General features: G+C 35.4%; 1 protein-coding gene and 1 pseudogene across 1 annotated transcript; one reads left to right on the forward strand and one right to left on the reverse strand.

The window, feature by feature from the left end:
• Positions 1-20,747: 20,747 nt before the first annotated feature.
• On the reverse strand, positions 20,748-39,879 carry LOC130966521 (uncharacterized). The gene is made up of 14 exons (XM_057891339.1): positions 39,528-39,879; positions 39,142-39,413; positions 38,995-39,078; positions 27,713-27,853; positions 27,066-27,605; positions 25,445-26,533; positions 24,771-25,098; positions 24,321-24,576; positions 24,007-24,223; positions 23,496-23,848; positions 22,895-23,408; positions 21,510-22,610; positions 21,011-21,382; positions 20,748-20,852 (listed from the first exon to the last, which is right to left on the reverse strand). Exons 1-14 carry the CDS (start codon positions 39,877-39,879, stop codon positions 20,748-20,750), a joined length of 5,724 nt encoding a protein of 1,907 aa, XP_057747322.1.
• A 30,293-nt stretch (positions 39,880-70,172) lies between these two features.
• LOC130972402 (small nucleolar RNA U3) lies at positions 70,173-70,368 on the forward strand (annotated as a pseudogene).
• The last annotated feature ends 1,721 nt before the right edge of the window (positions 70,369-72,089 follow it).

Here is a 72,089-nt window from a genome sequence, read left to right on the forward strand (position 1 = left end):
ATGGACCCCCCCAACGGGATTTGAGTTTTCCTGGAAACAGTTTGAGCCTAGAGTTGAAGAGCAGAACTTTTTGTCCTGGCTCAAAGACTCTGGTTGACAATTTCCTGTCATGCCATTTCTTTGCCTTTTCCTTATAAATTTTTGCATTTTCAAAGGCATTGAGTCTGAACTCCTCTAGCTCATTCAGCTGTAGCAGTCTTTTTTCACCAGCTAACTGTGCATCCATGTTTAGGAATCTGGTTGCCCAGTAGGCTTTATGTTCCAGTTCCACAGGCAAATGGCAGGCCTTCCCATACACCAATTGGTATGGAGAGGTGCCTATAGGAGTCTTGAATGCTGTTCTGTATGCCCACAGAGCATCATCCAAGCTCTTTGCCCAATCCTTTCTTCGGGCCATTACAGTCCGTTCTAGGATTCTTTTAGTTCTCTGTTAGAGACCTCTGCTTGCCCATTTGTCTGTGGATGATACGGAGTTGCCACTTTGTGGCTAATTCCATATCTGACCATAGCAGAGTATAGTTGTTTATTGCAGAAATGAGTGCCCCCATCACTGATTAGCACTCTGGGAACGCCAAATCTGCTGAAAATGTTTTTCTGGAGGAATTTCAGTACGGTCTTAGTATCATTAGTGGGTGTAGCAATTGCTTCTACCCACTTAGATACATAGTCCACTGCCACCAGAATGTAAGTGTTTGAGTATGATGGTGGGAATGGCCCCATGAAGTCAATTCCCCATACATCAAACAGCTCTATCTCTAATATCCCTTGTTGAGGCATGGCATATCCATGAGGCAGGTTACCAGCTCTTTGGCAACTGTCACAGTTACGCACAAACTCTCGGGAATCTTTATAGAGAGTAGGCCAGTAGAAGCCACATTGGAGGACTTTAGTGGCTGTTCGCTCACTTCCAAAATGTCCTCCATACTGTGATCCATGGCAGTGCCATAGGATCCTCTGTGCTTCTTCTCTGGGTACACACCTGCGGATCACTCCGTCAGCACATCTCTTAAAGAGATATGGTTCATCCCAAAGGTAGTACTTGGCATCTGAAATTAATTTCTTTTTCTGCATGTAACTGTACTCTTTGGGTATGAACCTCACAGCTTTATAGTTTGCAATGTCTGCAAACCATGGAGCTTCCTGAATGGCAAAAGATTGCTCATCTGGGAAAGTCTCAGAAATCTCAGTAGAAGGGAGGGACGCCCCAACTACTGGCTCTATTCTGGACAGATGATCAGCTACCTGATTCTCTGTCCCTTTTCTGTCTCTTATTTCTATATCAAACTCTTGCAGAAGCAACACCCATCTGATAAGCCTGGGTTTTGAATCCTGCTTTGTGAGTAAGTATTTAAGAGCAGCATGGTCAGTGTACACAATCACTTTGGATCCTACTAGGTAGGATCTAAACTTGTCAATGGCATAAACCACTGCAAGTAATTTTTTCTGTGGTTGTGTAATTCTTCTGTGCATCATTTAGAACACGGCTGGCATAATAAATGACATGCAGAAGTTTATTATGCCTCTGTCCCAACACTGCACCAATGGCATGATCACTGGCATCACACATTAATTCAAATGGTAATGCCCAATCTGGTGCAGAGATAACTGGTGCTGTGACCAGCTTAGCTTTCAGGGTCTCAAATGCCTGCAGACACTCATTATCAAAGATAAATGGAGTGTCAGCAGCTAGCAGATTACTCAGAGGTTTGGCAATTTTCGAAAAATCCTTGATAAACCTTCTGTAAAATCCTGCATGTCCCAGAAAGCTTCTGATTGCCTTAACATTGGCAGGTGGTGGTAATTTTTCAATTACCTCTACCTTTGCCTTATCCACCTCTATTCCCCTGCTTGAAATTTTGTGCCCAAGGACAATTCTTTCAGTCACCATAAAGTGACATTTCTCCCAGTTTAAGACCAGGTTAGTCTCTTGGCATCTTTTCAGGACAAGTGATAGGTGGTTAAGACAGGAGCTAAATGAGTCTCCATATACTGAGAAGTCATCCATGAAGACTTCCAGAAATTTCTCTACCATATCTGAGAAGATAGAGAGCATGCACCTTTGGAAGGTTGCAGGTGCATTGCACAGACCAAAAGGCATTCTCCTATAGGCAAACACGCCTGAAGGGCAGGTGAATGCTGTTTTCTCTTGGTCCTGAGGGTCTACTGCAATTTGGTTGTAGCCTGAATAGCCATCCAAAAAGCAGTAATAATCATGGCCAGCTAGTCTTTCTAGCATTTGGTCTATGAATGGTAAAGGAAAATGATCCTTTCTGGTGGCTGTATTGAGCCTTCTGTAGTCAATACACATGCGCCACCCTGTGACTGTCCTTGTGGGAACCAGTTCATTTTTTTCATTATGAACCACTGTCATGCCTCCCTTTTTGGGAACAACTTGGACAGGGCTCACCCAGGGGCTATCAGAAATAGGATAAATGATCCCAGCCTCTAGTAATTTAGTGACCTCTTTCTGCACCACCTCCTTCATGGCTGGATTTAGCCTCCTCTGTGGTTGAACCACTGGTTTGGCATTATCCTCCAACAGGATCTTGTGCATGCATCTAGCTGGGCTAATGCCCTTAAGATCACTTATGGACCACCCAAGAGCTGTCTTGTGTGTCCTTAGCACTTGAATCAGTGCTTCCTCTTCCTGTGAATTTAAAGCAGAGCTTATAATCATTGGAAAAGTGTCACCCTCTCCCAGAAATGCATATTTCAAGGATGATGGTAATGGTTTGAGTTCAGGCTTGGGAGGCTTATCCTCCTCCTGAGGAATTTTCGAGAATTCCTTTACTTCCTCTAGTTCTTCTTGATCAGGTTGAGCATCTTTGAAGATGTCCTCAAGCTCTGATTCTAGGCTTTCAGCCATATTGATCTCTTCTACCAGAGAATCAATAATGTCAACGTCTATGCAGTCTTCTGGTGTGTCTGGATGCTGCATAGCTTTCACAGCATTCAACTTGAACTCATCCTCATTGACTCTCAGGGTTACTTCCCCTTTATGTACATCAATGAGAGTTCGTCCAGTTTCTAGGAAAGGTCTTCCTAGAATGAGAGTTGCACTTTTGTGCTCCTCCATTTCCAGCACCACAAAGTCAGTTGGAAAGGCAAATGGCCCAACCCTGACAATCATGTCCTCTATTATGCCTGATGGGTGTTTAATGGAACCATCAGCAAGTTGGAGGCATATCCTGGTTGGTTTGACTTCTCCAGTCAACCCAAGCTTTCTGATAGTGGATGCAGGTATTAGATTGATGCTTGCTCCAAGATCACATAGGGCTATCTTGGTGCAGGCGCCTTCTAATGTGCAGGGTATCATAAAGCTTCCAGGATCTTGAAGCTTTTCTGGTAAGCTTTTCAAAATGACTGCACTGCATTCTTCAGTGAGAACACTTTTTCAGTTTCTCTCCAATTCTTCTTATGGCTTAAGATCTCTTTCATGAACTTAGCATAAGAGGGTATTTGCTCAAGTGCCTCTGCAAACGGAATCTTTATTTCAAGAGTCCTTAGATAGTCTGCAAAGCGGGCAAATTGCTTATCCTGTTCCGCTTTGCGGAGTTTCTGAGGATAAGGCATCTTGGCTTGATATTCTTCAACCTTAGATGCTGCAGGTTTATTCCTTACAGAAATGGTTGAAGAGGCCTTGTTAGGGGGATAATCATCAGAACTCTCAGGTGCCTGATTCTCCTTGGGCGTTTGAACGCCAGGAGTGGATGAAGTTTGGGCGTTAAATGCCAACTTCTCCCCCTTTTCTGGCGTTTGAACGCCAGAACTGGGCAGGGAATGGGCGTTTAACGCCAGCTTTCCTCCCTGTTCTGGCGTTTGAACGCCAATATATTCCTCTCTGGGCTCTTACTGTCCTCAGAGGGATTTTGAACAGTGGCTTGGTCATCCTCTGTCAACTGTTCCTTAATTGACTTCTTGCTCTTTTGAGCAGTGGCATTCAGTGTTTTCCCACTCCTCAGTTGAACTGCTTGACATTCTTCTGTTATTTGTTTAGATATTTGCTGTTTTGCTTGATTCAACTGCAGTTCTATGCTCTTGTTAGCAACCTTAGTATCATGGAGCATTTCTTTAAATTCTGCTAACTGTTCTGTCATCAGGAGCAATTGTTGATTAAGCTCATTCATCTGTTCTTGAGGATCAGGATCATTGACTACTGCCATGACCTCTTCTTGTGGAACGAATTCCTTGCTAGAATATAAGTATTGGTTTCTAGCAACAATGTCTATAAGCTCTTGAGCTTCTTCAATTGTCTTTCTCATGTGTATAGATCCACCAGCTGAGTGGTCTAAAGACATCTGAGCTTTTTCTGTAAGCCCATAGTAGAAGATGTCTAACTGTACCCACTCTGAAAACATTTCAGAGGGGCATTTTCTGAGCATACCTCTATACCTCTCCCAGGCATCATAAAGGGATTCATTATCCTCTTGTTTAAAGCCTTGGATGTCCAGCCTTAGCTGTGTCATCCTTTTTGGAGGGTAAAAATGATTCAGGAATTTTTCTGATAACTGTTTCCATGTCTTTATGCTTGCTGTAGGTTGGTTATTCAACCACCTTTTTGCTTGATCTTTTACAGCAAATGGAAACAGTAACAGTCTGTAGACATCCTGATCTACCTCTTTATCATGTATTGTGTCAGCAATTTGTAAGAACTGTGCCAGAAACTCAGTAGGTTCTTCCTCTGGAAGACCGGAATACTGGCAATTTTGCTGCACTATGATAATGAGTTGAGGGTTTAGCTCAAAGCTGCTTGCTTTGATGGGAGGTACACAGATGCTACTCCCATATGCAGCTGTATTGGGGTTGGCATAGGACCCCAGAGTCCTTCTGGACTGGTTAATTCCACTTAAGTCCATAATGGATAAAAGGGAAATGATAACAATTGCAAAGAGATAAATTTTGTTTTTTTTTTTTTTTTTTTTTGAAATAACCGAAAAATAAAAATAAAAAAAAAAGGAAATTTAAAATGAAATTCGAAAGTCAAAAGGAAAATAAAATAAGATTTCGAAAATTAGAAAGAAAATAAGATCAAAGCAAATTGAGAACTGAATCAATTAGTTAATTAAAAAGATTTTGAAAACAGCAATTAAGAAGATATGATTGAAAAGTTTTTATGAAAAAGATTTGATTTTTTTAAAAGAGGAAAGAGAAAAACACAAAATGACACCAAACTTAAAATTTTAGAAAATCAAACACTATTTTTTTTCGAAAATTTTAAAGAAAAAACACAAAGGGGACACCAAACTTAGAACTTTTATGAATCAAAAAGGGACTAAGAGCATGCAAAAATCGAAAATCAAAAAGAAAAACAAAATCATGCAAATGACACCAAACTTAAAATATGAAACTAGACTCAACTAAAAGACTCTAAACCAACAAAAATAAAACAGTCCTAATCTAAGCAACAAGACAAGCCGTCAGTTGTCCAAACTCGAACAATCCCCGGCAACGGCGCCAAAAACTTGGTGCACGAAATTGCAATAACACTTTTGCAATCCCGCACAACTAACCAGCAAGTGCACTGGGTCGTCCAAGTAATACCTTGCGTGAGCAAGGGTCGATCCCACGGAGATTGTCGGCTTGAATCAAGCTATGGTTATCTTGTAAATCTTAGTCAGGATATCAGAAATTATCAGGATTGATTGTGAAAAGCAAAAGAACATGAAATGGTTACTTGTTTTGCAGTAATGGAGAATAGGTTGAGGTTTGGAGATGCTCCATCTTCTGAATCTCTGCTTTCCTACTGTCTTCTTCATCAAACACGCAAGTCTCCTTCCATGGCAAGCTGTGTGTAGGGTTTCACCGTTGTCAGTGGCTACCTCCCATCCTCTCATTGGAACGATTCCTAATGCCCTGTCACGGCACGGCATTCCATATGTCGGTTCTCAATCAGACCGGAGTAGAATCCAGTGATTCTTTTGGCGTCTGTCACTAACGCCCCGCCTTCAGGAGATTGAAGCACGTCACAGTCATTCAGTCATTGAATCCTACTCAGAATACCACAGACAAGGTTTAGACCTTCCGGATTCTCTTGAATGCCGCCATCAGTCTAGCTTATACCACGAAGATTCCGATAAAAGAATCCAAGAGATAACTACTTAATCTAAGGTAGAACAGAGGTGGTTGTCAGGCACATGTTCATAGTTGAGAATGATGATGATTGTCACTGATCATCACATTCATCCGGATTAAGAACAAGTATTATCTTAGAATGGAAGCAAGCATGATTGAATGAGAAACAGTAGTAATTGCATTAATCCATCAAGACACAGCAGAGCTCCTCACCCCCAACCATGGGGTTTAGAGACTCATGCTGTGGAAGAAAAGGTGTACAATGTCATAAGGTCGCATTCCCTGCTGATTACAAAGTCAAAAGGTCCTATATGTAGTAAACTAGTATCCTAAGGTTTACAGAAATGAGTAAATGACAGAAAAATCCACTTCCGGGCCCACTTGGTGTGTGCTTGGGCTGAGCATTGAAGCTTTTATGTGTAGAGACGTTTTCTGGAGTTAAACGCCAGTTCTCATGCCAGTTTGGGCGTTTAACTCCAAGTTTTATGCCAGTTCCGGCGTTTAACGCTGGAATTTCTGAGGCCGGTTTGCTACGCAGGTTTGGGCCATCAAATCTTGGGCAAAGTATGGACTATTATATATTACTGGAAAGCCCTGGATGTCTACTTTCCAACGCCGTTGAGAGCGCGCCAATTGGGCTTCTGTAGCTCCAGAAAATCCGCTTCGAGTGCAGGGAGGTCAGAATCCAACAGCATCTGCAGTCCTTTTCAGTCTCTGGATCAGATTTTTGCTCAGAACCTTCAATTTCAGTCAGAAAATACCTGAAATCACAGAAAAACACACAAACTCACAGTAAAGTCCAGAAAAGTGAATTTTAATTAAAAACTAATAAAAATATACTAAAAACTAACTAAAAGATACTAAAAACATACTAAAAACAATGCCAAAAAGTGTACAAATTATCCGCTCATCATGATCCAAGGCAAAAAGAGTGTGCTTAAGAACCCTGGGCACCTCTAATTGGGGACTTTAGCAAAGCTGAGTCACAATCTAAAAAGGTTCACCCAATTATGTGTCTGTGGCATGTATGTATCCGGTGGTAATACTGGAAGACAGAGTTCTTTGGGCCACGGCCAAGACTCATAAAGTAGCTGTGTTCAAGAATCATCATACTCTACTAGGAGAATCAATAACACTATCTGGATTCTGAGTTCCTAAAGAGGCCAACTATTCTGAATTTCAAAGGATAGAGTGAGATGCCAAAACTGTTCAGAGGCAAAAAGCTAAAAGCCCCGCTCATCTAATTAATACTGATCTTCATAGATGTTTTTGGAATTCATTGCATATTCTCTTCTTTTTATCTTATTTGATTTTCAGTTGCTTGAGGACAAGCAACAATTTAAGTTTGGTGTTGTGATGAGCGGATAATTTATACACTTTTTGGCATTGTTTTTAGCATGTTTTTGGTATGATCTAGTTAGTTTTTAGTGTATTTTTATTAGTTTTTAGTTAAAATTCAGTTTTCTGGACTTTACTATGAGTTTGTGTGTTTTTCTGTGATTTCAGGTATTTTCTGGCTGAAATTGAGGGACCTGAGCAAAAATCTGATTCAGAGACTGAAAAGGACTGCAGATGCTGTTGGATTCTGACCTCCCTGTACTCGAAGTGGATTTTCTGGAGCTACAGAAGCCCAATTGGCGCGCTCTCAACGGCGTTGGAAATTAGACATCCTGGGCTTTTCAGCAATATATGATAGTCCATACTTTGCCCAAGATTTGATGGCCCAAACCGGCGTTCAAAGTCACCCTCAGGAATCCCAGCGTTAAACGCTGGAACTGGCACCCAAATGGGAGTTAAACGCCCAAACTGGCATAAAAGCTGGCGTTTAACTCCAAGAAGAGTCTCTACACGAAAATGCTTCATTGCTCAGCCCAAGCACACACCAAGTGGGCCCGGAAGTGGATTTTTATGTCATTTACTCATCTATGTAAACCTTAGGCTACTAGTTTTCTATAAGTAGGACCTTTTGCTATTGTATTTTCATCTTTGGATTATTTTTAGATCCTTTGATCATCTTTGGACATCTAGTTCTTAGATCATTGGGAGGCTGGCCTCACGGCCATGCCTAGACCTTGTTCTTATGTATTTTCAACGGTGGAGTTTCTACACACCATAGATTAAGGTGTGGAGCTCTGCTGTACCTCGAGTATTAATGCAATTACTATTGTTCTTCTATTCAATTTCGCTTGTTCTTTGTCCAAGATATCACTTGTTCTTCAACTTGATGAATGTGATGATCCGTGACACTCATCATCATTCTCACTTATGAACAAGGTGACTGACAACCACTTTTGTTCTACAAGCAACCAAGGCTCTAGTGAATATCTCTTGGATTCCTGATTGCACGATACATGGTTGATCGCCTGACAACCGAGTGCTCGCCTGACAAACGAGCCAACCATTCCGTGAGATCAGAGTCTTCGTGGTATAGGCGAGAACTGATGGCAGCATTCAAGAGAATGCGGAAGGTCTAAACCTTGTCTGTGGTATTCTGAGTAGGATTCAATGATTGAATGACTGTGACGTGCTTCAAACTCCTAGCAGGCGGGGCGTTAGTGACAGACGCAAAAGTATCAATGGATATTATTCCGGCCTGACCGAGAACCGACAGCTGAATTCCGCGTGCTGTGACAGAGCATATGCAATCGTTTTCACTGAGAGGATGGGAGGTAGCCATTGACAATGGTGAAACCCTACACGAGCTTGCCATGGAAAGGAGTAAGAAGGATTGGATGAAGACAGTAGGAAAGCAGAGAGACGGAAGGGAAGGCATCTTCATGCGCTTATCTGAAGTTCCTACCAATGAATTACATAAGTATCTCTATCTTTATCTTTTATGTTATTTTCGTTTATCACCATATCCATTTGAGTTTGCCTGACTAAGATTTACAAGATGACCATAGCTTGCTTCATACTAACAATCTCCGTGGGATCGACCCTTACTCACGTAAGGTATTACTTGGACGACCCAGTGCACTTGCTGGTTAGTTGTGCGAAGTTGTGTAATGCCATGGAATTGAACTACCAAGTTTTTGGAGTTCATGACCGGGGATTATAAGAGTTGTGAAAAGTATAGTTCATAATTTCGCGCACCACTCCACACCTTAATCTATGGTGTGTAGAAACTCCACCGTTGAAAATACATAAGAACAAGGTCTAGGCATGGCTGAATGGCCAGCCTCCCAATGATCTAAGATAGCATAAAATGAAGATAGCTACCCCGATGTATCTCAATACAATAGTAAAAGGTCCTACTTATAGAAAACTAGTAACCTAGGGTGTACAGAGATGAGTAAATGACATAAAAATCCACTTCCGGGCCCACTTGGTGTGTGCTTGGGCTGAGCAATGAAGCAATTTCGTGTAGAGACTCTTCTTGGAGTTAAACGCCAGCTTTTATGCCAGTTTGGGCGTTTAACTCCCATTTAGGTGCCAGTTCCGGCGTTTAACGCTGGAATTTCTGAGGGTGACTTTGAACGCCGGTTTGGGCCATCAAATCTTGGGCAAAGTATGGACTATCATATATTGCTGGAAAGCCCAGGATGTCTACTTTCCAACGCCGTTGAGAGCGCGCCAATTGGGCTTCTGTAGCTCCAGAAAATCCACTTCGAGTGCAGGGAGGTCAGAATCCAACAGCATCTACAGTCCTTTTCAGTCTCTGAATCAGATTTTTGCTCAGGTCCCTCAATTTCAGCCAGAAAATACCTGAAATCACAGAAAAACACACAAACTCATAGTAAAGTCTAGAAAAGTGAATTTTAACTAAAAACTAATAAAAATATACTAAAAACTAAACCAAATATACTAAAAACATACTAAAAACAATGCCAAAAAGCGTACAAATTATCCGCTCATCAGCATTCAACTTGCCCATGATGCAAGGAGATGAACACCCTTACACTAGAAGGGTCAACTTTGATCAAAGGTTGGACCAAGTCCTCACAGACATTTGTGAAGAGGGCGCTCAATGGAAGAGAGATTCAAGAGGGAAGCCGGTTCAACTGAGAAGGCATGACCTCAAGCCCGTGGCTAGAGGATGGTTGGAGTTTATCCAACGCTCAATCATTCTCACTAGCAACCAGTCCGAAGTTACTATAGACCGGGCTATCATGATTCATAGCATCATGATTTGAGAGGAAGTAGAAGTTCATGAGGTTATATCCCAAGAACTTTATAAGGTGGCGGACAAGTCCTCTACCTTGGCAAGGTTAGCCTTCCCTCATCTCATTTGTCACCTCTGTTATTCAATCGGAATTGACATAGAGGGAGACGTCCTCATTGATGAGGACAAGCCCATCACTAAGAAAAGGATGGAGCAAACAAGAGATCCCACTCATCATGAAATCCCTGAGATGCCTCAAGGGATGCACTTTCCTCCACAAAACTATTGGGAGAAAATCAACACCTCCCTAGGAGAATTGAGTTCCAACACGGGACAACTAAGGGTGGAGCACCAAGAACATTCCATTCTCCTCCATAAAATTAGAGAAGATCAAAGAATCATGAGAGAGGAGCAACAAAGGCAAGGAAGAGACATTGAGGAGCTCAAGCACTCCATAAGATCTTCAAGAGGAAGAACAAGCCGCCATCATTAAGGTGGACCCGTTCTTTAATCTCCTTGTTCTTTATTTTTTTGTCTTTTTCGAAAATTTATGCTTATGTTTATCTATGTTTGTGTCTTATGATCATTAGTGTCTTAGTGTCTATGCCTTAAAGTTATGAATGTCCTATGAATCCATCACCTTTCTTAAATAAAAAATGTTCTTAATTGAAAAAAGTAGAAGAATTGCATGAATTTTGAATTTTATAACAGATTAATTATTTTGATGTGGTGGCAATACTTTTGACTTCTGAATGTATGCTTGAACAGTGCATATGTCTTTTGAATTTGTTGTTCATGAATGTTGGCTCTTGAAAGAATGATGAAAAAGAAGACATGTTACTGAGGATCTGAAAAATAAAAAAAATGATTCTTGAAGCAAGAAAAAGCAGTGAATTCAAAAAAAAAAAGAGAGAGTACACGAAAAAAAAAGAGAGAAAGTAAGCAGAAAAAGCCAATAGCCCTTTAAACCAAAAGGCAAGGGTAAAAATAAAAAGTGATCCAAGGCAAAAAGAGTGTGCTTAAGAACCCTGGACACCTCTAATTGGGGACTCTAGCAAAGCTGAGTCACAATCTGAAAAGGTTCACCCAGTTATGTGTCTGTGGCATGTATGTATCCGGTGGTAATACTGGAAGACAGAGTGCTTTGGGCCACGGCCAAGACTCATAAAGTAGTTGTGTTCAAGAATCATCATACTTAACTAGGAGAATCAATAACACTATTTGGATTCTGAGTTCCTATAGAAGCCAATCATTCTGAATTTCAAAGGATAGAGTGAGATGCCAAAACTGTTCAGAGGCAAAAAGCTAAAAGCCCCGCTCATCTAATTAATACTGATCTTCATAGATGTTTTTGGAATTCATTGTATATTCTCTTCTTTTTATCTTATTTGATTTTCAGTTGCTTGGGGACAAGCAACAATTTAAGTTTGGTGTTGTGATAAGTGGATAATTTATACACTTTTTGGCATTGTTTTTAGTATGTTTTAGTTAGTTTTTATTATATTTTCATTAGTTTTTATTTAAAATTCACTTTTCTGGACTTTACTATGAGTTTTTGTGTTTTTCTGTGATTTCAGGTATTTTCTGGCTGAAATTGAGGGATCTGAGCAAAAATCTGATTCAGAGGCTAAAAAGGACTGCAGATGCTGTTGGATTCTGACCTCCCTGCACTCAAAGTGGATTTTATGGAGTTACAGAAGCCCAATTGGCGCGCTCTTAATTGCGTTGGAAAGTAGACATCCTGGGCTTTCCAGCAATGTATAATAGTTTATACTTTGCCTGAGATTTGATGGCTCAAATAGGCGTTTCAAGTCAGCTCAAGAATTCTGGCGTAAAACGCCGGAACTGGCACAAGAATGGGAGTTAAACGCCCAAATTGGCACAAAAGCTGGCGTTTAACTCCAAGAAAAGTCTCTACACAAAAATGCTTCAATGCTCAGCCCAAGCACACATTAAGTGGGCCCGGAAGTGGATATTTATATCATTTACTCATCTTTGTAAACCATAAGCTACTAGTTCTCTATAATTAGGACCTTTTGCTATTGTATTTTCATCTGGGTAGCTATCTTTGAGTAGTCTTATGCTATCTTAGATCATGGGGCTGACCTCACGGCCATGCCTAGACCTTGTTCTTATGTATTTTCAATGGTGGAGTTTCTACACACCATAGATTAAGGTGTGGAGCTCTGCTGTACCTCGAGTATTAATGCAATTACTATTGTTCTTCTATTCAATTCAGCTCATTCTTGTTCTAAGATATCATTTATTCTTCAACTTGATGAATGTGATGATCCGTGACACTCATCATCATTCTCACCTATGAACGTGTGCCTGACAATCACCTCCGTTCTACCTTCGATTAAGTGGATATCTCTTGGATTCTTTAACCAGAATCTTCGTGGTATAAGCTAGAATTGATGGCGGCATTCAAGAGAATCCGGAAGGTCTAAACCTTGTCTGTGGTATTCTGAGTAGGATTCAAGGATTGAATGACTGTGACGAGCTTCAAACTCCTGAAGGTTGGGCGTTAGTGACAGACGCAAAAGAATCAATGGATTCTATTCCAACCTGATTGAGAACCGACAGATGATTAGCCGTGCTGTGACAGAGCGCGTTGAACATTTTCACTAAGAGGACGGGATTGTAGCGACTGACAACGGTGATGCCCAACATACAGCTTGCCATGGAAAGGAGTAAGAAGGATTGGATGAAGACAGTAGGAAAGCAGAGAGACGGAAGGGACAAAGCATCTCCATACGCTTATCTAAAATTCTCACCAATGAATTACATAAGTATCTCTATCCTTATTTTATATTCTATGTTATCCTCCATAACCATTTGAGTCTGCTGACTGAGATTTACAAGGTGACCATAGCTTGCTTCATACCAACAATCTCCGTGGGATCGACCCTTACTCGCGTAAGGTTTATTACTTGGACGACCCAGTGCACTTGCTGGTTAGTTGTGCGAAGTTGTGATAAAGAGTTGAGATTGTAATTGAGCGTACCATGTTGATAGCGCCATTGATGATCACAATTTCGTGCACCATGCACACACAGAGCAGAGTGTGTGATGAGACTCGTGTGTACGCACGAGGGGTGTGCGCATGCACACCCTGGAATTTTAGAAGTTGTGCGTACGCACAGTAATGATGCGTACGCACAGGCTAGGAATTCATTCTAGTGTGTGCATATGCACAACAATGATGCGTACACACAAGCCTTATTTTTCACACAAAACTCTGTTTTTAACTATTTGACCTTCCTAATAAGCTTGTAAACTTTTCTAACACCTGTTTAAGGTACGATAGTTAGTGTTTAGGCATTGGGATGAGCTAGAGGGTACGAAGTGAAGGAAAATGGATAGTTTCTATTATGAATTTAGAGCTGGTGACTTAGGACTGTAAAGCACTGTGGGTAGATTAACTAGAGTGGTTTCGTAGAGTGTATTGAGTGAATTAAAGAGAATATAAAACTTGATACAGACTTTACAAATTAATATCCGCAAACTACCGGCAAGTGCACCGGATCGCATCAAGTAATACCACGGCGAGTGGGTTATCATTCCCACAAGGATTAATGGATCAAGCAATAAAAATCAATTGGATATTCTAGTTAAACAAATCAAATTTGGGTGAGAATCAATCAAAGAACATAACATAAAACTAGATAACTTGGTATTAATGTAACTGACTGTAATGTAAATGACTAAAAGTAAATGAAAAGAATGTAAATAGATGAAAAGTAAATGACTGAAATTAATAGATGACAATAAAGCTTCTAAATGAATTAAGAACATAAACAGTAAATAGATCTCAGTTGCAGAATTAGAATAAAGCACTAGATGAAAGCAGAAAGCAAACAATTAAAAGATAATATGAAGAAGAGCATTGAGGTTCAGAGATGTTAACTCTGCTGGAATGATAAATCTCAACTCTATCTCAATCATGCAATTATCGTTCTCTGGCTAATTCTTAAGTGATTGAACTCCAATTCTTTGGTAATTCAACCTCTCTTGACTTAATCAATTGCCAATTCCTTAATTAATTGCTCATGAGAAGAGTTGAAATTCATTTCCTGATTTCTAAACCACACAATTCTTAAGATCTGCGCTTAGTTGATTCAATGTCACATATCAAATATAAATTCAAAATTAGAAGAATTGAGAAAGAGGATTCTCAAGCTAAATTTCTATGATTCAATTTTTCAATTGATCATAAAATTCAACTCAGATTCAGATTATCTTTCAATGAATTTGAATAATTCAAATGAAGAACGAAGATTCTCTCTTAGAAACAATAATGCATAGATCAAAGATAGTGAATCAATGAATTCATTCTATTCGAACTTAACTGAGCTCTTCCCCTCAATGAAGAAGAGTTAGTGACTCATGTTTTAGAGAAATTACAAAAATGAAAAGTAACGTAAAAAGTGAAGAAAATGGCCAAAGCTCTCCCTCTCTCAGTTCTCTCTTCCCTATTTATATTATAACCTATTACAAATACAAATTCAAATTCAATTCAAATTACATTAAATTCAAAAGTAAATTGAGCTTGATTTTATGGGATTGATTCACTCTTCGGAAGCTTGGAGAATTGAACAATGAATGAAGAAATTGGAGCCACTTGGAGTTGAGCTAAGGATTATCCGTGGAGCAACATGTAAACCACGTTGGACGACACAATTTTTTCTCCAAGAATTCCCCAATTTGGCCTCTATTTAAGTTTCCTATGCCACGTTAATTGAGAAACATGGGACGTCTGCAACTATACTTCAATTATGGCCCAAAATACTCTTGGTATGTACTAGCTGTGGGACGCCAAAGACAAGCTGTGAGACGGCACACAATTTTATTTCTAAATGGCTCAAAATCAAAATATGAAGGCACCAGCCATTGCATGCCAAGGAACTCCATGGGACGTGAAACAGGAGTCGTGTGTACGCATGGGTGATGTGTACACATGACTTTCTATAGGTCACTATTTGCGCGTACGCATGAAGGATGCGTACGCGCAACACCCCTTTCGTACCAAAATGTGCGTATGCATGCTGCATGCATACGCATCTTTGTCGTTGGATGCCGCTCTCACCAGGTTGGACGGCAAGTGATTCCAGGCTCAAATTGTGTCCTTCAAAGTGTCTCTTTAGTTCCAAAGCGTGTCCTTAACTTCCTCCTTTGTTCTTTTGATCTTTGTTTTGTCTATTTCCTCCTTTGTTTTCGCTTAGCATCTTTCAATCATTTCCTACACTTAAAAAAATAAAGCAACTGCAAGAAGCATTGATCAAAGCACAAAAAAATTCTCAATTAAAGCAAAGAAAATCTATAACTTTATTCAAGGAAAGAAACTTCAAGAAAAGTATGAAAATCTAAATGAAAACTATTGTTCACTACTTTTATTAAAAGAAATAACCATTAAAAACAACTAAAGATGCTCATGCATCACATATATCGGAGCATAGTAGAGATAAGTTTAAAGAACCATATGTTAATTATAAATATAGATTGTGCGTTTTAATTATAAATGTGACTATTTTATCTTGAGCACTCTTTCTCGAAAAGTGCGACCCTAAAGAGATAGTGGAAGGTGCAGATCCCTTTCTTTATTCCTCTTGGTATTGTAAAATTGCCTCTAGCAAGATGGTTGGAGGTTAAGATCCCCTCCTTTGTTCCTCTTGGACATATGAGAACGTACTTCCTAGGTAGACGCAAGGATTGTGGTTTCGTTCGACTTGCTCAAGGTTTGTTGGATGAGGCTCCCCAGGTAGATGCAAGGGTATGGTTCGCCCCACTTGCTTCGAGCTGAGATGGTTTGAGCTTCCTAGGTAGATACAAGGGTGTGATACGCCCCACTTGCTCCAGGTTGAGGTGATTTTGAGCTTCTTGGGTAGTAGCAAGGGTTGTGCTTCGTCTCACTTGCTCCAGGATGGTAATTATAATTTATCTATGTCTCCCTGGGTAAATGCACCAGCTCGTCCCACTGCTCTAGGTTGAGATTGAGATTCCTTTGACCCTGCCTGTGCGATGAATGATTGAATAATTATATATGCATATGCTTTTGAGGATACACCCCACGGAGACTGTCCAGGGTTCACTACCAGACATGTCGGGTTTGTCTGGATAATCGATAGATGATATTATCGGCCATAGGGTAAACATACATTATGTGCATTTGTATGATTTATTTGAGTATGCATATTTTTTGTTTCCCTAATTTTTTATCTATGTCTATATGCTACATGATTTAAATATTGTATCTATTTTCGTAATTGTGTATTACTTATATGTTTTATATGTGTTTGACCTTGAGAGATCCCTCAGGTGGTGGAGGAAAGCTAAGGGTTGTTCCACCTAGTTATTGGGAGATTTGTAGAGAACTATAGGTGAAGAGGTAGATTAGAATCCCTAGGTAGAATTACCATATTTCTGGTTAGTGAAAACTATAGGCTTTGATCTGGGTTGTAGAAGTTTAGGATTACTTTCGGCTTCACGGAGCCTGATATCTTATCTATTGGGCACTATTAGCATACTAAGAACCTCCGGGTCTCATTCCATACATATTTGCTATTCTTTAGATGTAGGACGTGAGGCACCATGCTGAGCGTGCTGGAGACTCTTACAAAAGTAAAGATCTACTTTTGGGGTTGTTATTTTATGTATGTATATATATATGTGTGTGTGTGTGTGTGTGTGTGTGTGTGTGTGTGTGTGTGTGTGTGTGTGTGTGTGTGTGTGTGTGTGTGTGTGTGTGTGTGTGTGTGTGTGTGTGTGTGTGTGTATTCTCCACTGTTGTATTAAAACTCGTATTTGTCCCTCTTAGAGGTTGACTTCAGAGAATTGAGGTTCAGAGATGTTAACTCCACAGGAATGATAAATCTCTACTCTATCTTAATCATGCAATTATTAATCTCTGGTAAATCTTAGGTGATTGAACTCCAATTCCTTAGTAATTCAATCTCTCTTGACTTAATCGATTGCCAATTCCTTAGTCAATTTCTCATGAGAAGAGATGAAGCTCATTTTCTGATTTCTAAACCACATAATTCTTAAGATTTGTGCTTAGTTGATTCAATGTCACATATCAAATCTAAATTCAAAATCAGAAGAATTGAGAAAGGGGATCTTCAAGCTTAATTCCTATGATTCATTTTTTCAATTGATCATAAAATTCAACCCAAATTCAAACTATCTTCTAATGAATTTGAATCATTCAAATGAAGAACGAAGATTCTCTCTTAGAAATAATAATGTATAGATCAAAGATAATGAATCAATGAATTCATTCCATTAGAACTTAACTGATCTCTTCCCCTCAATGAAAAAGAGTTAGTGACTCATGTCTTAGAGAAATTACAAGAATGAAAGTAATGTAAAAGTGAAGAAAATGGCCTAAAGTCCCCTCTCTCACTTCTTTCTTCCCTATTTATAACCTATTACAAATGCAAATTCAAATTCAATTCAAATTATATTAAATTCAAAAAACTAAATTGAGCTTGATTTCATGGGCTTGATTCACTCTTTGAAAGCTTGAAGAATTGAAGAATGAATGAAGAAATTAGAGCCACTAGGACTTGAGCTAAGGGTTAGCCGTGGAGCAGCATGTAAACCACATTGGACGACACAATTTTTCCTCAAAGAATGACTCAATTTGGCATCTGTTTAAGTTTTCCGTGCCACACCAATTGAGGAACGTAAGATGCAGGAAACTATGCTTCAATTTTGTCCCAAAATACTTTTGGTATGTACTAGCCGTGGGGCATCAAAGAGTAGCCATGAGACGGCACACAATTTTATTTCTAAATGGCCCAAAATCAAAATGTGAAGGCACCAGCCGTTGCACGCCAAGGAACTGCCATGGAACGTGAACGGGAGTAGTGCGTATGCATGGGTGATGTGTACGCATGACTTTCCATATTTCATTATTTGCGCATACACATGAGGGATGCGTACGCGCAACACCCTTTTTCGTACCAAAACGTACTTATGCATGTTTTTTCTTTTAGCTCCACTCTCACCATGTTGGACGGCAAGTGATTCCAGGCTCAAATTGTGTCCTTTAAAGCGTCTCCTTAGTTCTAAAGCATGTCCTTAGCTTCCTCCTATGTTCTTTTGATCTTTGTTTTGTCTATCTCCTCCTTTGTTTTTGCTTAGCATCTTTCAATCATTTTCTACACTAGAAAGAACAAAGCAATTCCAAGAAGCATTGATCAAAGTACCAAAAAATCTTAATTAAATCAAAGAAAATCTCTAACTTTATTCAAGGAAAGAAACTTCAAGAAAAGCATGAAAATCTAAATGAAAACTATTGTTCAATACCTTTATTTAAAGAAATAACCACTAAAAAGAACTAAAGATGCTTATGCATCACATATGTCAGAGCATAGTGGAGATAAGTTTGAAGAATTATATGTTAATTATAAATACAGATTGGGCGTGATTTGATTATAAATGTGACTGTTTCATCTTGAACATTCTTTCTCGAAAAGTGCGACTCTAAAGAGATAGTGGAAGGTGAGGATCCCCTTCTTTGTTCTTCCTAGTATTGTAAAATCGCCTCCAGCGAGATGGTGGGAGGTTAGGATCCCCTCCTTTATTCCTTCTGGACATATGGGAATGTACCTCCTGGGTAGACGTAAGGATTGAGGTTTCGTCCCACTTGCTCAAGGTTGGTTGGTTGAGGCTCCCCTGGATAGATGCAAGGCTATGGTACGCCCCACTTGCTCCAAGTTGAGGTGATTTTGAGCTTTCCTGGGTAGTAGTAAGGGTTGTGGTTCACCCCATTTACTCCAGGATGGTAATTGTAATTTATTTGCGTATCCCTGGGTAAACGCACTGGCTCGCCCCCACTACTCCAGGTTTAGATTGAGATTCATTTGACCCTACCTGCGCGATGAATGATTGAATAAGTATATATGCATATGCTTTTGAGAATATGTATCGGGGGGTCTGACCAAGGTTCGCTAACGGACATGTCGGGTTTGGCTAGATAACCGACAGATGATATCATCGACTATAGGGCAACCATATAAAATATGCATTTGTATGATTTGTTTGAGTATGCATATTTTTTGTTTGCCTAATTATTTATCTATATCTATATGCTACATTATTTAAATGTTGTATCTGTTTTCGTAATTGTGTATTACTTGTATGCTTTGTTTGTCTTTGACCTTGAGAGACCCCTCAGGTGGTGAAGGAGAATTGAGAGTTGTTCCACCTGGTGATTGGGAGGTTTGTAGAGAACTGTAGGTGAAGAGGTAGATTAAAATCCCTAGGTAAAATTATCATATTTCTGATTAATGAGAACTATACGATTTGATCTGGGTTGTAGAAGTTTAGGATTGTCTTCGACTTCACAGAGTCTTATATCTTATCTATTGGGCGTTGTTACCATACTGAGAACATATTTGCTGTTTTTCATATATTCGCAGGTCGAGTCTAGAGTTTGATTATATATCTCTGTATTGGAATTCTTGATAATATATACTTGTCTCTTTAGTTTTCAGTACAAGCCTTTTATCTTTACGCTTTTCGAGTGTGACACGTTGTTAGTTTTACTTTGCTCATCTTTTCCTTCAAGGCTCCTATTTAAACCATCTTTCATATATATATATATATATGTATGTATGTATTGTAGCGCCTCATCACCTTTGAATTATGACCTAAGTATAAGGATCTATGTGGTAAGGCGATACAATATAGATGTACGGGGCGAAAAAATTATTAATAAAAAAATTGGTTGTCAATTCCTAAAAGCTATTGATGGAACCTATAGGTAAAAAGAAATATCAGAGTAAAACAACACCCCCTAATAAAATAATGTAAAGAAATCTTGGCAAAAAATTGGATTAGAGACAGTATTGAGAAGAATCACATAACAAGAATTGGAGATATGTGTCTTTAATTTGGATCTCTAGATCCATTATAGGGTTTTAAAGTCGTCAAAAAACTAAAATTTGATGAAAGAGGAATAGTCATGATATCCACTGATAGTATGGACTGATACCAACCATAAGAGGGTCATGTGGTGGATGCAGAAAGGTTTGTTTTTCTCGATGCATAATTGAGATACGTGTGACATGTCATTATGAACATCTTTTTTGTTACAATGTCCTTCACATTCTTGCCTTCGGTCGACAAGCTAAGCTGAATTGTTATCTGCTTGTTATTGGACTGCAACTATGTTATTACTGCTAATAAGTCAACTTAGGTTAAGGTAGACAGATCTTCAGACAAAATGAATACAATCTCTTTCTTTTTGTTATTTTTGTGGGTGACCAGAATGTTCTTTCTGATCTCTGGCCCCATAATAGGTGCCAAAATTGTTTTGGTATTCTGAGATATGTCGAGATAGTATGATCTCAACCTCCCTTCTGTGAATAACTAATTCCCTTGCTTTACTTCTCTTACAAAGTGATGTGGGTACCCGCAAAAAGTATTTCAAGTTCGCCAAAAACAGAAAAGGAAAAAAGAATTAACACTTGACATCAAAAGTCTACTCTTCATTAATAATCTCTTGTTGCAAATTAAACAATATTTACATTGTATACCTATACTTTTCCAAAAGTATATTGATTTACATTGCATTCAGAGCAGCATTTTTACACTTTTTCAACCAATAATCGTCCCCGGCTCTTTCAAAACACATGGTAGCCATGCTATAATTATTTTGATTATATAGCTGCAAAGTAGCAATCACAAATGCATCATATATTGTTTCAAAAATCAATGCATAAAACAATACGTTAATTTGCTGTTGTTTATTAGGCTAACGAAATAAATCACAAAATAGAATGAAGGCATGGCCATAATGTAATATAATTAACCATAAATAAGTACCTTAATTCCACGCTCCATCCATTCGTGTGAATTAGTTGAGTAATTCTTCATTGCCTCCAAAAAATATAACTTAATTCCACGCTCCATTGAGTAATAAGCCTCATTAGGTTGGTTCATGAATTGGACAAGACTTTTCTTTTTCCAGTAATCAATCATCGGTCTTGAAAATTCTTCTTTATCTTCACATATCCACAATCTATTCTTACTCCTCGTTACAGCAACATATAACTGCTTAAGTTCAGAGCATAAAACATTGTGTTTGGTTTCATCAAAACTTGCACAAAATACATGCTTTTCCTTCATGAATTGGTATATGACTCCCCATTGCCTCTTCAAGGGTGAAGTTGATAAAAAGTTGTATAGTAATACATCCTAAAAAGAAATGCCAAAAAGGAACCAAATGAAAAAACTTAAGAGAAAATATTTTCAGAGATTAATAAACAGAACAATAATCAAAAGTAATATAAAGCAAAGCAAATCAAGTTCTTCTAATGGCTACCTCGAATTGAAGCCCTTTGCACTCCAAAATTGTTAAAACAAGAGCTTTCTTCCCCACAAGAGGCAAGATTTCCTCTCGAGTTTCATTATCGCGCACCACGATGGCTTGATTCGCTCCAAACTCAACATTCTTATATCCATTTTCACCAAAAATTGTTTCAATACAATTTCCTAAAAGTATATAGGGGGCTTCCCCAGTTATCAAACTGGTCTCCACCTTCAAAATGTCCACCGAATAGGGGAAGAAATGGAAGAGAAGTTCAACGATACTTTGTGCCAACTTAAGAACCTCGGCTTTACTACGAAAGTTCTCACTTAACATGAACATATCTGAAATATGACCCTTCTCTTTATTTGATTCAAGCATAAACTTGTTGTAAAAGAGGGCCCTTACATCCTGGAACCTGAAATCGATCCCTCGTCCGATTGTCTGAGCTGTATCCCCACAGAAAATGAATCCTTCCTCTACATTCGGGCAGATATGCTTGAACAAAGCAATCTGAGACATGGTAAGATCCTGCACCTCATCAATATATACAAAGTGCATTAGATCACCTTGGTATCTTGAAGATCTTAACCTTCTATGTAGGTCGCTTACAAAATCAGCCATATCAAACTCTCCCTTGCTCATCTTCATGTTCTCATAGTTTTCGAAGATATCATAGATCAAGTCCCTTTTCGGCACGCTCAAACTTGATCTTCTGCTATCAGAAAGAGTGAGATAGTCCTTACGGCTCATCTTACCTGTCTCTGATGCTTCAATGCTACCTTTAATATGCGTCATTATTTCAGTGAACACTTGATAAGAACCAAGGTTCTTGATCTTTTGTGCATTGAAGTGCGGCCAATAGGATGTATCAAACTTTTCATAAGTCACTTCCTTGGTTGCTAAGAAAGCCTCCCATGGAACTAAACCTTGGACAAGAGAAGAATTCTTAGCGATCTTGAACCTCTCTAAATAAGATCTACCCAAACTCAGATCCAGCATCATCAAGAATTTGCGGAATGTAACCACTAGTGGATATGAACTAAATTGAACATTCAGGAATGAATCTGGCAAATGGATATCTTTTACCGACGAATTACTTGCTTCTGATGTTCCCTCTTCAAAAAGCAACCTGTACCATTTGGCATAAAATATGAGTGATGCTAGTACTCTTTCCTTTTTCTTTCCTTTTTTTTTTTAAAAAAATTTTATTCTATTAAAAAATAGATTTAGCTAAAATATTTTCTAAAAACATTGGTTCTTCCTATGTGTTGGATGCATAAAGGAACAATTAAGTTACATTTTAGATTTAAACTTTTCATTTGTAATTATTTTTAAAGAGAAAGATATCTACTCCGAGCTGCAAGTAATTACAGGCTTCAATTTGTAGAAAGAAAAACCACAAACCTTTCAAACCGAGAGACATGGCATTTCACCTCCTGACATAGTTCAGGACTTAGTGTCACAAATAACTGCCTCAAAACTGGCCTCTCTGTCTCAGCACAAATCTCTTGAGACTTGTCGCAATTCTCAAATGCACTCGCGCTTCTTTCATATACAAGTTCAACTACCGAATGGTGCAGTTTTTGATTCCAAATCATCTTAGTTGTTAACACAGTTGTTTTCCCCGTTCCGAAACGTCCAAGTAGAAATGTACTCCGGGGATAGAAGATCACTCTGCGCTGTTCTTCTGTTAATGAAATTGGAAGAAGATCCAAATCTATGGCTTCATGGTCACTGTTGGAACAGTATTTCATTAACAGAAGCCACTCCTTATACTTTGACATTTCAGCTTCATTTCTATCTTCACATACAGATACTAATTTCTCTCCTTCGTTTCCTTTATTGTTATCGGCATTCTTTAATTTTTGAATGTTCGTTGAAAGCGGCCAGGTTAGAGGAATCTCAGTGTGCCTGTTGAGAGAGAGAGAGAGAGAGGAAGCCTTCTTATCATTTATTCTCATTGCAAAAACTTAACCGCCTAAGACAATTGAAATTTACCTGTAAAAACCTTTCTCTTTGCACCGACTGATATAATCATCAGTGTATGTTGCAAATACATTTCCAAGTCGCTTTGCCAATTTATGAAGATCGTTGGGAGGCAATATGTCCCATATCTTCAAAACCTGCATATAACTCGAATACTTGACTATTTCGTTTGAGAAGATCAAATACCTGCTTTCAATTTTGAAACTTTTCAGAATCTCATATGAATCATTGTTCAATAGTTGAACTCGAGTCTTGTTCGGCCTCAATCCATTAGAAAGCCTCTCAAGAAGGTTGATAACTAACTTCTTAGAGTGCTCTGACGGCAGCCTCTTAAACGATCTGAGAAACTTGTCACTGAAGTTAACCTGCAAATCCACACATTATATTATGGAGATAGGGACTGATATGAAGTTTTTTTTTTCTTTTTGAAGGAAGAAAGAGCTAAACACAATAAACATGGAGTTTATTCAACGTATAACAAGTGAAGAAAAACAGAAAGTAATTAAGTCCAGGACTCACATACCTTCCATCTTGAATTTCTGAATAAGATGCTATTTGTCATAAGCAAATCATCAAATTGATCCATATCTTTTCTTGCATCCAAAATGGCTTTAGAGAATTCTTCATCCTCTTCAGCATTGAAGAAACAGTTACGCTTCTTTACATCAGAGATAATATCCTTCCACACATTTTTATTGTGTGACAAGGCCCTCTCGTTCCCCAAAATCCATAAACAATGCCTAGTAAATATAAAAAATAAAGAAGCTTTTCACAAAGCATAATAACAAAACTGAAACAATATAAAATTCCATAATAACAGAGACAAGATTTAACTACCTCGCCCTTGTGAGAGCAACATTTGTCCTCTGCGGAGACGAAACAAAATCGAGAGGCGTCCTGTTATTTGTTCTAACAGTGGACAGAATAATCACATCCTGTTCGCCACCCTGAAATCCATCAATTGATTTAACATTCACAGTAAACTCAACATCGCTGTCATAGATTTTTCCAATTTTTTCCTGGATCGCTGCGACTTGAGCTACATAAGGAGAAACAATACCAATGCATAGTTTCTCCCTCTTGGCAAGCCATGCTGCAGTTCATACCGGCATTGTTGTTAGAACTCAGGAAACTTGTATTTTTTTTTTTTTTTACAAAAATATACAATTGATATAATCTTTTAGACATTTCATAGTAATGTTAGTGAAACTGTGAAAGTACATAAGCAAAATTGCAACAATTTAGTATAACATGAAAATTTCTTCAGGTTGAGAATAGTGAACTAACATTTATGCAGATTCTTCACTATTGTCGTTACAATAGCAACCTCGGCAACATTTTTTCGGCTCCGACCAGCCGCATCATACTCTTCTCTTCCCCCAGCCACATTTATAAAAGAATAGGGACCAAAGATTTTCCCAGGGAGATATTTCTTGTTGTATTCAATTCTTTGGACATTTGGAGCGTCAAGAATTTCGTTAGAATAGAAATATGAATTCGGAAATGAACTAATTTCTGGGTGCATCCTGTGCTGCATTCTGAGAAGCTGTTTAGGATGAAGAGATATGCTAAGTCTCTCAAATAAGCTTCGTCCAAAACCAACTTCACTTGAGACCTTTTACACAAAAAACAACAGAAAGAAATGTAAATTCGAAATTATCATAGGATGGAAGCATAAATTTACTAAAAGAAATATATAAATTTGGTGAATTATATGTTTGCTATGGTTACATAGTTACAAAACTTGGATAATAATAATATGGAAAAGTATATTGATTGATTTTTAGTGTATAAATAATATTTTTGTCTTTTTAAATTAAAACGTTATCAAATAATAAAAAAAAAAACTTCAATTATAATTACAATTCTACAAAGTGTTACAAAAATTTTATAGCAACGACAACATTTTGCAACTATAAATTTTGGTATTAGCATATATAAACTTTATTGCAGCTACTTACACTACTTTCTACCATCGAAGGTAGTTGACATTCATCCCCAAGAAGGATAGCATGTCTTATTCCTTCAATTTTCATGGCTATGAGCGATTCGCATTCTTTTAACTGTGCCGCTTCATCTATTACCAAAATGTCGAGTGGCTTCATCGCAACAGAATGTAGATTGTAGGAGCCAGAAACAGTGCAAAATAATAATGATGCATTTTGCAAACATGACTCCCGGATCGCCTTAGCTTCAAAAGATTTTGTAAACGGAAATCTGACAAGTGAATCTCTCGCGGCTTTTAAAGCCTCTAGGCATTCATTTCTCTCTTTGCACAATGATTGGTATTCACCATTTTGAAACAGCAAATCTTCAAAGGAATCAAGTGCCTTCTTCAACAAGACCAAGTTTTGATAGATTTTTTCATACACAATGTCCATGTTTACGTGTGTAAATAAGATAGAAATGCAGCGCCTCAGCCGCAATGCTGTGGACAGAAACTCTTCTCTAAACTTTCCAGTATCATTCCTTTTCAATTCGTAACCATCAAGAAAATAAAACTTTTCTCTAAACTTTCCAGTATCATTCCTTTTCAATTCGTAACCATCAAGAAAATAAAACATTTCTCGTAAGCAGGAACTCAGACCTTTATAAGATCCAAAGCATTCTGTGAGCTCCTGCACACGATAATCCAAATATATTTCCTCAACCAATTCCCCATCAACTTTGAGCCTCTCATTATTCCCAAACAAGAGAAAGCTCCCTAAAGAACAGAACGTTTCACGAGATTCCGAATCCTTCACAATACTCACAACGCGTGAAGCGATTTCTTTTATGGCAACATTGGTAGGTGCACATACAAGGACTCTGTATTTCATTTTCATCAGAGCAAAGAGGAGTGTGGCCAAAGTTTTAGTCTTCCCCGTCCCCGGGGGACCCCATATCAGCTTGATCTTTGAGTTGTTATTAGTACAGCTGCACCGAATTCCCGAAAGACATGTATGAATCGCTTTCTTTTGGTAATCATTCAGATTCGATAATAACCTTTCTAAAGAACTGTCATCCCTTAACATTTCACTGTCAGAGTAGCAGTTACAACTCTCCGCAACCTGTTTCACATCATTCAATCAATTTAGTTTTGGCACTAATCTCTTAAGTCAAATTTTCTAACACAATCCGCAAGCAATCTTTTTTTTTTCAAAAGAAAAAACACAACACATTAAGGTAGAACTTATTACAAGATAAATAATAACACAATAAATTCTTTTATTATATTTGTAGAGAATATTAACATTGTTCATAATATTTTTAATGCGGAGTAATATATATATTCCACAAATCATTAATATAAAATATATATTAAAACATAAAATTTATATTAAAAACATCAATTATGTGTACATCAAAATCTGCTATTAAACTCGGTTACTAGTATAAAATACATATTATAATATAAAATACATATTTAAAATGAGTTAAACAAGTTAATTTTAGTAAATAATTTTAGTATAAAAATACCATTTTTGTAAAAAAATATATAAAAAGTTAAAAACAATAGATATAAATAGTAGCTAATTTAGTAATTTTGTTAAAGATAATCTGATAATGCATCAAAACATAAAATTAAGCTTTATTTCTCACCGCCGTTTCGCTTGTTGTTAAAACTTGCTTCACTATATTCAAATTCCCATCCATGTGAAGTGCATTCCAAATTCTTCTATTCGAGCTTATATTTGTCAAGAAGACAAGAAAAAGAGACTTATTATACTTGAATTCATTGGGATCAATATCACTTGATGCCTTCACCTTAACCTTAAGATTTAAATCTTCATCTTCACTTGTTTTGACTACTGAAACAAAAGTCCACATCCTTGCGAACCTCTGCAAACCATTGACGGTTTCCGGTTTATAATCTGTCAAAATTAGAACATCTCCCGGCAGCATTCTGTACGGCTCGTTAGTACGAAGAGTGAATCTGTTTTTCCATTCGCCAATATTCAAATTGTAGAATTTCCTTCCAAATTTCTTATCATTGTCAATGCTGTTCACTTTTGCGAATGGAGCGTTCTGCAAGACCTCCATACTCGAGCATAGCTGCGCTCGAGTTTCTTCCAATAACGGATATACGAAAGATCCAATGTAATTATTTACCGACTTAAACGACAGCTCAATCCTGTCGACCTGGATATACACACACATCAAAATCGAGGTATAAGATAAAGCAGCATTTAACATTCTTAAGTTAAATATGGAGGGATAGTAATTGTATAGTACGAAAGAACACAAACCTGAGTTTTGTAGAGTTCTTCATTGAGAATATCATCAATGGACCACGAAAGAATCGTATCCATAAAGCCGTAGTCATTGTTTCTTACTCTGTTCTTGCTGCTGCTAGAACTAGTCTCAGCTTCCATTGTAATTTGTAACCACTAGAGATCAGGTTACACCCAATGTACTGAAGTAGCAGTAGTGTAGTATTATTCTATGTGATCTTTAAATAACTTGGTAGTAAGAAATGGAAGGATTATAAGAAATAAAAAGGCTTTTTAGGTTACACTAACAAGAGAGAGAGAGAAAGCTTAAATTTGAAGAACCCAAAGAACACAGTAAGTACTTGTGGTTCTTCCAACAATATTCTAAGAATTTTGAAGGTCTAGGGAAGGTACGGTACATATTAAGTGATGTCTCTCTGTTTCTCTTCCATCGAAGAATTTTGAAGGGAAACGCAGGAACTGTTTAACTTCTTCTACATGTGTTAATAATTAATTGGATTAACGGATGGCTTCCGATGTCAAAAACTACCTAGTAATAATTAATGGTGATTAATTTTTCATTTATCATTTATTACTTTATTAATTTTTTTAATAAATTTTATTTTATATTTTTATTTGAACGAACTCAACAAAGCATCACCCCTTCTACTTGGACAGGTGTATTTTTCTTTCATGAAAGAATGTTAGAGACCAAGTTTTGTGATTTGTAGTCATCAATTAATTATTATTTATATTTTTAATGGTATCAAATTTTATCTAATAGTATAAAATTACTCACTTTTTTTTTTACAAGTTAAATAATGACTAAATTTTAATAAAAGTGCCAATTCCCTAAATTTTGACATTGATTTTTACTTTAAACTTTATTTATATCACCATTTATATAATTGATATCAATATTTTATCATAATTTTTGCTAACTTATTATCTTTTTAATTTCTATTATGGTAATCTTTTACTATTAGATGTAAGTTCGGTATGAAAAATTCTTAGGACCAACAACCTTTAATATTTTTTGTCATTATTTGGTTAATATATACAAACACTAAATTATTATTATAGACATAAATTCTAAAAAATATGGGTGCAAATTATATTAATTTATAGATATAAATTGTGTTGATTTATGTGTATAAAATTTTAATAAATATAAGAGCAAATTATATACTTCTTGTATGCAAAACGTCTATAAATATGAATATAAATTATTGCTAACCATGTAACATTGTTTATTCGGTATTTATCACTTGTTAAATATATTATTTATGGTATTTACTTCGATGATAAATTCATATGTATCAGTACGATAAAAATATAAACAAATTAAAAACACGCACATAGATTATAATTTTTATGTCAACATTTAATTTTTCTTTCTTTAAAATAGATATCATAGGATTATTTTTACTAAAACATCCTTATAATTTAATAAAAATAAAAAAAATTTTAAATAATTGTATAAAAATACTTAAATATCCTTTTCTTTGTGCTAAACAAAAACTATCTTTAAATTAATTAAAATATAGAATTCAATTAACTTTAATTTATATTTTTAAATTTTAAATAATTTATAAAAAAAACAAAAATACATGAAAAAAAAAAAAATTGTTCAGGTTCATGTTCTTCGTCTCCTCCCCCTCATCTTTCTTTTTTCTGCTAAAGGAGAAGAAGAAGAAGCATTTCTGTTTTCTCTCTTTGGTCAGAACTACTCATTAATTATCTCTTCTAGTTGTGTGGTTTGAATCTGGGGAGTGGATCCTCTCCAATGGAAAAAAAACTGGATGGTGTCCAGGAGGATCTCACCTTTCATTGTTCTCTCTCTCCTATTTAATTTTGGTCCCACTTATAGAATTAAAGGTGAGAGATCACACTTTATTCTCTCAAGTGTTAGAAAAAATGGAGAGAATCCATTTCCTTTGAATCTGTTGCAGTTGCGAGAGACGAAGTCCATATATGAGACATATTTAATTTCATTTTAAGTAAGTTTAATTATTCTTTGTGAAATGTGAGGAAGGGAAAACAAAGAAAATGATAAAGGAGTACTTAAACTCCTATTTTGAGGAAATAACAAATTTAGTAAAAATTTTGAAGAGTAAACAAAAATTCTAAAACGATTTCATCTCAAATAAGATTCCTTTTATTCTTAAATAAAAGTCATGCATTTTCATGCTACAAAACCCCTTGTAGAACCAAAATTTAGAGGGTCATCGAATTTAAAATTTCATTACTAAGATTATAGAACAACTATAAAATTATTACTTGTAGTGTAACCAAATTAAAAGTTTCAAATAAAATAAAACCATAACTATCGAAATTAAAATAGGTCAAATGAAATTCACATGCAATATTTCTTCTTATCTTTGATTTTCAGTTTTCTTGAATCCAAAGGTATGGTCCTCAAGGTAACAAGTCCCTTTTATCTTTAATTCTGAGTCATTTTGGCCTCAACCAAGACTAGAAAACTATTCACTTTTTCTCAGCTTGTTAACATTGTTGGATTTCAAGCAAAAAATCATTATAATAAATACATACTCATCATAGTCATTGTTATTGTTTCATAATTTTCTGCTAAAATCAAAGTCAAGAAAGCATTAGATGTGTGTTTGTAATAAAAACTTTTATTTAAAGGGAGTTCTATTTAATTGTGCAGTTTAAGTGGCAATGATCCTAAAAAGTTAAGGATATCACCTCCAAGAAATTGATTCATTTGCAAGCATAGATTTAAATTACACATGATACTTTTAAATTTAATAGAATAACAAATAATTAAGTACTTTTTTATCTGATAGAAAAATATCAGACTCACTTTTAAGTTCTACAATGCTGATTAAAAGAACCAATGCACCAACATAAAAGAAGTCAGAGAAATACTCAAGAGGTTGCTAGGTATTATAAATAAAATTCGTTACAACTGGCAGGTCATGGAGCTGCTGCTTATCAGTTTTAGCAAGAAAACTAAGTGAAACTATCTTGAATCAGAAAGATAGAAAGCAATAAGCTATAGAGAAAATTATTGATCATAAAAGAAGAAATCCGAATCATAGCTTTCTCTCTACAATGAGTTACACTATATACATCAAGTGGCCTCTCTTTATTATATATATACTCTTCACAAAAATCTATGGTTCTATTATACAATGTTAAAACTCACAATATAGGCACGGATAAAAAGAAAGAAAGAAAGCACATGTAGAAACAGAGAATGATACTTAAATAATTAAGTCTAAGTCGGTTAACATCAAACGAAAAATTTTCAAGCACATGGACCCTAGTTTGTTCAAAGGAATTAGATAGGCTCAGTTTAGATAAACAGTTTAATTAAGTTCCTTTTTAAAAAAATAGTTTAAACAATAAATGATTATATTAAAAGTAGTTTGTAAATAAGTTATTTTGTACTTGAATTTTTAGTTCTAAAAATACTTATTTTATAAAAATATGATAAAAAAAAGTAGTAGTATTATGGTTCTTTTCTAATAAAAATTATGAAAAGGTCCATTTCTAAACTTTATTTACCGAAATGCATTTTGTTTTTTGGTATTGAGCAAGTTCGCCGCACACCCGGGCGAATTTTCGGCAAACTCTATAAATCGTCTTACTCTGCAGCGTATTTCACTTCAAATATATTAAATTGAGTTTAAAAAGTTAACAATGCTAAACATTATCATCGTCTCCAGAATACACAAAAATAAATTTGTATTTTTTTGGGGAAATAGTTATTTTTTTAAATGTAATACTATTTATAATTTTTTATTATTTTTAATTATTAATTTTTAATTATTTTTAAATTATTTTTAATTAATAATTATAATTTTATTCTTCTAGCACGATTTATGCTCTATTCCAAAATGTTATCCATACATAAATCGTGATAGAATGTGATATATAATACAATATTTAATAAATATTATCCTAACACGATTTATATATAAATTAATTTAGGGGATTTGCGTTTTCGATTTTTATTGAAGGAATCAAGTAAATTTAATCCTTTTTTATTTTATTTAAATAAAAAAACCTTTATTCTTAATTAAAAAAAGAAAATTTTTGTGACAATGAAATGATTAATTGAGAGGAACAAATTATTGCATTTTCTCCTTTCTTAGTAATCCCTAATTATTACATCCCACCTCAAATATATTTTATTTGAAAAATTATTTTGAAGTATGCTAGTTTTCTTTACTTTAATTTCTTTATTACATCAACCTTAATCTGTACTAGCATCTAAATAGGTCATTTTTTATCTTTTATATAAAACAATTAATACACAAATAATTAATTTAATAGTTTAATTTTTTTAATATATAAGCTAAAGGTACTAAATTCAAATATTTATAATAACTATTGTTGAATTATTTATACGCAGAAAAAAGGATTAACAACAATGACGAATATTTATAACTGGAGCAGTTATTTAATTTTCTTACGATTGTAGTAGTTATTTACTTTTTTTGTGGGTTAATAACTTTTTTAAATTAAAAACAAAAATGTATTATTATTATTTTATCCATAAATTTAATTTATAAAATGAATTATTTGAGGGCAAATAGTGTCCATACAAATTGGACACAAACTCTGGTATTAGCTTTATATATTGGTATAGATTTAGCCACTGAATACTAAGATTAGTTAGTTCAAAAACATCTCCTTCAAAAAAACTCTGGGTCCAAATGAATTTAAATTTAATCATCAAAGTCAACATCATTTGACCTCCCATAGAATACCATAGAAAAAGAAAATTATACTTTTGTTGTGATAAACACAAAGGATATGGATGTCCATGCAAGTGACTCCGTTTTCATGTTACCAATAGAGAATGAAATTAATATGGGTTGAAAACATTCCTCCCATATGCTTATAAATAGGAGGTTAACCTCCGTTGTTGACACACAAAAACAACAGCAACACAAGCAAATAATAAGAAATCGATTTCCTCTTTATGTTGCAATCAAATACCCTTCTCCTTATATTACTACTACAATTCTTTCTCTTCTTTTATTTTATAAGTATTTTAAATTCTATTTTCTATTACTCTTTACATATTATATTAATAGTGATATTAACCATCTTTATTATATTGAGATAGTAACAATAAACAAATGCAATTCTCTCTCTCTTTATTTTTAATATTTCTTTCTATCTTTGTATATATATATACATTACAACATATAATATTATTATATATATATAAATTATTATTGAGCTAATTATATTAATAATAGAGTCTTCTATTTATACATCTCTACTTTATATCTTTTATTTATTTCACAACACGTTATCAGCACGAGACTCTAATCAAATCTTTAGGAAGACTCAGGTAATATTTTCATTATGTCGAAGCTCTCTCATCTTGAATTCAATGCTCTTGATATATCTGGAAACAATTATTTATCATGGATATTAGATGCTGAAATCCATCTTGATTCAATGGATCTTGGAGATACCATTAAGGCTGAAAATAATGCATCCCAGAAGGATAAAGCCAAAGCCATGATTTTTCTTCGTCGTCATCTTGACGAGGGATTGAAAAATGAATATCTCACATTAAAAGATCCTGCAGATCTTTGGAAAGACCTTGAAGAAAGGTATAATCATCAGAAAACGGTGATACTTCCTCAGGCCCGATATGAATGGACGCATTTGCGTTTACAAGATTTTAAATCTATAAATGAATATAATTCTGCAATGTTTCGAATCACCTCACGAATGAAATTGTGTGGAGAAAAAATAACTGATCATGATATGTTGGAGAAAACTTTCTCAACCTTCCATGCCTCGAATGTGCTCTTGCAGCAGCAGTATCGAGAGAAAGGGTTTAAAAAATATTCTGAGTTAATTTCTTGCCTTCTTGTTGCCGAACGCAACAATGAGTTGTTATTGAAAAATCATGAAGCGCACCCAGCTGGCGCCGCCCCATTTCCTGAAGTAAATGCGGCAAATCATTACCCCAGAAGAGGTAAATGGCAAACTTTTAATAATAAGAAAAATTATGGAAGGAAAAAGAATTATGTTCAAAAGAGAGGATCTCACCAGAAGTGGGATAAAGAAAGGAATATCGGGCAGAATAAATCAACCGAGGAGAAGTGTTTCCGTTATGGTGGAAAGGGCCATTGGTCACGTACCTGTCGTACCCCAAGGCACCTAGTCGATCTTTACCAGGCATCTTTGAAAAAGAACGACAAAGGAAAGGAAACAAATTTTGTTTCAAATGATGCTGAGAACTCCACCACACATTATGATGTATCTGATTTCTTTGAGGATCCTGAAGGAAATATTGGTCATTTGATCAATGATGGAATAGTTTAATATGTGGGATTGTGAAGTATCTATGTAAATAAATAATGTAAAGAACTTATTGTTAAGTTTTATTTTCTATGTATTTAAGTTTCAAATGTGATAATGAAATATTAATATGAATTTTAAAATTATTAAATGTGTCAAATTTTAAAATAAAATTTTAGTATATGACATTATTTTATGTACAGTGTTTCTTAGAAAAATAATTCTGATCAAGTATTCAATTTAACTGTGCATACTACTCATTTTATTATTATTTGTTTTTGAAGAGAATGGCAAAGATATGTAATGAAGATGTATGCCTTGCGGATAGTGCAAGTTCGCACACTATTCTCAAAAGTGATATATATTTTACCCATCTTGTACCAAAAGAGGAATATGTTAATACTATTATTGGTTCAGGCAATGTGATAGAAGGCTCCGGAAGAGCTATAATTTTGTTTTCTGGAGGAACAAAGTTTATAATAAATAATGCACTATGAACTTGTTGAGTTTCAAAGATATTCGCCGAAATGGATATCATGTTGAGACGATGAATGAGGGAAATCATAAGTATTTATTTATCACAACTCATGATTCAAATAAGAAAGTTATATTAGAAAAATTACCCTCTCTTTCATCTGGGTTGTATTATACTAAGATTAGTGCAATTGAATCACATGCCACTGTAAACCAGAAGTTTACTAGCCCAAATGAATTCATAACTTGGCACGACCGTTTGGGTCATCCGGGAACAACCATGATGAGAAGAATTATTGAAAACTCTCATGGACATTCACTAAAGAACCAGAAGATTCTTAAAACTAGTGAATTTTGTTGTGCTGCATGTTCTCGAGGGAAGTTAATTTTAAGGCCATCACCAGTAAAGATTGGATTTGAGTCCCCTGAATTCCTAGAAAGGATTCAAGGTGATATATGTGGACCTATTCATCCACCATGTTGATCTTTTAGATATTTTATGGTCCTGATAGACGCATCTTCGAGATGGTCACATGTGTGCTTATTATCTTCTCGCAACTTGGCGTTTGCGATATTACTGGCTCAAATTATTCGATTAAAAGCACAATTTCCAGAAAATCCAATTAAAGCAATTCGTCTTGATAATGCTGGTGAATTTACTTCCCAAGTTTTTTATGCTTATTGTATGGCTAATGGAATAAGTGTTGAACATCCAGTAGCTTATGTTCACACACAAAATGGGTTAGCAGAATCACTTATTAAGCGCCTCCAATTAATTGCTAGACCCTTGCTTATGAGAACAAATCTCCCAACCTCGGTTTCGGGGCATGCTATTTTACATGCCACAGCACTTATTCGTTTGAGGCCAACAAGTTATCATCAATTCTCTCCTATACAATTAGCTTTTGGCCAGCAGCCAAATATTTTCCATTTAAGAATATTTGGGTGTGCGATATATGTTCCCATTGCACCACCTAATCGCACCAAAATGGGACCCCAAAGAAAATTGGGAATATATGTTGGATATGATTCTCCCTCTATAGTGAGGTATCTTGAGATACAAACTGGAGATGTATTTAAAGCCCGTCGGTTTGCGGATTGTCATTTTGATGAATCAAAATTTCCAACATTAGGGGGAGAGAATAAGCTTCCTGAAAAGGAGCTTAACTGGAATGCATCATCATTGATGCATTTAGATCCTTGATGATTGGATTTTTGACGGTTTAGAATTTCTCAAATAAAATCTCGTTGTAAAGTATAGTTTCTAAACCAAACAATAATCCTTTCATACAAAAAGTTGTTTGTCACTAGTACAAACCCCTAAAATTTATAAACCGAAGTATTGGACCTCGGATCGTTCTCCCTAGGAATTGTAATGAAGTGTCTTGTTATTGGTTGTGAGTTATAATTGGGGTTTTTAAGATTTTGGACAAGAAATATAAATGGCAAAGAAAATAAACTAACAACTAACAAAACTCTTGGCAAGATATGAGAACTAGAAGTCCTATTCTAGTTATCCTCCTCAATTGTGATCACAAATTGTTCATTGCTCCCACTTAATTAACCTCTAACCATGGAGGAAAATCAAGTGGATGAATCAATTTGATTCCTCAAATCCTAATCAACTCCTAAAGGAAAAACTAGCTTTAGAGGCATTCAAATCAATTAGCAACTTCTAATTATCAATCAACGAAGGAATTAGATAACTCAAGAGTCACTAATTACTCAACCAAAGCCAAGAGGAACAAAACCTACACTAAAATCCAACCAAGCATTTCATCAAACACTTGGATGGCATAAAAGGAAAACATAGTAAATCAACAACAAGAACAAAATCTAACAACAATTATTGAAAGGAATTAACAACACAAATCAAAAGGAACACAATTATTATGATTTACCTTGAATTGAATTGAAAGAGAAAGGAAGGAATAAAAGTGGATCTACAACAAAGTATAAGAACAACATAAAGGAATTTACAACAAAGGAATAGAGGAAGATGAATGTAACAACAAGGAATTAAGAGGATAGAAGTGGAAGAAAGCAAAGATTAAAATCTAGATCTAAGATTATTGAACTAAACCTAATCCTAATTCTAGAGAGAAGTGAGAGCTTCTCTCTCTAGAAACTAACTCTAAACTAATCCTAATGAGTGTGCATGAACTAATGGTTCACTATTGACTAAAGTGATGTCTTCCCCTTAATCCTTCATCCTTTTATTCCTTTCCCTTAGCAATTGGCGCCAAAAATGGGTTCAGAAACCCTCTCAAATCGCCAGGCACGTGTTGCATTAGTGAGGTCATGTGCCATCATCGACGCGTGCGCGCACGGTACGCGTGCGCGTCCTTGGCCTGTTTCGCAATGTGCGCGCGAGCGCCTTGTGCGCGTGCGCGTGCATGGCCTAGATCAATTCTTTGGCTTTTTGTGCTTCTCTCCACTTGCATGCTTTCTTCCTTGCTTCCTTTGATCCATGCCTAGCCTATTTCAACCTGATATTACTAGCAAACACATCAAGGCATCTTATGGAATCAAAGAGAAACTAGAATTCATCAAAATAAGGCTTAAAAAACATGTTTTTACACTTAAGCACAAATATGGGAGAGATAACAAAACCATGCTAATTCCTAGGCTAAATGTGATAAAAGGTTATCAAATTACCCTAAATTCAATACAAAATAACCCGTCAAATTGGGGTTTGTCAACCTCCCCACACTTAAGCCTTAGCATGTCCTCATGCTAAATTAAGAAGGAACTAAGGGGTATGACATTGAATGCAACTAAACTATGTGAGTCCTATCTAAATGCAATTACCTAAAGCAATTGGAAATGCTTAGTTCAAACAAATCAATTCCCAAGAGAGCATGTATAAGCACAAGAGCTAGGCATATAGGAACTAAGTCCAAACCACAATTGTATTTAATTGTCAAAAAGAGTTCAAACTTGCAAGAATATAGATAATATAGGTGAACACATGTGATTGAACTTTTGAACCCTCACCGGATGTATATCCGCTCTATTCACTCAAGTGTTTAAGGGTTAATTCACTCAATTCTCTTCTAATCATGTTTTTCAAAATTTGATTTTCTTCTAACAATCAACACTTATTCAATGCAAGCATACACTCATCATGAGGTCTTTCATTTTGGTTGTAATGGGGTTAGGGTCAAGGTAAGATCATTTATGGTTAAGTGGACTAGAATTTGAATCTTTGATTAGCATAGACTTCCCCACCTAACTATATAATGACCTATACAAGTTCAAACTATTTTAACTACCCATTCTTCACTTTTTCTCACATACTCATGCATTCTTATGTGATTCACAACACTTATGCATTGATTCCCTTTTATTGAACTCACTTTGGGGCATTTTGTCCCCTCTTTATTATATTTTTTTTTCTTTTTCATCATCATTTTTTTTCTTTTTTTTTCTTTTCATTTTTTTTCTTTTCTTTATATATTTTTTTTCTTTTTCTTCTTTCAAACTAAATACAAGAACATCAATGCATAAGGTCTATACATTTAATCCATACATGAATATGTACCCAATTCCTAAATATGAAAGTGTACTACCCCTTTTTCCCATCCAATGTTCCCAAGCCTCACCAACTTGAATAATAAACACTCTCACTAACCTAGGCTAATCAAAGATCCAAACAAGGACTTTTCATTGGTTTTTCGCCTTGGGCTTGTAATGAGCTAAATTGAGAATAAGTTGGTTAAGCATAGGCTCAAAATTGGCTAACAATGGAGAATAAAAGGTTGGCTATTTGGGTAAGTGGCTATTGAAATAATGGCCTCAATCATATAAATGCACAAATACAAGAAATAAATGGACATATAGAATCAAGCAAATCAAGGATCGCAATCATAAAAAGAGAGCAATTTCACACAAGAATGGAAAATAAGTGGTTATAAAATGTAACCACATCAATAGGCTCAAGTCTCACAAGCTTGTGTTCTCAATTCAACGCATGATTCACAAGGTATGAAATTCAAGCAAGTTTCACCAAAAATTTTCTTTCAATCAATTGGGTTGGTGCCCTATATTCAAAATTCTTGAAAAATTTCAATGTTTGACTAAGCATTGTTGTGATTGGAAAATTCAAAGATTTTCTTAGTTCACCCTTTCCTTTTTCACTTAAAATCAATTTCTTATGCAAAAAGGGTGACTAAGTATTTGCAATTCAAAGTTTGATTTCTAATCACAACCACAACTAAAAATAAAGATAAACAAAAATGTATAAAAAAAATCCAACTAAAAGTACGGAATCTATCATCCAAAACATCTAAAAATATCCAAAAGCATCAAAATATCTAAAATCCAAAATAAGCAATAAAAGTATCCAAAGCAAACTAGAAATGCATCAAAATATATACAAAGATGTGCAAAATAAGATAACTAGGCCGAAAAGTTCACCGGTTCCCAAATAATGCTACCGGTGTCCTCCCCACACTTAAAATCAAGCATCGTCCTCGATGCTAAACCGGGGGATTAGTGGGAGGTACAACGATAGGCTCTGGCTCTGGCTGTGGCTGTGGGACCGGCTCCTCATGAGTCTGTGGTGGTTCTGTAGTGTCAGGGGCAACCTGCTGAATCGGTGCCTCCGCATCCACCTCCTGATGATCCTGCTCATCGGAAGCCGGAGAATCGGGAAGCGGAGGTAGCTCAGCACCCAAAGAAACAAGTGCCTGGTCCATCCGATCTAAACGGCGTCTGACATAGCGTCTCTCACGCTCTAAAAACCGGAAAAGACGCTGGACCAGGAGATAGGTCGGCTCAGGGGCTGCTGGTGGAACTGTAGATGATGAGGGAGCAGCTGTGGTAGAAGAAGATGGGGCTGCTGTAGGGGCCGATGGTGAAGGCGTCCCCACTACTGCCCTGGCCCTAGAACGGCGTCTAGAAGGTGGCCTCTCATGCACCCAACCACCCCAGGGGATAGTAACCTCCCTGTCATCTGCATCTGGGAGTGGTGGTTGCACATCATCGTCCAGTCATGGGACCTCAGCTAGGGCCGCCATACTCGTGACCAATGTAGGAAATGGGAGTAGGCCACGAATATGCGCCCGCCACATACACTGTCGGATAAGTCGAGGAAAGGAGACATCCTTCCCCTCCATAACACACCCGATCAGCAGAAGCATCTCCATGGGGATCTCAGAGAAGTGGGTAGTAGGCAAGACGTAGTGAGCAAAGATCATCTGCCAGGTCCTGGCCTCCCTAGTCAAATGAGCAAATAACATCCCCTTAGGCTTGGTGTTCGTCGCATCCATGACCCAACTAGCATCTGGTATCCCAATCACGCGCCTAAGCGCCTCATAATCGAAAGTCATGGTATGGATGGCTAACTCTGCCTGCTGATGGGCACATATGTCATCAGGAATTTGCCGACACTGTAATGCCTCCGCTATAGCAGTCTCAGTAATCATAATCTCCTTACCCCTCACCTGAACCGAATCCAAAGTCGGACAGAAGAAGTTGCAGTAGAATTCCTTCACCCAAGATATATTTATATCACCCAAATCTCGGTCAACAAAGTCGATACCCAACTCAAGGATCCGACCGGTAATGGACCGTCTCACATCATTAGGTAGGAGCAACTTCTTCTCAGTATTCAGCTTCTTTGTTCGATATCTTGAAAACCGAAGCTCACAGTAGAGATTTGGAAATTTGGATGGATCGATAGAAGGTAACTGCTGATTTTCCTTTTCCTCATCATTTAATGGATTCTTAGCATAATGCTTGTAGATGGAAGGAATGGAGGGTGTAGAGAGTTTTCTTTTCTTGGAGGCAGTGGCTATGGCTTTTCCTTTATCCGACATCCTGAAAATGATGATAGAATATAAGCAATAAAACACTTAGCATGTAACAAAGAAGGCATGTTCAGGATACAATTATCAAAGAACGATCATGATGATGCAATGAATATGCAAAGGTGAACAAGTAAACCAAGAATGCAAGCTTCATGAAAGTCAACAACTCATATTCAAAAGGCAATAATATCATCATATTTTTGAAAGAATTGTTAAAGATGATTAAAGGTGAGTGAAAGTTAGATGGTTAAAGAAATTAGTGAGTTAGGAAAGTGGCTTAGTGGTATGATGATATTTAGTCCCAATTAAAAGAGAAGTTGTGGTTCATGTTCACAATGATTGATGCAAATCCAGGAAGTCAAAAGGAAATGGAAATTTGCCCAAAACTGAAATAAAGATCAAAATGAAACTAATTTCCTTGAAAATCGGGCAGCATTCCGGCTTAAAATTGGACATTCCCGGATAGCAAAATAGCACAATTAGCACAGAAAATAACATCAATCGTGCACAGCAGCAACATATATTATTTGGCAACACCTATCGCATGAAATAACAACCCAAAACCAACATACAGTACCCAAGGAAACGAGCAGCAAATATGCACATACGGAGCAATTATCAGGCCTATAATCCTCTATCCAGCCTTAGCTACCTAACCGCAATTATATCTATCTAACCTAACATGTAAAATTTGAATTTAACTAACTAACATGCAATTCCAGTAACTAACATGAATGAACAATAAAAAAGGAAAAAACAAAAAAAATAACAGAAATGGAGCAGGAACCTGGGAGCAGAGAAGAAATAGAGACGGAGGTGGAGAATAGGGCAGGGAAGATCGCCGCCGCGGAAGGTGGCGAGCACGGCGGAGCAGCGGCGGGAGGCGACGGGAAGGACTGAGAAATGGGAAGCTGGCAGTGTGACAGAAGGAACGTGATGGGAGAGTGTGAGATGGGGGATGAGAACGTCGCCGGTGGTGAGGGTGGGACGGCGGCGCAGCAGAGGCGGCGGACGGCGATGCTGCTGCCGCGGCTGTTATGTGGGAAGAAGGGAGGAGGAGAGAGCGAGTGGAGGAGAGAGAGGATGAGTGGGGTTGATGGTCGAGAGAGGTAATGAGTTGGCCGTGCGGCGGTGGCCGGCGCTGCTGCTGCGACGGCAGTCGGGGGAGAGAAGAGGAAGAAGAAGGTGGAGGTTGGGGAAAGGGGTGCGCGACTGCGCAGTGTGCGTCGCGCATTAGGGTTATCTCATTTTTGAATCGACGCGCGCGCGCACTTTGCGCATCCGCGTCCGTTTGAGAAAACTTGGGACCTACGCGTGCGCGTACAACGCGCTTAAGCGTGGATGAGCAAAATAGAAAAGGGTGCGCGCACGCGTGCATGGGGTTGGGCTGGAAGTTGCGCCACCAGACCTGCGCGCACGCGGCATGTACGCGTCCGCGCGCATTGGGGAAAATGGAGAATCATGCGCGAGCGTGTAGTGCGCTCTAGCGTGGGATGGCATATTAGGCAGGGGCGCGTGCGCGTACGGTGCGCGCACGCGTACATGAGATTGGGCCTGAGGCTTAGAATGGGCTTGAGGCACGCCCAACTCTCGGGTTAGAAGCCTAGATTGGTGGCAGCACGCAGGGACGCGCGCGTGGCAAGTGCGCGTCCGCGTACATGGACGATTTGTGATAAGGCGCGCTAGCGCAATGCGTGCGCTCGCGTCTTGTCCATTATTGACATACGGGCGCGCACGCGGCATGTGTGCGTCCGCGCAGATCGAGTTGGGCTAGGGGCCTGAGGTTGGCCCAAGGCCGGCTCAACTCTCTGGGGTTTGGCTCAAAAATTTTGCAGCAGCACATCGACGCGGACGCGTCAAGTGCGCGTCCGCGCGAATTTCCATGTTCTCATAAACGGCGCGCACGCACGTAGTGCGCGTCCGCGTGGGTTAAGTTGGGCTCAAGGCACAATGTTTGCTCAAGAGAGGCCCAACTCTCGGGTGCGTGGGCGATGTTGCATCCGCACAGGGACGCGTGCGCGTACATGTTGCGCGCGCGTCCACCCCCTTTTTTTTCGAAAAAAAATCTGCTCCCCATTCTGTTCACAACTCTTATTCACTCAACCATCATACAATTCACAAAAATGCAATTTGACATTATTCATCTACTACTAAACACAACATACATGTGACTAAGCTAACAATTAAGTTGTACAAACAAATTTGTATGAAACATCTACCTACAATGGCAACTGAAGTCACTTATTAAGCAAATTCAAAAGAGAGTGGAAAGAGTTTACCATGGTGGGGTGTTTCCCACCTAGCACTTTTAGTTTAAGTCCTTAAGTTGGACATTTTGAGATGCTTGTTGTCATGGTAGCTTATGTTTGTACTCATCCTTGAATCTCCAAGGATCTTTGCTCCTCAATTGGTTGACAGAATTTCCAACCCTTTTTATCAAGCTTGGTCAAAGTTCTACCCAGGATATGGGTCCCCATAGTTGGCCTTCACATAGCGAACCGGGATCCCATATCTTATCTTCACATCCATCCGTTAGTCGAGTTTCATGATTTTGTCGGATGGGTAGTTGACATAAGGGTGATTGACACATGGAATTCTCTTTACTCCACCAATGCTTCCTTCTGGACCCATACAAAGTGATTTTTGTCCCAACATCATCTCTATACCTTGGGGCCTTGACCTTGATAAGCTTAACACCAACTTTCCAACCACTACAAAACTCATTCTTACTTTTAATTCCACAAAGAGTTCTAAGTTGACCATCATTTTCGATCAAACCATATTCAAGTGAGAAATTAAAGCTTAGAGATAGAGATTTTACCCACTTAAATGTTGTGTTGGATGGTAACTTGGGAAGGGAGGCTTCCCCACACTTAGACAATGCAAGGTCCACTTCCTTGCGCTCTTCTTTGTGTATGTCCACCTCTTTCCTTTTACTTGGCCTGGTGTTGTCTTCAAGAACTTCATCTTGCCCAATGGGAGGTGATTCAATTTGGGATAGGAATTCATTGATGAATGAATCCATCTCTTGATCAACCTCTTCATATTCTTCAATTTCGATATACACCATGCCATTTTCGCTTTCCTTGGGAGGTTGTGCACACTCTTCTATAATTTCAACTCCATGTCCAATGGGAGAGGATTCTATTGTAGAGAGAAATTCATCCATGATTGAATCCATTTTTTGATAAGCATCTTCCAAGTCTCCAACGATGATATGCCTTGGAGGTTGCGCACCCTCCTTAACATCGATATCAAGCTTCTTGGAGGAGTGCTCCATGATGCTACATTCCCTTGGACTTTCAACATCTCCTAAATCTTCAACCACTTCTCCCTTTTCTTCAATAACCATAGGCTCCTCCAATTGTTCTAATACGAAATTTGACTCCTCCTTTTTCACCGGATTTTCCAATTTCTCCTTCATGCTTTGCTCTTCTTTTGACTTTGCACGTGGGGTCACGAAAGTACCTTGAGTGTTCAAGCATTGGTAGGCTAAGGTGGACACTACCTTGGTCAAGTTGGTCACAAACTCAAGTGTATCCCGCTTCATGGCTTCTTGTCCTTGAAGTAACAAAGTGAGAGGATCGTCTATTGGGGCTTGTGGTGGGTAAGAAGGTTCATCATTTTGGAGAGAGGGTTCATAGTAGGAAGGTAGTTCTTCTTGGTAAGGTTGTAGAGATTGTGTGTATTGAGGTGGTTCTTGGTAGTAATTTTGATAGGGTTGTGGTGGTTCTAAGGGATCTTGCTCATAATTGTCATGAAAATATGGTATGGATGGTTGGTTGTATGATGGGTATGAGTCATAGGAAGGTGCTTGGTGTGGAAGGGCTTGTGAGTATGGTTGAGGGTTATGTTGTAGGTATGGTTCATAAGCATATGGTGATGGTTCTTGAAAGTCACAAGGTGACTCACCATAGCCCTTGGATTGGTATGCATCATAGAATGGCTCTTCTTCATAGTGCATTGGTGGAGGTTGTTGCCATGAAGATTGATCATATGCATATGGTTCCTCCCACCTTTGATTGTCCCATCCTTGATACACTTCCTCATTATAGCTCTCATCACCTACAACATAGTTGTAATCACACTCATAGCCAAAGTGAGAATTCATGATAGTAAGAGAGGGCAAAAACAAAAAATAATCCTTTGGATTTTTGACGGTTTAGAATTTCTCAAATAAAATCTCGTTGTAAAGTATAGTTTCTAAACCAAACAATAATCCTTTCATACAAAAAGTTGTTTGTCACTAGTACAAACCCCTAAAATTTATAAACCGAAGTATTAGACCTCGGGTCGTTCTCCCTAGGAATTGTAATGAAGCGTCTTGTTATTGGTTGTGAGTTATAATTGGGGTTTTTAAGGTTTTGGACAAGAAATATAAATGGCAAAGAAAATAAACTAACAACTAACAAAACTCTTGGCAAGATATGAGAACTAGAAGTCCTATCCTAGTTATCCTCCTCAATTGTGATCACAAATTGTTCATTGCTCCCACTTAGTTAACCTCTAACCATGGAGGAAAATCAAGTGGATGAATCAATTTGATTCCTCAAATCCTAATCAACTCCTAAAGGAAAGACTAGCTTTAGAGGCATTTAAATCAATTAGCAACTTCTAATTATCAATCAACGAAGGAATTAGATAACTCAAGAGTCACTAATTACTCAACCAAAGCCAAGAGGAACAAAACCTACACTAAAATCCAACCAAGCATTTCATCAAACACTTGGATGGCATAAAAGGAAAACATAGTAAATCAACAACAAGAACAAAATCTAACAACAATTATTGAAAGGAATTAACAACACAAATCAAAAGGAACACAATTATTATGATTTACCTTGAATTGAATTGAAAGAGAAAGGAAGGAATAAAAGTGGATCTACAACAAAGTATAAGAACAACATAAAGGAATTTACAACAAAGGAATAGAGGAAGATGAATGTAACAACAAGGAATTAAGAGGATAGAAGTGGAAGAAAACAAAGATTAAAATCTAGATCTAAGATTATTGAACTAAACCTAATCCTAATTCTAGAGAGAAGTGAGAGCTTCTCTCTCTAGAAACTAACTCTAAACTAATCCTAATGAGTGTGCATGAACTAATGGTTCACTATTGACTAAAGTGATGTCTTCCCCTTAATCCTTCATCCTTTTATTCCTTTCCCTTAGCAATTGGCGCCAAAAATGGGTTCAGAAACCCTCTCAAATCGCCAGGCACGTGTTGCATTAGTGAGGTCATGTGCCATCATCGACGCGTGCGCGCACGGTACGCGTGCGCGTCCTTGGCCTGTTTCACAATGTGCGCGTAAGCGCCTTGTGCGCGTGCGCGTGCATGGCCTAGATCAATTCTTTGGCTTTTTGTGCTTCTCTCCACTTGCATGCTTTCTTCCTTGCTTCCTTTGATCCATGCCTAGCCTATTTCAACCTGATATTACTAGCAAACACATCAAGGCATCTTATGGAATCAAAGAGAAACTAGAATTCATCAAAATAAGGCTTAAAAAATATGTTTTTACACTTAAGCACAAATATGGGAGAGATAACAAAACCATGCTAATTCCTAGGCTAAATATGATAAAAGGTTATCAAATTACCCTAAATTCAATACAAAATAACCCGTCAAATTAGGGTTTGTCAATCCTCGATCAGGGCAATGTGAACTAGAAGTTCAAAAGATCATACATTTGCAAAGAATAGCAAATGAATTGCCTGATGCATTTTCCGATACAAAGAGGATAACTAAATCTTACATACCAGCAGAAAATGCCTCAATTCGAATTGACGTCCCAATAGGACAAGTAGCCACTGAAGCAAATTCACGCCAGAAGCGTGGTAGGGCGGAAAATGCCCCAATTCGAATTGATGTCCCAGTAGGACAAATAGCCACGGAAGCAAATACACGCCAGAAGCGTGGCAGGCCTGTCGGTTCCAAAGACAAAAATTCTCTAAAGAGAAAAGAGGTAAATAATATTCCTGTTGAAAAAGACATAGTAGAGATACCTGCAGTTGTCCAAAATTCTGATATAACGCCAGAAGACGTTCAGGTACCTGAAAATAGTGAAAATGATGAGATCTCGATAAATTATGTCTTTACAGGAGAGAAATGGGACCGAAATAAGACAATTGTCAATGAAATATTTGCATATAATGTGGCATTAGATATCATGCATGAAAGTAAGGATCTTGAGCCAAGATCAGTCGAAGAATGTCGACAAAGAAATGATTGGCCAAAATGGGAAGCAGCCATGAAGGCTGAATTAGACTCACTTGCAAAACGTGAAGTCTTTGGACCTGTAGTCCGTACACCTGAAGATGTAAAACCTGTTGGATATAAGTGGGTATTTGTGAGAAAACGAAATGAGAAAAATGAAGTTGTGCGCTATAAAGCCCGACTTGTGGCACAAGGTTTTTCACAAAGGCACGGTATAGATTATGAAGAAACGTATTCCCCTGTAGTGGATGCGATAACATTGAGTTATTTGGTCAGTTTATCTGCATATCATAAACTGCATATGCATTTAATGGATGTGGTAACAGCCTACTTATACGGCTCATTAGATCGGGATATCTATATGAAAGTCCCTGAAGGACTAAAGATATCTAAACCATCCAATGAATATTCGCAAGGGTATACTCAGTCAAATTGCAAAGATCTTTATATGGTCTAAAGCAATCTGGACGAATGTGGTATAATCGTCTTACTGAGTATCTGGCCAAAACCGGTTTCAAGAATGATGATATATGCCCGTGTGTTTTCATAAAGAAAACTGCTTCTGGATTCATTATAATTGCTGTGTACGTTGATGGTTTAAATATCATTGGGACTCCTGAAGAGATTCCAACAATTATAAAAACTCTAAAAGAAGAGTTTGAGATGAAAGATCTTGGAAGAACTAAATTTTGCCTCGGCCTGCAGATCGAGCATATAAAAAGTGGGATCTTTATTCATCAAACAACATACACAGAAAATATCTTGAAGAGATTTTATATGGATAAGTCACATCCATTAAGTACCCCAATGATTGTAAGATCTTTGGATGTGAAAAAGGATCAATTCCGTCCTAAAGAAGAAAATGAAGATATCCTTGGTCCTGAAGTACCATATCTTAGTGCCATTGGAGCGATAATGTATCTTGCTAATAATACGCGACCTGACATATCATTCGCGGTGAATTTACTAGCAAGGTATAGTTCCTCTCCAACCAGAAGACATTGGAGTGGAATCAAACAAATTTTTCGATATCTTCATGGAATGGTTGATATGGGATTGTTTTATCCCTATGGATCCAAGTCACAACTAGTTGGCTATGCAGATGCCGGATACCTGTCTGATCCATATAAAGGGAGATCTCAAACAGGATACCTGTTCATATATAGTGGTACAGCTATATCATGGAGGTCCACGAAACAGACGATAGCAGCAACCTCCTCTAATCATGCTGAAATACTGGCGATTCATGAAGCTAGTCGCGAGTGTTTTTGGCTGAGGAGTCTGATTCAATATATTCTGTCATCATGTGGACTGATTGATCATAAGATAGCTCCAACTGTCCTGTTTGAAGATAATACAGCATGCATTGCTCAACTTAAAGGCTGCTACATCAAAGGTGATAGAACAAAGCATATTTCTCCCAAATTCTTCTTCACTCATGATCATCAAAATCAAGGGACAATTGATATCCAACAAATCCGCTCAAGTGATAATCTGGCAGATTTATTTACAAAGTTGCTCCCAAAATCCTCCTTTGAAAGATTGGTACATGAGATTGGGATGCGTCGATTTCGAGACATTAAATGATGTCGGCATAAGGGGGAGACTGTACTCTTTTTTCCTTGGTTAGGTTTTTTCCCATTGGGTTTTTCTTGACAAGGTTTTTAATGAGGCGGTCTCCGTCACATAGGATATTGTACTCTTTTTCCTTCACTAAAGTTTTTTTTCCATTGGGTTTTTCTTTAGTAAGGTTTTAACGAGGCAATAATCATGAATGGTCATCCAAGGGGGAGTGTTGTGATAAACACAAAGGATATGGATGCCCATGCAAGTGACTCAGTTTTCATGTTACCAATAGAGAATGAAATTAATATGGGTTGAAAACATTCCTCCCATATGCTTATAAATAGGAGGTTAACCTCCGTTGTTGACACACAAAAACAACAGCAACACAAGCAAATAATAAGAAATCGATTTCCTCTTTATGTTGCAATCAAATACCATTCTCCTTATATTACTACTACAATTCTTTCTCTTCTTTTATTTTATAAGTATTTTAAATTCTATTTTCTATTACTCTTTACATATTATATTAATAGTGATATTAACCATCTTTATTATATTGAAATAGTAACAATAAACAAATGCAATTCTCTCTCTCTTTATTTTTAATACTTCTTTCTATCTTTGTATATATATACACATTACAACATATAATATTATTATATATATATATATATATATATATATATAAATTATTATTGACCTAATTATATTAATAATAGAGTCTTCTATTTATACATCTCTATTTTATATCTTTTATTTATTTCACAACAACTTTAACCACAATTTTGGACCTTTAGTTTTTTATATTCAATTCTGATAAAATTAGAACAAAATACTTGTCAGATATAGTTATCAATTTAAATATCATTATATGTTAATATATCTAATTTAAATAGTTATTCAAATATTTTGATAAAATTTTAGATCATATGCGTATAAATAATTTATTAGATACAAAATTTAGAGTTATTTTTGTCAACATCTTTAAAAAATAGAGTAAATTTTAATAGTTTACTCTTTTGAAAAAATATCTGGTCGTTAAAACTTCAGTTCTTAACACCATTGCTAAACATAGATAAGAGGAAATAAATTCTTTGAGGTGTAGTAATGTGTCACACATGTATCTTTATTTACGTGAAGCAAATCAGTCAAAGCAATATCTGTTTGTTTATGGATAAATGTTTTTGTCATTTACACCATATATTTTTTCTAATTTATTATTTTTGAAATTTATTTAAAATGATCAAATTTAAGTCTGAATTACAATTAATCATCTTCAGTTGTGCTGTTTTACATATAGATAAGTGTTAGGGATCAATAAGTTTTGTGATTTGTAATTATTAATTAATCATCATTGATATTTTTAATGGTGTGAGATTTTATCCAATAATATGAGATTGCTCACTTTTCTTTTACCGATTAAGTGTTGCCTAATTTTAATAAAAGTGATAATTCTCTAAACTTTTTCTTACATATATATGCCACCTCTATGATGCCTATAAGTACCATATCTAAGTTGTCTGCTATGAATTTGACTGGTTTATGAGCAAGTGATACTTATAATTTTTATGTTAGACATGCTGTGAAACTTTAACCATTTTAATTGTTGGTGATAAAGTATTAGAAAATCTTAATAGAAGATTGCAATATGGCCGTCAAGGTCAAAGCAAAGAATCTAATAAATTTTGTCACAAAATAAAAAATAAATAAATTAATCAAACGATTATGTGTGAAGAAAAAATTCAAAAAATAATACTACATATCTAAATTTTTTTATTAACAAAATTTAACTAAATATGGCTAACATTATTCTAACTCTTATTGTTTAATTAGTTAGACTTAACTTACAAAAATAGTTAAATGTGTATAAAATAATTAGAGATTACAAAAGAATAAAACTAAAAACAAACTAATAAACTGAGACAACAGAATTAGACTACTTTAAATTGATTGAAATAATTAAATTTGTTACTTTTTAAATCTTTTTCTTCTTCATACTCAGTTCGTATACAAGTTTCTTGTTTCTTTCTCTTCTGAAGAACATATCTTCCATCTCCTCATCAATCATCAGTTTCTTATTTTTTAAAACATTATTCTTCTTATTGCTTCGCCAATTCTTTTTGAAAACCGAACACCAACTCATGTTTGTTTGTTTCATTATTCTTATTATTAACTTAAAACTTCTCTTTCTTGCATCATCGCTCTCCTTTAATTTCTTTCTTTTTTTTTTTCTACTCGTTCGATTGATGATATACTCCATTATTCATGGTTTTGAGATTGTAAATCTAAAAAATAAGTTTTTATTGACATATATATCAGCCAAATTGATGCTACAATAATGGGCATCCCCTAAGAATTAATGTTAGGAAAGGTTAAAAGAAAAGAAAAGAAAACAGTGGAAAATATAATAACTAACTGAGAAAATTATTTCAAGAAACGGTTGATATCCCATGCATCAGCGTCTTCACTGTTCTTCTCTAGTTCTCCCCAGAAGATTCAGAATCTTGATCCATGTCATCTTCATCAGTATTGAGTATGGTGATATAAAGGTTGACACCAATCTGCCACTCACGCAAGTTATCCATATCAAATTCAGACTCATCAATGATCTCCCTTGCGAAGTCGCATATGCCAGGAAGAATTCGATCTAATATCTCAGGTGGAATTGGAGCCGCCGAAAACATGTCTCGCAAGCTCTGTCTGTCATTCATGCTGAGTTCCATAAAACGATACAACTTATGCCAAGGAACCAAGAAGGAGGTGACGTCATCAGTGGTGGATGATAAACAAGAAAAGTCGTCATCAGCAAGCTGTGGCTCAGAGGTTGAGTTTCTGTAGGGTTTTGTAGGTTGCAGAAACTGATTGATACATCGAAATTTGATGAGGAAGTTATCATCAAGAAGTGTTTGTTCATACTTCATTATAGGCGTTTTGGATGGTTCTCCAGAGTAGGTGAGTTCCGTCGAATAGGTGGCAGTCCTCATAGCGATGGAAAGAGATGAAGAAACTCAATCGATGTTATTAACAACTGCTTTAGGTTCTTTGCCTCATTGCCTATATATATGTGATCATGACCAAGATTGATATAGGAACATTATTCTGTGTTTTAATTACATTTAATAATGTAACAGAATAATAAATTAGGAAATTAGTTTGTTAAAGATATGATTTCGTTTTGATAATTTTCTTGAAATGTATCTCTCAACTCTTAATAGTATTATTATTCTAATTAAAAATTAAATAATTAATTTAGGGCAAATTAAATAAAGCTAATCACACTAAATCCCATAGCACTAGTAAATAATGTTTCAAAATCATATAATCACATGAAAAATAATCAAGAAATCATATCTTTAACCAGGCACACAACTTTTTTTTTAAATTTAAGATTTGATTTATAAATAAATCATATTGTATTTAATTTTCAAAAATTTTCACCGTGTCTGTACAAAAGATAACATATTATGCGACTAGCGAGTGAAGACGGCTTATGACTCATCACCATCATTATACTGCAAAGGGAGAGTTAATTTCTTCAAGGAATTTTAATTTTTCAATTCTTGTTAATTTGTTTTTTCCAGCATCTTGTAGCTTTTTTTTTCCCCTTTATAACGTTAGTTCTTTATGGAAGTACTTGTAGTATTATTTGTGGATTTGCTTTTTAAATAAATAAAATAAGTATTTTACTTACCGAAATAAATAATTTATAATATTGTTATCAAAATATATCATATCTCTTATTTCGTTTACAGTATAAATAAAATAATACTACACGTATCTCGTTAATATAAACGAGATAAGACACGAAATAGATTACGTGTATATTTTATTTATAGTGTAAATGAAATACATGTAGCATTATTTCGTTTGCACTATGTAAATAATTATGACATTTACAGTGTTATAGAAAGATAATTGATTCGGAATTCTTGTAAATATGACGTGAATGTTAATTTTGGATAAGTAAATGTCGTATTTTTTTAAAGATTCATAAGACTAACGGAGATCACTATTTTTAAAAACCAATTCTTTTATTTATACGTATCCTCTTATGACAATTCTTAAACCTTCTACTGAGAATCTGTGAGGAAAATATTCTCACCCCCTATAGACTTCTCTTTTCAGGACAGATGAAGAAGTTTACGGAATTTTGCTAAGTTCTTAACTATACTATTTTTGTTTGTATACGTATGTTATAGATTTCCCTCATCTTTATTATTATATTCTTGTAAGAGGGATATGAGTCATGATTGTAATGATATGTATATATATAATATTTGTAAGTTACTTGTGTAAGAAGTGTTTGTATATCTGTATATGCATGTTTATTTTCAAGTAAAAAGAACTTTCGGTTTTTTCAAAGAAAACAGCGATACGGTTCCGAGTTAAATGCTCCTATTTTATTATTAACTATATAAAAGTCGTTATAATATCCTCGCTATTAGAGTGGCGCAACCGGAAGCGTGACATTCCAATAGTAAGGATGTTATATAAATTTCTCATCACCATCATCTTCAGAAGAACTGCTCTCGTTGCTATCCGCAACATACTTCTCGTCAAAGTCCTCACCGCCACGTCCATGTCTTCCATTGGACTAGTAACGTGTACGGTCTCGGTGCGAGAGGTAGGTCATCCTGCATAAAGTTTGACTGGACAGATTCACTACCACCAACATCACCAATCTTTGCAGAAAGCTCCATCAATTGTTTTGCCATGATTCTCTTATGAATGTCAAATATCAGGCGCACATACTCGTCAAATTGAAAAATTCTGTTTCTCATCATCGGTTCTAGCAACTTATACTCCACCCTTCCGATCTCTTTTCTCTTGCTACCACTAACGCCACTCAATATCAGACTTTTCAACTCAGACAAAGAACTTAATCGTTGGATACGCAACAGAATAGCATTCTCACACTCAAATATCATCACATTATCATTATTTCTCATATAGTAATTGTGATACATACTTACAACCAAATATCCACTATTATTAGACATTCTAACTTATTTTCATAAAAAAAGATAGAGAAGAAGTAGTGAAATGTATGTGGAGAATACAAAGGGTTGCACATTCTTTTATAGCTGCTGAAAATTTGTTGTTACGTATCTCGTTTACACTATAAATGTCATAATTATTCACATATCTCGTTTATAGTGTAAACGAAATATACACATCATTCATTTCGTATCTTATCTCTTTTATACTGTAAACGAGATACGTGTAATATTATTTCGTTTATAGTATAAATGAAATAAGAGTTACTCTTTCTTCAAAAGAAGGGGGGTAACAACAAGAAAACATCTTCCACAACCACTCTTTCCGGATTTGGCATCTAATTGAATTCGAGAAATAAAATAGGAGAATTTATGTCATGAATTATCAAAAACAAATATAAGTCAGTCCATGGGAGTCACAATTTAATTGATCTTCGATTTGTAATCCGAAGCTAATATTGAATATATATTAATTAGTAACATGTGGAGAACCTTCATCTTATACTATAAAGATCCATTAGACTCTTAAACTTTGCGAAATTTTGTATTAAGTACATTGTATTGATACAACCAACAAGCAAGTTAAAAATACATTTCAATAAAAATGCTACAAATTATTTATTTCGATAAATAAAATATTTATTTTATTTATTTAAAAAAATCCACAAATAATGCTACAGGTACCTCCATAAAGAACTATTGTTATAAAGGAAACAAAAAAAAGCTACATAATGCTGGAAAAAACAAATTAACAAGAATTGAAAAATTAAAATTCCTTGAAGAAATTAATAGTAAGAGCAATTCATCTCCCTTTGCAGAATAATGATGGTAATGAGTCATCAGCCATCTTCACTCGCTAGCTAGTCGCATAATATTTTTGGTGATTTAAAAAAAAAAATAAACAACAACTAAAATAAATAAATAAATAAATAATTGTTTAAGAAAGACAATCCTACTGAATATTACTCTTAAATTTCTTTTAAAGCAATAGAAATTTCACTTAAGGAGAAATGATCCTCATTGCAATTTTTACCATAATATCTGCTACTGTATTTACATTTCTCAAGATTAATCGAAGATTAGCACGCTATTTCCAAGACAATGATATCTCGAATTTTTAACAGGATCAACAAACCCAGAGTAATCCAATATGATTTATTTATAAATCAAATCTTAAATTTAAAAAAAAGTTGTGTGCGTGGTTGAAGATATGATTTCTTGATTATTTTCATGTGATTATATGGTTTTGAAACATTATTTACTAGTGCGATGGGATTTAGTGTGATTAGCTTTATTTAATTTGCCCTAAATTAATTATTTAATTTTTAATTAGAATAATAATACTCTTAAGAGTTGAGAGATACATTTCAAGAAAATGATCAAAACGAAATCATATCTTTAACAAATCAATTTCCTAATTTAAGATTTGATTTATGAATCAAATCTTATTCTGTTACATTAACTAAATGCAATTAAAACACAGAATAATGTTCCTATATCAATCTTGGTCATCATCACATATATATAGGCAATGAGGCAAAGAACCTGAAGCAGTTCTTAATAACATATCGATTCAGTTTCTTCATCTCTTTCCATCGCTATGAGGACTGCCACCTATTCGACGGAACTCACCTACTCTGGAGAACCATCCAAAACGCTTATAATGGAGTATGAACAAACACTTCTTGATGATAACTTCCTCATCAAATTTCGATGTATCAATCAGTTTCTGCAACCTACAAAACCCTACAGAAACTCAACCTCTGAGCCACAGCTTGCTGATGACGACTTTTCTTGTTTATCATCCACCACTGATGACGTCACCTCCTTCTTGGTTCCTTGGCATAAGTTGTATCGTTTTATGGAACTCAGCATGAATGACAGACAAACCTTGCGAGACATGTTTTCGGCGGCTCCAATTGTTGGAATAAATTAATTTATATAACCCAGATCATCCATATTGAATCAACAAAAATATTATAGTCCGAAAGCGTACCTGAATTCATAAACATGAATTATGATTGGAAGAATTTGGATCATGTGATTCTTTCGATCTTCCTCAACCAAAACCTTCTGTATTGCTAGGCGGCTGAACGGTAACTCTTTTGATGGGGAAAGACTAATAAAGGCGGTTTTGATATATTGGGGACCGAAACCTGAAGGTCTATTTATATTTGAGCATGACACCCATTAAACCCTAAAGCCCAAATAAAATAGTATCTAAAACCCAAAAGATAATATATCTAAAATTCAAAAAGATAATTATCTGAAGGACAAAAGATAATATCCAGTTTTATTCTCATTTAATTCCAAATCAAAAGTAATAATAACTTATTCAATTAGCATTTATAACAATAAATGAGATCATCATTATATAAGTCATTTAATTTGAAATACACAAATAAGTTAGGAAATTAAATAATTTCCTAACAATCTCCCACTTAGGCTATACATATATTCTTTCTTGACATAATCACATCTTATAAACTTTATGCGCGCATCTGAATGCTATTTCTCTCATTACTTTAACAATCTGGTCCATCTCATACATTAGATATGGAACTACCGCAGCTTTTATCACATTAAATATCGTGACTAAACCACGCCAATCACCATCCTAATATACTTAACGACATAGATCAAATTTGGATGAGTAATATGGAAATTACATGCCAAGTGATCTCATGCATATCTATTTCCATCTGGTCCAACTTTATTGAGATCAAACACAATACAAATATTGCAAAATGAACATTTCATATAACATGAAATAAACCATCAACTTAATTCTGCAGAAAAATAACTTAATATCTGTCATAGAACATATAGCATAAAATAAACTCCCACTAAACCAAGGCATCACAAATGTTGACACCCATCCGAGCAGTGTGCTCATGAAAGACTTTAGGGGTCAATCCCTTGGTTATTGAGTCTGCTAGCATATACTCTGTTCCTATATGTCCTATGGAAATCTTGTTTTCTTAAACTTTCTCCTTGACAACTAAGAACTTGATGTCTGTATGCTTTGATTTTATCAAGCTCTTATTGTTATTGGAGTATAATACTGCTGACTTATTGTCACAAAATATCTTTAATGACCTTTTAATGTCATCTACTATATGAAGCTCAATGACAAAGTTTCGCAACCATATACCAAATTTTCTGATCTCCGATAAGCAAGCATGTAATCCTTTGTTCTCTTTAGATAACGCATTACGCATTTAATAGCTATCCAATGATCCATGCTTGGATTGCTCAAGTATTTACCCAACACTCCCACTATAAATGATATATCGGGACTTGTGCAGATTTGAGCATACATTAAGCTCCCTAGTGCTGATGCATAAGGTTTATCATGCATTGCTATCCTCTCAAGATCATTTTTAAGGCATTGTTTGAGACTGAACTTGTCTCCTTTAGTTACGGGTGTGTCCATTGGTCTACATCTTTTCATGCCATGTCTACTTAAAATCTTTTCGATATAGTTCTTTTGTGATCATCCAAGAATACCTTGAGAGCAATCTCTTAGTATCTCGATTCCTAATACAAAAGAGACATCACAAAAATCTTTCATTTCGAATTTGTTTGATAGAAATTTCTTAGTTTCATGTAACAAGCCTATATCGTTACTGGCAAGTAGAACGTCATCAACATGTAAGACCGAAAAGATGTATTTACTCCCACTGAACTTGCGGTATACACATTTATCTATAATATTTACCTCAAAACCATATGAGGTAATAACTTGATGAAACTCGTGATACCATTAACGAGAAGCTTGTTTGAGATCATAGATGGATTTTCTCTTTTCTCTATTGGATCTCCTTACTGACACTTCTTGAGGTTGTTGAGCTTGCTGTATGGATTGGGATTGATGAGGACTCTCATTATTTTACTGTGTTGTAGCAGTATCTTGAGCAACAACGATATTCTCATTGTTCTCTTGTACTGTAACTGGATCTACAGTAGGATTCTCATTGTGCTCTTGTACTATAACTGTGTCTTAAACAATAATAGGTATAAAGACCTGATCATTGTCAGTTACAGAATCCTCATCAAAAGCAACATTCCTAACATTTCCTTCCCTCTAAACTCAACATCCTCAAGAAATCTCGCATTTTCCGTTTCAAAAATAGACCTTAATGCAGAATTGTAAAACTTGTACCCCTGTGAATGCTCAGCGTAACCAACAAAGTAGCAACTAATTGTCCTTGAGTCCAATTTTCTTTTATGCGGCCTATAAGGCTATGCTTCAGTTGGACATCCCCAAATATGCAAATGCTTTATACTGGGTTTTTTCCCAGTCCAAATTTCATATAGGATTTTGTTAACTCCTTTGCTTTGCACCCTACTAAGGATGTACACAGTACATTGCGGTCTTTAAGGCTTCTCTCCAGAGTGATTCAGACAAGGAAGAATGACTAATCATACTTCTCACCATGTCCTTAAGAGTTCGGTTCCTTCGCTCTACAACACCATTCATGCTAGGTTTGCCTGGCATGGTGTATTGCAGAATAATACCACACTCCTCTAGGAAAAAAAGTAAAAGGCCCAGGACGTTGCTCACCTGAACTATCATATCTTCCGTAGTATTCACCACCACGATCAGATTTGACAGCTTTAATTTTCTTTCCAAGTTGAAGTTCAACTTCAGCTTTGAAAGACTTGAAAACATCCAAGGCTTGGGACTTTTCATGAATTAAATATAGATACCCATAACGTGAGTAATCATCTATGAACGTAATAAAGTACCGTTGTCCATTCCAAGAGACAGTAGGAAATGGGCCACATATATCGGTATGTATCAGTTCTAAGACATCTTTAGCTCTCTCGGCACCTAATTTCCTTTTGTTTGTTGTTTTCCCCTTTATGCACTCAATACAGACTTCAAAGTCCGCCAAATTTAGGGGTCCAAGAATTCCATCCGACATAAGTCTCTGAATTCTCTGTTTAGAGATGTGACCTAGGCATTTGTGCCATAATGATGCCGAATTCTCATTTAGTTTTCGTTTAGTACCCGTTTGCAGTATTTCATTATTATAGGAATTTAAGTCAAGCCTATATAGATTATCCACCAAATGACCAGAGCAAATATTATTCGAATTATAAAAGAGACTGACTTTATTGTCTCCGAACAAACAAAAATAACCTGATTTGTCCAAACGAGAAACAGAAACCAAATTCCGTCTTAAATGACGGTACATAAAATGTCTCTAATAAATCCAAGTAAAATCCACTCGTGGAATATAATCTAAAGGTTCCTATAGCTTCAACTGCAACTATATTGCCGTCTGCCACATAGATGTATCTTTCAGCATCATTTGGCGGTCGACTTCACAGGCAACCCTGCATAGTGACACTTACATGAGTAGTAGCAGCAGAATCTACCCACCAAGTATCAACAGGTGCATAACTTAAACTAGCCTCAGAATAAACGAAAGTGAGAATTATACCCTTCTTCACATGCCAAGTGGCATATTTGGTATAATCCTTCTTCATGTGTCCCACCTTCTTACAGAAGAAACAGGTTGAAACTTGATCCTGTTTCTTAGCCTTTTTCTGCTGAGAAGGCACATCTGCAGTAGTATCACGCTTTCTTTTATACTGAGAAGATGAAGCCATGTGAGCACTTTCAATCTTATCTTGCTGTAACCTCTCTTCTTCTTGCACATAGTGAGATATAAGCTCATTTAAGGACCAAGTGTCCTTCAAAGTGTTATAACTCACTTCGAATTGCCCAAAGTGTGCAGGAAGGGAAATCAAAATGAAATGCACGAGTAAATCTTCAGACAACTCTAACTTTAGTGCTTTCAATTTTGAAGCAAGATGAGACATTTCCTGTAAGACCCAAGACTTTTGAAAAGTTCTATTTTGAATCAATCTCAAATTGTATATTTATCTATGATTTTAACTTCAGAAATTATTTCTATTGAAAATAATTAAAGGCAATTAATTAGACTTGAAATAAATTAAGGTTTTTATCCAAACTCTATACCTATAGATTATTTTCCTATTTATGATTTAAAGTTCTGGAAATTCGAAAAATAATGAGGTTTGGCTATTTAAATTAGAATTTTGTCTAATTTTATAATTATTGAATTATTTTCTATATTCAAATTATAAAATTGGTAGTTATGAAATAATAAGAATTTTATATGATTTGATTTTAGATAATTTAATTTATATCATTTAATACTTTAAGTTAAAGATAAAGAGAAATTAATTATATTACCATGAATTTTCAATTAGAGTAATTTATTGATAATCAATTAGTACTTTTATACCACAAATAATATTTTAAAGTAATTTTAGAGATTAAATTAATTTTTAAATATTAATACTTTATACTCCAATTTTATTAAAATTATCAAACTATCCCTATACCTAATTTTTACCAAAATCCTAATTTTATTACATTTTCTCCTTTTCCTCCTTGTCTCTGCACCGCCAATTGCCATACCCTTTCCCATACCCTCCTTGTCCAGATGCACCCTTTCTTTAGCTTCAGTAAATTAGGAAAAAGAAAAGAAAAAAGAAAAAAAGGAGAAAAGAAACAGGGAGAGCAGAGGAGGGCGGAGAAGACGACCGCGCTGGCGCGGTGGGTGTCACTGCCACCGTCGCCGTCGCTGCTGACAGAGGAGAGAGGAGATCTGAGAGAGGAGAGTGCCGCGAGGGGAGCCGCCGCGCCGTTCAGGACTGCCGTAGCGTCGCGTCGCCGTTTGCGCCAGCGCCGAGGAGACCGCGCGATGAGGAGAGAGAGCAAGATCTGAGGCTGAGCTGAGGTCCAACCACCGCGTCGGAGACCTTTTCGTGTCGCCAGCGTCGCAATCACCGTGAAACCCGTCGTTGCCGCTGCTGTACCCGCGTCGCCGTCGTTCTCATCATGGAGTCGGTTGCCATCACTTATGGCGGAGCCAGAGAGAGAAAGAGAGAGCAAGCTCGGGAGCTGAGGAGAGAAAAGAGAGACCCGCGCCAGCCACCACCACTTCTGCCGCTCAAAACCCTGCTGCCGCCACCGGGGAACGCACTGTTGGTAAGGGTTTTAAAGTTTGGTTTATGTTCTTTTGGGTTCCGGGAACTTTTATCGTCACTGCATGTTTATTTCAGTCGTCTGCCGCCGCTGCTTGTTATTCTGAACTGCTGCATCATTGTTGCCGCCGTTCTGGTCACCGGGTGTGGCGTGGGTGATCACCGGAACCACCATCGGAGTTACCGTTATTTCAGTTCAGCCGTTCGTCCTTGTTTGGGTAAGCGATGCATTCCGAAACCTTTAAATTAGCATTTCTGTTTTAAGTTGTTTGAGGATCTGAGGTCTTGGTGTCATAGGATCGAGTTACGGGTCTTGATAGCTGAGTTTTATGGCTGTTGCATATAGCATCAAGGTGCTACGTCATCACCGGAGCTGTTGTTGCTTCGTTTTCTCGATTATTCGTAAGCCCAGTAAGTCGTTCCTTGTTCCAAACTCTTTTAGTTACTTTTCTGTTATAGATTATTAAGTTTTACGCGACATTAACGTTTTAGGATTGAGCTAAGGCTGTGTTTAGAGGCTGTGGCTGCCGTGGGGACAGTCGGTATTGATGCTGTTGCTGTGGGATAAGAATAGAAATGCAGTTTGTCGCGTAGTTGAATCGCGAACGAGGTAGAGGTTTTTCTTAAATTCTATTTTATATTACAGAGTTGTTATAAATAGATATTGACGCAGAGAGATATACCTTTGTGATTATATTTGTCTTGTGAATGTGATGGTTTGTTAGACTGAATTATTGGTTGCTTGATTGCTTGAGTGAAGTACGGTTGTTGATAAGAAATAGGTTTGAAATTTTATTTACTTAAGTATTATGAAAAGTGGTTTTTCTTGGTTTGGAGTTAAGCGGTTTGATTTTGAGTCGGTCTGACTTTATAAATGATTTAATACTTGAGCTGGTTTGATTTTAAAAAGAGTTTTATTATTGGAGTTGGTCTGATTTGAGAATAATTTGATATTGGAGCTGGTTCAACTCTGGAAAATGTTTGGAATTTGGAAATGGTTGAGAAAATGTTTGAGAAATATTTCGGTGGGACCCGAAAAGGGTGGCAGTGTCCGAGTTTTAGAGGAGATGTTGCCGAAATTTTATAAAATTGAAAGTTTTGCCTGAAGTGATGATTTAAAAAGATTTAGTTTTTGAATGTTATATGTTTTAAGATTGATTTATTTAGAAAAGAAAGAATTATGTTTTGAATTGAGATTGTTGATTAACGGAAAGAAGGATGATGTGGATTGATTTGAAATATGATTTTTGAATGAATTTGGAAATGGGATATGGATTGATGAATGTGATGATATTGAAAATGGCTTAGATGTTGATGAATGATGAATGAATTATTTATATGGCTTATGAATTTGAAATATCTGAGATACGAGGTTCCCTGGATTAAGTGTCGTGGCTTGCCACCACGTGTACCAGGTTGAAAACTCGATACTCTGTTGATCCTACGACGTAAGTGTGACCGGGCACTATATAAATTCCCGGGAATGATACCCCCATTGAGTAATATTGATTATTTGAGAAAAAGCTATGCATAGACTCTTGGGAATGCACGTCGGGGGACGGTCTAAGGACAATTCAGACTTGTCGGGTTGGCTGGATAACCGACAGATGAGCCTCATCAGCCATAGGACAGGCATGCATCATATGCATTTGTATGCTTTGCTTGGGTTTGAACTTGTTTTGGTTTGTCTAATTGCTAAACTGTTCTTAACTGCTACTTGAACTATTTGCTGTAACTGCTACCTACTTGTGCTTTCCTTGTCTGTCTTGCCTGTGTTTGTTCTGGCGTGCTACATTTGAGAATGAACTTGGATGCTGAATTTAATGATTGTGTTGTTTGATTGCGTGGTTGATTTCTGATTGAGATTTTCTTATAAGAAATGAAAGATTTTGGATTTCTGAAAGATTAAACATTGTTTCTTTGAAAAGGGTTTTGAACGATTTCCTATTGGTTTTAAAAGATTCATAAGGCAATGATAATCACTGAGTTTGAAAACAGTTTCTTATTAAATATCTTCTTATAACAACTTTGAAACTTCGTGGTGAGACCGTGTGGTTTGGTTCTCACTCCCCTACAGCTTTACCTTTTCAGGAACCGGATGAAGAAGCATTAAGAAGAGATATACTGTGTTTGGTTTATAAGATGTTGTACTAATTAGATTATTTTCTTCCCTCGTCTTTGTTATTACGAGTTTGTAAGAGGGATAGGAATTGTATGTTTTATATGTATATTATATTATGAGTTATTATCTAAGGAGTCTTGTATATGAATCTATGCCTGTGTATATTTTTCCTAAGATAAAGTGTTTGGTTTCGGTTTTTCTAAGAAATCAGCGATACAGTGTTGAGTCACAGGCTCCTATTTTAGTATTTAGTATGTAAAGTAGTCGTAATACTTCTTGCTATCTGAGTAGCGCAGCCGGAAGCGTGACTTTTGATAGTGAGGGTGTTACATTTCCATAATGTACTCCCTTATGTTCCCTTTACCTTTATACCTCATGGAGACAAGTTTGCTCAAAAGATTACTTGCCTCTGCCTTTTCATTCTTAGTAAAGAATTTTTCAATATCTTTTAGGAACTGTTTGGCATCTTTATCCTCAGTAATTGAGTCCCGAAACGCCTCAGGAATTGAGCGTTTCATGATCATAATGTTCATTCGATTGGATCTTTCCCACTTGTCTATTTTAACCTCATTGAGATTTTCCGGAGTGGAAGTGGGTTCCTCCTTTCGAAGAGCTATATCTAGATCCATACAACCGAGGACAATCTCCACGGTATCCTTTCAAACTTTAAAGTTTGAACCATTCAGCATAGGAATACTGCTAATTTGTGCAGAAACATTGGTAGCTAAAGTCATAGTTTCTGGATTAGAACAAAAAGAACATGCAGTAAATATTAGTTAAATAATGAAAAAAATCCATATTGAGATATCTAGAACAACATTAATTTTCAATCTTTGGATAGAAAAATTAACTGTAAGTGATACTCTCATCGCAGTAATCAAATATTGTCAAAATTCCTGTCACACATTAAGCCTTTGTTTGGACCGACTTAATGCGCACATGAAAACTTAAACTTTGCAACCTATTTATTACCGCATATATTTTCTATTAATTGGCCAAACAATAACCTTTCTTTGGGCCGATTATTGACCGCATAATTAATAAAAAATAAACAAAAGTGTGCAATGCTTATTATTTGGCCAAACAATAAACTTCCTTTGGGCCGATTATTGTTTGCATAAATAATAAACATTACTTTATTCTTAATTAGTTACCCAAATATTTATTTACCATCAATATGTGTATTTAATTCGGCCAAATATAGACCTTCCTTTGGGCTGACCAATATTCGCATGAATTATATAACACCATATTTCTAATGTTTTGAATAAATCAATTTTCACAAAAGAAGCTACTTTGGCAGCATAATGTTCAATCAATTTATTCTAAAACCAAATATTTATAATAAATGGGTATAATAATTTAAATTGTTACCAATTTCCTTATGTAACAAAAAAAAATACTTAAATCTCAAAAAAAATTAAATTTTAATGATGTCTTTTGAGATCTTAAAGAAAAAAATATAATTATAATTCATGTGCCAAAAAATTTTTGATCCATTAAAATTAGAATTCATCTTTATAAAATTAGTAGGTATAATAATCCTTTATATCTTAAAAGAATAATTCATTAAAATTAAAATTAATCATTATATAAATTAAATGCTAAATCAGTCTCGTATAAAATATAAATATGTATATAAGTATACCTTAAGGTATAACCAAATAATGATAATATATATACAAATATCCATACATAATGATACACATATATATGCATATAAAGAATTGCAATCAACGCCATTGGCATTAAAAAAAATTAATCTCCTGTTCGTCCAACAGTAGCAGCTATATATATACGACGTACACACAAAATAAAACATATATGTGTGATAATAATAAAGAGTCACAGAAGACTATTCATAATTTAAAGTTCTGCTGCACAACAATATTAAACGTAGATAGAGCATATATACGTATATGTCGATCTAAAATAACAACGAAATATTTTTTATGACTAAATTATGGATGGCTCTTATACCACTTATCGGAATAAATTAATTTACATAGTCCAGATCATCTATATTGAATCACCAAAAATATTATAGTGCGAAAGCATATCTGAATTTATAAACATGAATTATGATTGGAAGAATTTGGATCATATGGTTCTTTCGATCTTTCTCAACCAAAACCTTCTATATTCCTAGGCGGCTGAACGGTAACTCTTTTGATGGGGAAAGAGCAACAAATGCGACTTTGGTATATTGGGGACCGAAACTCTGAAAGTCTATTTATATTTGAGCATGGCACCCATTAAATCCTAAAGTCTAAATAAAATAGTATCTAAAACCCAAAAGATAATATATCTAAAATTCAAAAAGATAATTATCTAAAGAACAAAAAATAATATCCAATTTTATTCTCATTTAATTTTAAATCAAAAGTAATAATGACTTATTCAATTAGCATTTATAACAATAAATGATATCATTATTATATAAATCATTTAATTTAAAATAGTATCATTTGTGATTATAATTGATATATGTATTGCCCACAAATAAATTAAAAAATTAAATAATTTCCTAACACCAATCCCACCTGAAATATTAGATCGAATTCTTTCTGGCATATGCGACTTCGCAAGGGAGATCATTGATGAGTCTGAATTTGATATGGATAACTTGCGTGAGTGGCAGATTGGTGTCAACCTTTATATCACCATACTCAATACTGATGAAGATGACATGGATCAAGATTCTGAATCTTTTGGGGAGAACTAGAGAAGAACAGTGAAGACGCTGATGCATGGGATATCAACTGTTTCTTGAAATAATTTTCAGTTAGTTATTATATTTTCCACTGTTTTCACTCTTTCTTTTAACCTTTCCTAACATTAATTCTTAGGGGATGCCCATTATTGTAGCATCAATTTTGTTGGTATATATGTCAATAAAAACTTATTTTTTAGATTTACAATCTCAAAACCATGAATAATGGAGTATATCATCAATCGAATGTTCAGTAGAAAAAAGAAAAGAAAAAAAATTAAGTCTTATTAGTTTGCTTTGAGTTTTATTCCTGTTTAATTTGATTATTTTCAGTTTGAGTAATGTTATACATTTAAGTATTTTTATAAATTAAGTTTAACCAAGTTAAATAATAAAACTTAAAATAATATTAATCATATTTAGTTGGACTTAGTTGGCATAGAATTCGACAGTTCTAAAACGTTTGGACCATTAAATGGTCTAATAATAAAACATTTTTTAAAGTTTTTTATTAATTGTTAAAAAGTCTTTATTTAATTTTAACTACAATTTAACCCTTTATATATTACTTAATGAAAAAGTCTATGGGGTCAATAATTTTTGTATTTTGTGACCAACACTTAACCATTAAAAGAAAAGTAAGTGATCTCTCATCATTGGATATAATCTTATACCATGAAAAATACTTTGATGGTCAATTGATAATTACAAAACACAAAAGTTGTTGGCCTTCTAACACTCTTCTAATTTAGTTATTAAATTTATCATTTATTTTATAAATTATTATTTTATTATTCATTGAATGGTCCAAATATTTTGAATCTAATGCCGATCTAGCTAACAACAAGATTTAGATATCTACTATTATCTTTTAAATTTTTTTTTACACATAATTATTTGATTAATTAATTTATTTTTTATTTTGTTAGAAAATTTTTTAGATTCTTTGCTTTGACCTTGACGGCCATATTATTAAGATTTTCTAATACTTTATCACTAACAATTAAAATGATTAAAGTTTCACAGCATGTCTAACATAGAAATTATGAGTGTCACTTGTTCATAAACCAGTGAAATTCATAGCAGGCAATTTGGACATGATATAAGCATCATAGAAGTGGCATATATATGTAAAGAAAAAGTATATGTAACTAATAACATTCTTGAACAATGTGTGAACAATGTGAATTAATAGGATTAAAAGAATAAATTTAATGAGTAACATTAAATTAGGGTGTAGTGTATTTATATTTGATTGGTGGTTGTTCATGTTGTTCAAAATAATCATTATTCCCCTAACACTCTCCATATGTAAAATAGCACAAATAAAGATAATTGATTGTAATTCAGACTTAAACTTGATCATTTTAAATGATTTCCAAAAATAAAAAATTAGGAAAAGTCTCTTGTGTAAATGACAAAAACATTTATTACATAAACAGACAGATATTGCTTCACATGAATAAAAATACATGTGTGAGACATTACTACACCTCAAAAAATTTATTATTTTTAAAATAAAAAATTTAACACAATAAAGTGGAACATTTAAAAAGTCCAAAATTACAATACAAACACTAAAAAAATTGTAGTTATCTTTGACATTGCCATCAACAACTAGATGGAATAAAGTCAACTCATTCTTTATAGTCCCTAATCGACTTGGTAATAACTTTCGCAATGCCTGTTTCTTGATTCCTGAAAATCCTGGCATTCCTTTTCAAATGATAGCAAAAAAGCCAATCTGCCACCTGTTACGTTTGTCTTTTCTTACAGGAGTTCCTGTCCAACTCTCAAAGTGTTGCTTAATGGTTCCTAAAATAGACCAAAGTTTATTATAGGCGTATAATCAAGCACACCACACCTGCCACGTGAACTCACAGCCAATGAATAAGTGGAAATCATTCTCAGTTTTTTTTTTTTTTACATAAAACACAAAGCGTATCCCTGTGATCAATAATACCCAATTTAATCAATCTTTTCTTAGTATTGACCCTACCAACTAACACAAACCAGATGAATAGCTCAACTCTTGGTGGTACTAGTCCTCTCCATAAGATCTAGTGAAACTATAACTCGTAATGTCCTCCGGGAGAGTCTTAACTTGCAAAACCTTATTCCGGTTTTTAGGCCGGCTCCTTCTTGCTTTTTCCTTTTGCTTTATATACCTTCGTTTCTGTGCAAGTACTTCATTCTGAGCCTGAAGAGCTGTCATAATGTCGTCTTCCTCGTCATATGAGACAACCCCTGATTCCACAGTCAAGATCCAAGCAACTCTGTTTTCAACCACGTCTTCATTCTAACTTTTTATTTTCTTCACAATATTCTGATCACTAATTACATCCTTTTCAGAATTCTCAACATCCTCTAAGTTTCTGACTGCCCCATCCTCTTCAAAGCATGTTTCCTCCCTCAGAGTATCCTCTCTCCTTGAATCTGCTTCCTCTACTCCATCATTCCTTACTAATCTTGTAACGGTATTCTTCTTTACACTCCCATTGAGACTTCGTGAACTGTATGTGATATGGCATTAGTTTCATTCAAGCTCCCTATTATTCTTATCCCTTTCTTCCCGTCCAATAGATTGTCGCCATCTATCATAGAGTTGTTGACCACATGAAGCATCCCCACACAAGAGAAATCATTCATCCCTAAGCCATTTATCTTCATTACCATAGAGGTTTCCACCATTGGCACTGACTTGTGCTCTCCAACACCGTCATGCTCCTTCACGGCACAGAGCGGACCAGCGGCGGCACTGCCAACATCAAACTCATCACTCTCTATGACAGCGATCGCTTTCTAAACATCTCCGCAGGCACCACCGCTGAGTTTCTGCCAGCCATCTTCCGTCCCTACCACTCCTTCACCATATCCTACGTCGTTATTGTGATTCACGTTATTCACCACAGCTGCGTGATGCCTAAGATCCTCCTCCCTCATCACTGTCCAATGTATCGGTCTCCCTGCACCACCATCCACAGCAGCTGCCAAGAACTCCTTGTGAAAGCACAGTATGATGAAGTCACCGTCGCACCTTACGGTAGCAGTAATGGTTTTTTAATAACTAGTTATTTAATTTTTTTAAAAGAGTAAACTATTAAATTTTACTCTATCTTTTGAAGATATTGACAAAAATACTCTAAATTTTATATTTAATAAATTATTTATACATATTATTCAAAATTTTATCAAAATATTTGAATAACTATTTAAAAAGTATGTAAAAAAATAGGACTAAAATTTTGATCCCTAATTTTTTTTAAAGTGTTTCAACCCAGTCCAAAAAGGACCATAGGTCTACTTATGGACTACTGACCTGCCGGGTATTCGACCCACATCCAGAAGAGACTCGCATGCCACCTCATATCCTGCTGAGAAGATCTGGAGTGCCAGCGGAAGCTTTCAGACGAATGAGTTCAAGAGAAAAGGCCCACCCGAGCACAGAGTATAAATGAGGAGGGACCTACCTTTTTCCAGAGGTACGTCACCTTTTACCCTAATTAGTCACTAAGCCACCTAATTCTATGGATACTGACTTTAGCATTGGAGTGTCCTTGCAGGTAGCTCCACCTGCCGACCCACCGGCGACTCAAGCAACCTACCTCCTCAAGGAACTAGCGTTCAGGTTCAGATTTTCTCACACAATCCGTTGCTCCATACCTAATACCATCCAAACTATGCATCATCTGAGCAACTGAACAAAAAGTTTTTGATTGCTGAGAAAAAAATTGCAACAAAAATTTACTTAACGTAAAATTATTAAATTTTAAAGATAAAAGCTTTTTTCTTTTAACAAAAAATATCAAAATTCAATCTCTAAAATACATTTTGAAAATATATATTGAACATCATAAAAAAATAAAAAAATATTTTTGTCAAATTGGATGCTATTTTGATTTTTTTTTTTTGGTCGGTGAATTGGACAACCTCCAATCTTAGGTACCCCAATAGATTGGACAACCCTCAATCCTAGGTACACAATACACACCCACACATTCCTCACATACTTACCAATTTTTTCTTCTCGGTTGCAGCTGATAAAACTCGAATGGTGAGAGAGCGGAATGTCGTGTGAGTTATGACTCATTGGTCTATTTTAAATTTTTAATAGTTTATTCTTCCCAAAATGTTGGACTTTTTATAACTTCATTTATAAGCTTGGTGAATTTTTTTTTCTGGTGACTACAGGCTTGGTGAGTATTTTTTTTGTTTTTTTTTTAATTAAGAATGAGACTTGAATTTATAATTTTTATATAAATAAAAATTATGTCACTTAATTTGAGTTATAATTCATTAGTAAATATATTTTTTTATTAAATAAATATATCTATTGTTAAAAAAAATACAATTAATCGTTATATTTTCCTAATTAACTTGCTAAGAGAAGAATAACATAACACATCAAATTGAAACCTTCAACGATAATAATAAAAAACCCTAAACAACGAGAATAAGACTACGTAGTAACCATAATAAAATTAACAATAATCATAAAAATATAATTTTTTTTTTTTTTGGTGTAGGAGGAAACAAAAGGTCCGAAAAAAAATTACAAATTTATTACTCGAAGAAGAAATGTCCCTTTTTTATCATTTATAAAAGATAGTACTTTTCCTTTCGGAGGAGTATCCCAAAAATATAATCCTATATAGAGACCATAGTGCACATAGTAATTAAATTAAATTACATTCATGAACTTTCTAGCAGCTTTGTTTTTTTGTTTTTATATGTTTTTATGTAATTGAACTACTCAACAAATTTATGTTTTATAGTTTATAATTTTTTTTGGTTGTTGGCCGGGTGTGTCGTTGGGCCACTATTTTTTTTAATTAATAGCAATATTTTCAAGGTAAATTCTAGCCTACCCTTCTTATAATAACATGTAATTTACCTTCTGTGACATGTCATCTTTTAATTGGTTGCTATGTTAACTATGGTTAAATTATTGGTAATTAAATTATAGCCCAAAGTGGGTGATTATGTAATTAAATACCTCAAAATTTAATTTCAATGCCATCCAAAAATCTCATATCATCATCTCCATCACCATCATCATCATCATCATCATCATCATCATTATTTTCATTTTCTTTTTCGTCTTCCCCTTCTACACTATCATCATAAAAAGCCATCATAATCGATTTCACGTTCTTAAATTTTAAGATTTTCTGAATTTCGCAAACGTAAACTTAGTCTCACCTGGGCTAGGTTCACAAAACAAAAGCAGTTTTTATAACTAAACACAAAGAACACAAAACACAGAACACGACCTTACTTGAATAGGATTTGTTCTATAGGCTCGTACATCTGTATCCTTGAGTTCTAAGAAGACTTTGGTTGAACTATGACCGTGAGGTCAGAGCGTGATTAATTGTTTCAAAGCGCATGCCATCTGAACGGTAGAGGATCGTTCGCGCTACAACCTTGTGGTCGAGATGGTCTCACGGTGTTCTGACAGACTCAAATATTTTTTCCCTGGCCATTTGATTAGTTATTTTCTCTAAATACTTAGTGAGTGTTTGGATTACAGTTTGCACACGGGAGTTTGAATAAAATTAATTTTGCAAACTTGATTTTGATGAAAAGTAAGTTTGTATCAAGTGATTTATGTTTGGTAATATTTATATCAAAATGAATTATAGTAAAATAAATGTTGTTTGGATTACACTATTCAAAATCACTTTTAGATACAAAATTACTAAAATAGACATCAACTTAAATAATTTTTGTATATTATTTTAATTTAGATATTTGAATAGATGTTATTAATTAATTCTATAATAAAATTAATATTTATACACTAAGATAAAAATAATATATAAAAATTGGTAAAATATACTTTTAATTAAAACTAACAAAATATAAATTTTAGAGAGTACTAAAAATAATAAAAAAATTAAATATTTATTTTGGTAGTAATTGAAATAAATCAAAAAAAATTTATGATATTTTTTATACAGTATATTTTTAGTACTCTTAGTACTCTTTTTTAGTATGTTATAATTTTTTATTATTATTATTTACAATTAATTTTTTGTTTAATTTACTATCTTAATTGGATCAATATATTATATTAAAAAAAATAAAAATAATACAAAAAAATTATAATTATAAAAGTGTATAATATCAAATAAATAATTAATAAAAAAATAGTAAATAATAGAAAAAGATAGTTCATATAAACAAAAATAATATAAATAATACAATAGTATGCATAAAGGATAAAATTGGTAAAAAATAAATAAAGATTGAGTATTGATGACTAAAAGCCCGTTGGTGAAACGTAGAAGCTTATTATTTCCTGGTTCATCAAAATATGGAACACCCAATGAGTTAATTTTTTCTTTAATTTCAGAGAGAAATGGGACTTGAGTAAATTGAATTTCTACACAATGATAAAAATATAACTTTATTTTTGAATGTTTATAGAAATTATATATTTATCTCTCTTATAAAAATATTTAATTACAAAATTACCCTACTTTAGTTAACATATTAACTCTTATTGAGTTAAATTAACTCAAACTAAAACTAAGCATCCAATTAAAGCATGTCACGTCACGAGGAGTAATTTACATGTTGAAATAGAGGGGGTTGGGTAGAACTCACCTATTTTCAAACTAACTAACTTTCAGAACAAATAAAAATAAAAACTAATCAATTTAGATTAATAGAATAATCACCTCACTAATTCATTTAAACTTAATATTTATATTAATTTAATTAAATATATGTTTGGGTAAAATGAATATATCCATAAAAGTATAGCTGAAAAAAAGTGAAATAGTGTGCTCAAAATTTAAATAGTTGATAAACAGATCTAAAATACTTTAGTAATTAGATAAAAATAATACATAAAAATAATAAAGAAAAGACTAAGATGGATATATTTAGATATCTACAATTTAAATTATATTAATCAAGTTTTTAATAATGTAATTAACACATAAGAAGCATATCAACTTAAAATATTTTCTTTTTATTTCAATGTTTTGGCAATATTCCTCAACAAAGGTCGAGCTTCATATAAAGTAAGGGAGACAAGGGCCTCCCCAACTACTAAGTTTTTCTTATAAATTATATATAAAATTTAATTTAACCTCTTTAAATATTTTATTTTATTCTTTTTTAATTGTAAAATTATTTTTTTGTCCCTCTCTCACATTAAGCCTAACTCGGTCC

The sequence above is a fragment of the Arachis stenosperma genome, chromosome 3, assembly GCF_014773155.1.
Source record: "Arachis stenosperma cultivar V10309 chromosome 3, arast.V10309.gnm1.PFL2, whole genome shotgun sequence".
In the NCBI taxonomy this organism is placed as follows: domain Eukaryota; kingdom Viridiplantae; phylum Streptophyta; class Magnoliopsida; order Fabales; family Fabaceae; genus Arachis; species Arachis stenosperma.

Excerpts from the sequence above, each read along its gene's own strand:
- LOC130966521 (XM_057891339.1), bottom strand. The coding sequence starts at position 39,879 with ATGATTACTGAGACTGCTATAGCGGAGGCATTACAGTGTCGGCAAATT. Across the intron at positions 39,414-39,527 it reads TCCTCGACTTATCCGACAGT|ATGCAGATGACAGGGAGGTT; the intron begins GTATGTGGCGGG and ends CACCACTCCCAG. Across the intron at positions 22,611-22,894 it reads CTCGGTTTGAAAGGTTTGTG|GGAACATCAGAAGCAAGTAA; the intron begins GTTTTTCTTTCT and ends CTTTTTGAAGAG.